Source organism: Cupressus sempervirens, chromosome 5, assembly GCF_028749045.1.
Source record: "Cupressus sempervirens isolate cs-2001-9-10 chromosome 5, ASM2874904v1, whole genome shotgun sequence".
Classification (NCBI taxonomy): Eukaryota; Viridiplantae; Streptophyta; class Pinopsida; order Cupressales; family Cupressaceae; genus Cupressus; species Cupressus sempervirens.
Window position 1 is genome coordinate 353,355,503 of NC_143122.1, and position 63,133 is coordinate 353,418,635.

The 63,133-nt window shown below is 32.8% G+C and overlaps 1 protein-coding gene and 2 pseudogenes across 2 annotated transcripts; 2 read left to right on the plus strand and 1 right to left on the minus strand.

Annotated features, from left to right (window-relative positions):
• Window positions 1–19,136: 19,136 nt before the first annotated feature.
• On the plus strand, window positions 19,137–20,906 carry LOC149556182 (uncharacterized). Its single transcript, XM_089830310.1, has 2 exons — window positions 19,137–19,526; window positions 20,541–20,906. Exons 1-2 carry the CDS (start codon window positions 19,240–19,242, stop codon window positions 20,632–20,634), a joined length of 381 nt encoding a protein of 126 aa, XP_089686436.1. The 5' UTR covers window positions 19,137–19,239; the 3' UTR covers window positions 20,635–20,906.
• Window positions 20,907–29,020: 8,114 nt separating this feature from the next.
• Window positions 29,021–30,671, plus strand: LOC149556183 (cytochrome P450 94A2 pseudogene; annotated as a pseudogene).
• Window positions 30,672–58,492: 27,821 nt separating this feature from the next.
• LOC149556184 (cytochrome P450 94A2 pseudogene) lies at window positions 58,493–60,306 on the minus strand (annotated as a pseudogene). The gene has a single exon (XR_016364643.1). The product of XR_016364643.1 is annotated as a cytochrome P450 94A2 pseudogene (transcript).
• Between the last annotated feature and the right edge of the window lie 2,827 nt (window positions 60,307–63,133).

Genomic DNA, 63,133 nt, shown 5'->3' on the forward strand with positions numbered 1-63,133 from the left:
TACACAATCAGAGCCCCAAATAAAGGGAGAATTCTTTATCAGAGATCTAGAGCTCATTTTGTAATTACATAGGTTTTGGAGGAGCAATTTCGAAGAAGTGAGTTTTTAGAGAAAGGGGATTGTTTTGCATACTTCGTGCGATTATCATTTTAGCATCAAACTCAGGTAGGATCTCGTGGTTTAATTGTACAATGGATTTCTATTCTTCGAATTATTGTCTTCTTCGTCTGGATAAATCTGTTTTCAGAACTTTAGATTTGGTTGAAACCCTTGTGTTAAAATTTACCGTTCTTTGTTCTTGATTTTCTCTGTAAATGAATTAATTAAATTGAAACCCTTGTTTGTTAAATTAAGATTGGAAACCCTCATTTTAAATTGGGTGATTCGTAATGGATTTGATTAAAATTGAGATAGGGGTTCTGAAAAGAAAACTAGTTTTAAATTACTAAGTTTAATTGTTTAAATTTTGTTGCTCTATCATATCTAGTTTGAAAAGTTTATGTTTTTAGTAAGTTTCCATTTTTGGAAAGTTTATATTTTTAGTAAGTTTTCATTTTTGAAAATTTTCTATTTTTAGTAAGTTTCTATTTTTGAAAAGTTTTCATTTTTAGCAAGTTTCTATTTTTCAAAAGTTTCTATTTTTGAAATTTTTCTATATTTAGCAAGTTTCTATTTCAAGAAAGTTTTCATTTTTAGCAGGTTTTTATTTTGGGAGAGTTTTTATTTTTAGCAGGTTTCTATTTCAAGAAAGTTTCTATTTTTAGCATGTTTCTATTTCGAAAAAGTTTCTATTTTTAGTAAGTTTCTATTTTTGGAAAGTTTATGTTTTTTGTAGGTTTACATTTCGGAAAAGTTTATATTTTTAGTAGGTTTCTATTTTGGGAAAGTTCTATTTTAGCATTTCCTTTTTGGGAAAGTTTTTCCAAAGTTTCATTAATTTAAAATTATTATGGTAATAATTGATAATTATTATTATTAATAATTTTAATAAGTATTGGTAAAATTTTAAATTTAATTATTTGAAAATTTGATTTATTACTTTATTATTTAAATATAATTCTAAAGTAAATTAAAAATCAAAGATATTAATTGGGAGAATTGATGGTTATCTTTAGTAAACATGGGTTGTGCTTGATGATTCGATTGTATATGAAAATGATTTATATTGCTAGGGAAATTTTCTTATTCAAAAACCTTAGTAATTAACATACTTTAAAAAAGATGAAAACTATGATGTGTATGTCCACTGAACTCTTATGTTTGATAACGAATTGAACTATGAAACAATGTTTAAATAACTTTTTCTTGAATCGTCTGGGATTCTAGTGAACTCAGAAACCATACTGAATCTGGCAACTAGAGAAATGGAAACTAAAACCCTGTTTGAGATCGCAAACTTTATGAACTGTAATATTTGAAAAAAAATTGAAAACTTGAAACCAATAAGTGAGAATCAAACTTGTGTTTTCAAAACCTAATGTATTGAGAAAATGACTTTTGTATGCTATTTTTATTACGTGTGTTTTTACTATTGGGTGTCAGGTTGACTTAGTACTTTGACCAAATTAGGATTTTTACCAAAGACTCAAGAGTTCTATTTTGTGATGTCATGATGATGTTTTGATTATGATCTTTTATACTCAACTATGGTAATGTGTCTTGTATGCTCTATGAGGTGTTTTCATCTATTGATTGTTATTCCTTTCCAGTGTTCTTGTGTGAAACTGAGGTGAATGGTGTGACCTATCTGATATAACCTTTGAGTCTTCAATCAGTTGTATTTGGATTGTTTTTTGGTTGCTTGTATAGGATTGAGGTGTTTGTATGATTTGATCTTGGTGATGTCATGTTATGACACAAATTTGTTTATGTCTACTTGATTTTGGGATCAATCTTGATAGGATGATTGTATTGGTAGAATCCATGATTTTCAATGCTTGCCAGTTGCTTGTTTAAGAACTGATGTATGGTATGTGGTCTTTTGAGATTTGTTTGATTTTACTAAGCTTAGGATAGGTTATTTGTGTGTCATGTTGGGAAGTGGCTTGCAATGGAGGCCGAGGCCCTAAAGAGGCTGACAGGTAACCCATTGTAGGTTATTTAATAAGTGATAACATTTCATTAAATGGGTTTTAAATGAATTAATAAGAGTCATTGTTTTTCATCTCCCATGCCTCGAGTGCTAGTACAAGCTAGGATGGGAGTAGAGAGGATGCTTGGTTGCAACCATGCTTCGTTAGTATGCCTTGTCAGTACGAAAGGATACTAATGTCGCATAGAGTCACTAGGGGTGCCTAAGGATTAAAAGACTAGTCGAGTAACCTTAGAGTTGGTTTGTGTGATGACACTTACCAACATGCATAATAGATTTCTTGTGTCTATGTTGCCTCTAGGATTAGTTGATACTTGTGTCTTGGTACCCTTTTGAGATAGTTTTCTTTCAGGTGATTCCTTGAACCTAGATGTTGGTTTTGACTTTCGAGTTTGTTGCACTATTTGAGACTTGAGACTACCTCATTAGTGTGGTGGGAGTGGACCTTTTTGGGTTCCATGAAGTTGAGTGGTAGTGCTTTTTCTTATACCATTGAGATTCGACCGTTGGATGTCGTTGTTGGATGTGTTTGTGTAGATGTTCCTTTTTATTTGATCTTGTATTTCTATTGTGGATAGTTATACTGTAAGTGTATAGTATTTGATTTCATAGGTCTTATGAGATGAAATAATCTATTTCATGATGTATATTATTTCAGCCCTTCATTCCCTGTGACCTGTACAGTGGATGATGGTGCATTATGATTATCGCCAAGTGGCATTCAAGATGATTATATATTATTTAAATAGATATGTACTTGTAGTTATTTTTAAATATGGATGTGTTATATTTTGGATTTAGTATTAAAACTTAAATGTGAGTCAACATCATGGGACCTTGAGAGATGTAATCTATTTTATGGTATGTGCTTATGTGTATGCTAATGCTTCCGCTATATTATATCTGTTGTTGCTAAGTTATTATCTTTATCTTTAAAAAATATGTTTGACAAACTTAGTCAAACTTTAGGTTAATTTATTTTGGGTCACATGGTGGGACGTTACAACTTGCGTACTCTTCAAATATATACCTTTAATACTTTTCATGCTATTTTAATTGAAAGGAATTTTGCTAATTCCATCATCAACCTGGTATGCAAACAAAAAGTGTCTATGTTTGAAAAATGAAATCCAAGACCTTATTGCTCTAATTATAACACTAGTTCTTGTCATTTTTCATTGGGTAGACCTTCGCAATATGATGTTGATGTTATTCCTAATTATTGAAGGATGAAGGAGTGAAAGATAAGAACCCAAGCATCATGAGAACTTACACCTTAGGAGACTAGATTGCTTCAAATCAAAAGGTGATGGCTTTGCAACAAGTAGCTGAAAAGGTTTTTGAGGTTGTACAGAGGTTGAAGAATTTGATGAATGAATATGAATTGGTAAACTTGAAGACTAGTAACACCTGAATAATGATGTCACAATAGGTTACTAATGAAATGGTAGCAAATGAGCAGCATAATCTTGTGGAAAATCCAAGAAACACTAACTTATAGAATGATGTTAGAGGTGGAGTCTAATGACAGAAGTTGAAATATTCATTAGTTAGTGATTGTAAATATGATAGTTAATGAAACACTTATTATGGTAAAGTTGATTAGAGTAGAGGTTATATAAGTAGTAGCATTAATATACATAACAATGGAGTGTATTATTTGGGATTTGTGGATTTATAGAGTCAACATGGTCATATGCTTCCTTATGGAGAGAATATATGGGTCGAGAATGAGCATGGGATTTATGTTCCAAATCCTACTAGATATCCATAATTTCCTCTTACAAAACATCTTCTATTTACCTGGGGTATCTAATTCAGGTGCATCCTTAGGTCATTGGAAAACTTACATAACCCAAAAATATTTCCTTTTAATTTATCTATTTATTGTTTATTTGGAATGTTTTCATGTTATTTTAGGTTGTAATCTACTAGTTGGCTTATTCTCTTATGTGATCCTTTTGGCATGGTCTAGGCATCACGAGATCCTATCTCTAGCTTTGCATCTTGTTCCAATGTCTCTAGATGAAGTTATATTATGATTGATCTAGTCTTATAGTGGATTTTTTGTTCTAAGGATCAAAATTGAGAGTTGCAGCTTGTGATGATGATTCATGACATGTGATACATAATGATATATTTATCAATGTCTTAGTAAATTTGGTTGATCCTATTGTATGTTCACACAACATAATGTATTCATTTGTGGTTTAACTTATGATGTTCCTAACCTATCAATTTGTAATACATTTAATTTATCTTTGAAATTAATGATTGGATAAGATAACTTATGGGTGACAATATTGTATATATATAAGAATCAACTCTTGTTTAGGTAGTTCTATATGGAAAGATGAATCTAGGAGAATAGAAGTTAGAAGAGATTTAGTAGAAGCAAATAGGATAACTAGTGTTTGTTTGCTCGGTTTTATAATTTTGTAGGATGATTAGTTGATCAAGGCTAGAATATCTTATTATAGTTGTATATTGACAATGGCTATGGAATATCTATATTTTTAGGATAACTTTATGATAATCTAGTAATTTTTTATCCTTTGGTATTCATTTCTTATGAGTTTGTTTCGACATTTCCACTATGGTTTAATTTAGCTGCAAGGTCAAACATTTTGTTTTGGGATTCTCTCTCCTTGACTATGTCACATATTTTACCATTCCTTCCATTTTTAACAATGGTCCAAATATTTTGCATATATCTAGATTACCAATTCATAATTATAATATTGGTATCTTGGCTCAAACTATGTCTTCCTTACAACAACAAATTTCTTCTATGATCAAATTCAAGCTCAACATTCCTACTTGTCACATTTTGAGTCCCTTGTCCTTAGATGTCATCTTTTTTATATTCCATAATACATGAAGATTCCTCACCTAGACACATTATGATAAAGGTGATTTGTTGACTCATATTAAAACCTTTCAAACACCGTATAATGATTTCTCTCATGATCATAGTTTAATGGATACATTATTTACTATAACCATTTGAGATAAATCCTTACAATGACATTTTTATTTTCATCCTTATTTATTGAATCCTTTCAAAACATTGTTAATAACTTCATCCAAAGATTTCGAAATAATATTGGTCCAAATATTTGTTTGAGTGAATTGAATGCTTTGTATAAAAGGCATTAAAGAGAAAGTGGTTGATGTAATTCATAGATTTAAACATTTGCATGCTTAGGTTTCTTATATTGTGTCTAATATTAATGTACAATTTGTTTTCATTTTAAATTTACATAAACACATTAGAGTTAGGATTTTGCTTTTCGAATTCTCTTCTTTTACTCAATCAGGTACAATGCTTCATAATGATCAACTTTAAGTGACTAATTTTGAGAGCACTACTCTAATGAATCTTATTGCTTCCCAATTGTATAAAAATTTCTTGAAACCAAAGAACTTCATTAAGATCAATATTTCATCCAAAAATATTGATCAATAAGAAGAAAAAAATCCAAATCTTTTGTCATATATTTTTAGACATTCTCATAAATTTACTCAAGTTTATAAATTTGTATTTATTGTGGCATTGAATTTGATTAATTCTAAAGTATAGACTCTTTTTCCTATTAAACTAGTTGACACATAAAACCTTTTCTTATGTCTTTTGATCACAGAGCCTTTTGTCAATACCATCGCCAACCTAGTCATGATAATGAAAGGTTTTTCCCTTTGAAATATGTTATTAAATACCTGATTGATTCTAATATTTTGTAAGTTTAAAGTGATAAATGTTAACAAAACAAATTTGTAGCACCTCCCAACAAAACTTACAAATTTATACCAATCCCTTTTCATCTCATTCAACCAATACCATCGATTATACCCAACATTATTTTCCTTATTCTTTCACCCATGTTGTTTACTATGACAATAATTGTATAGAGGAAACCAATATTGTCAATCTTACTGATCAATTTAAATCAACCCAAATCCAAACTAGAACACGAGTTTCACATCCTACTAAGACAATTAGAGCACATGGTGGTCTTCTTTATATTATTTACAAGTTTAATAATCTTTATTCTCATGGTGCACTTATTGACCATAAATGCATGGTGACTATGATAACTAAAGAACATATTTACAATAGATGATTGCAACATAATTTCTTTGAAAAATATGATGTTATGATCCAAACTTGGATTGATTTCACTTATTCTACCCATTGCTCTATTACATTTCTTGTAGAAGTTGGTGGTAAACTTTAGTTGTCACCATTTTTGTCATCCTAAATTATGATCAATTCCAAGTAAAACTTGGTCTTCCATGGCTATGTTCCATGAAAATTATAGTATTTCTTATCCATAAGTATTTGAATTTTCCCCACAAAGGAGAAATTATGATTTTTAATCATAGTCTCTATCATCCTTTAGTACCTCAAGAGTCTATTGACCTTGACTTATTTGGGACTTATGCCTCAACCAACTCGATCCCAAAATGATAATCTCTTTTGATCTTTCATATATACAAATTCAAAAAGATTTGAGAACTTAACAATCCTAAGAATGTTCAATCTCATTATTAAGGAAACATACTTCTCCCTACACCACTATACCTCTTATATATGCTTCTATTTTTTCTTGTATATCTTACATAGATTTAGTTGATGGCATTTGTTGGCATTTCCCAACCTAGTGAGATTCCTTCAGTTCTTCCTCATAAAGAAGAAAATGATCCGATCTTGATTGATCTTGAACAAAACCAAATTTATAGAAAAACTATGAGTAACCATTGTACTTAAATTATTGTTAACATAAATTTTATGTTATAGCCAATGAACATGCTTCTTAAAATGTCTCTTCTTCTAAAATGCTTATTGATACTTTGATAAAATTATACATATCCTAGAAAGGAGAGAGAGAAAATTTGAAAAATATGAAATTGAACAAACATCATAATTCTATTTGTATCCCATATTCTATTACAATTATTTTGGATGAAAAAATACTCTTGATGATGATACTTTTGATGTTCCTAGTGAAAACAATGATGATACTTGTGCTAGTGATTCTGATGATATGTTTTAGCTTATTAGCACTAATCATGATTCACCTATTATGTTTTCACAATAATTATCAATTAGTCCTAGTGATAAATAAAGTGAACCATTTTTACAACATGGTTTTTGTTTGGAACTGACTATTATTCTATTTATGGTACTTGATTTTTCTCCTCTTGCATGTTTCCACCTTCCCTAAACACTGCATAATGATATGGGAGGCACACAATATGCTTGACTAGATCCTCTTGTATGGTGGATTCTTTGTATTTTCCTATTATAATGTTCCTCCCTTGTGATGTTGTTCTTAGTACATTTTTTCTTTATATTTATTTAAAAGACTCTTGTTTCTCTATCAATGCAAGTTCATAAAGGGAAGGAATCGATCTATTGAGACATTGATCTATTTGTATCTCATTTCTTCTATATGGTTTTACATGTAACATTGTGTATGTGTCATTATTTGTAAACTTTCCTTAGTGTTGTATGATTGGAGATTATTGGTTTCCATGATTTTGACTCATAAAGGTTGTTTTCCATGACTTAAATGAAATTATTCCATATTGCTTGTATTTATGCTACCTTTGGAGAATTATGATATTTAGTTTTGATATAATAACTCGTGCATTACCATATGATCATACTACTCTAAGTTAGTAGATCATCTTGTTACTCTCGGATTGGTTTTGACATATGAGTGACAATATACTTAAGTCATTTTCTTAGTTCATGCCAAACAAGTAGTGTATGTCGAGCATAAGTTGTCAGATAGTATATGTCGAGCAAGTTATACAATATGTGTCGAGTAACTAGTAAGTGTCGAGTCACTCAAGTGTTGAGCAAACAATTGATCTTGAGTCATTCAGGTGCCAAGTGATCAATGGATGTCGATTCATTTAAAGACCGAGTTACAACATTGAAGATATAGTGGATGTTGAGCATCAAACACTTTAAGTGCCAAGTGAACGATTTTGGACATAGTTTTTTTTGTAATGGCAAAAACTTCTATGTAAACCATTTTTGAGCCAACTTAAGCATTGTTTTGTGATTTTGGATGATAAGGACGAATCTATATTGATGATCCCTATGTAGTACATGCAACCAACTAGTTGAAGGGATATTTTAAGTGAAAACTTGGGTGAATCACAATCGTTGATTCATACCTAACCCTAAGTTACCTAAGTCTTCATAAGGAGGATAAATCCTAAATGAAAGAGAGTGTGGAAGGAGCGAAGAGAGAAGTTTTCATGTGCAAATAGCACATTCATGGTGGCTAAGGAGTTGTGAATTGAGATACATTGCAAAATCAGTTAAAGCAGAACAAAGGAAAGGAGTTAGAGGATATAAGTGATACATATGATCAGAGAAGATCAAGTACACATTAGGAATGAGGTGATCTATTATCTAGCAGTAGAGTGGTAATCACAGGATAATTGTTGAGACATTCTAGCAAGTGAATCAGTTAAATCTCTTAATAGAGTGGTCTTAACAGGTTGTTGTAAATCCTTTAATAGGGTGCTTACTTCATTGTAAATTTTAAGTCCTTTAATTAGGCACACTTCTAACATGGTGTTGAAATCCTTTAATAGGGTAAGATGTAACAATCTTGTCAGCCTTTAACAAGGCAAACCTTTCATAGGGTATATCATAGTTTATGATCAAACATTGTAACCTTCATTGGATACACTTTATTACTGCAGTAGTGAAGATTTGTGGGTGTCATTCCCACCCCAGTTTTACCTTCTCATTGGAGGGTTTCTGGGTAACCAAATATCTTGTGTCATATATGTGTTGAATGTTATTTGTTTTCATGTTATGGATGAATATGTTTAGCTAACTATTTTAGTTTACATGCAAATTGTGAGATAGATATGTGGTGAATATTTTAAAGGTTAAAGTTTTGAAGGATTGATTCACCCCCCTCTCAGATTTTACTTGCCCAATTATATTTTCAACAATCTTTGTGCTATTTTTTCCATGTATTCATTTATATTGGTTTTCCCTTTCTTGGTGGCAACTCATAGTAAAATATTCTCTTGTGGGTACATGTATGCCTTGTAAAATTCATAAGACACTTGCTATTACTTTAACATGGGGCATAAATGATGTACCTTGTTTTACATTTTGCACACATACACACATTATTTAAATGCAATATCTTATGTGGACGACCAAGGAGGAAATCATTTCCGTATTTCATATTTTCGTTGGACTCCTTAATGGAAATAATGTTTTCCTTAAAGACTAATCCTCACGTTCTATATCCCTTTACATAGAAAAAATTTCCCTAAAGTATTGTTCTTTCTTTATTTGATCTCGTACTGGATAAACTTATCTCCTTAAGTATTGATCTTCCTTTCACTGACCCCTTTAGAGACAACACTTTACTTAGGAGTGATCAACCTTTCAAATCCATTAACAAAGATACCACTTTTATTTAGGATTGATCATCTTTGATGAGTTGATTAGAATAACATAACTTGATAAACTTTTAATGTCATATTTTGTAGTACTTTATCTTTTCATTATCCATAGTACGGAAATGCCTTATTAGTATAATGATCATTCCTTTCTCTCTTTCTTCTCTCTCTTTTGAATGATGCCTCTTTTATCTTAGTTTTGGAATTGATAAGGACTTAACTCACCTAGGTGCTTGATGTTTCTTTATCTCCTCAACCTAAATAAAATTGTTCTTGTTCCTTGATCTATTTTACTATGAGCATGAGTTCCTCTCATACTCCCACTAAAATGGGACTAAATGTACCATCTGAAAAAGTGAGCACCCATGATTAGATTCTTTGTTAGGACCTATTGGATACCCATTTTGGTGATTCAAAGATCTTATATCCATTATGATTGATCTTGACAACTTGATTCCTCTTTTCCCACATATTTTCACTCACCCCAACATCCCATTCAAGTTTTAACACATTCTTCATGGGACATGTCACCAATGACATCATGTCTCTGATGATTGGGGCTCAAATTTTGTGTAGAGCCTAATGTCGCGATATTAGTGAGAGATTTGATTTTGTGGTCAACTTGGATCATTTTTGAATATGACTAAAATGGAGGATTGAGTATTAAAAAATCCCCATCCCTCCTCATTTTTACAACTAGGAGATCAATTATCAAGTGCAAGCATCAAGTTATCAAGTATATAATACATCAAAAGTAATTAAACAATCAAATTCAAGATTTGAAGGCAAGAATCTAGATCAAGTTTATCTTAAGTCTCCAATTCTTTAAGATCATTGTAATGCTCACCCATAGTTTGCTTTTCTTTTTTGATTACCAAACTCCTTTATGCCTATTTCATGCATTGGTTGGTTTTAGAGATATTTGATTTACAGTTATATGATATTATTTCATGACTTGGATTATAGATATATTGGTAATAATTGCTTAGTTAATTATACTTTATGTGTTTTAATGATTATGGCTACTTATGTGTTAATGATACTTTGATGATTCCTAGTTAGTAAATGTGGTTGCTTTCATAACAATGTTACATGAGATGTCTTTAATGATGGCTATGTTTATATTCATAGAGATGAATTATTATATCTAAGCATTTGATAAGTTGACTCATGATTTACTAGGATACTCACCCCATACTTGCATGTGTATGGTGCGCGTGTTTGTTTTACCTTTCTATCTGATGTGTTTGATGTGGTTAAAGGAGGGATTCGTAGTCACCTGCTAGTCAAGATCTACAAAATGTATCACTTGCTACCAATGCCTAATATATATGCACATGTAGATGCTCGTCTCTTATGCAGGATGCAAGTACTGGGCATCAATTTCCTCGAATTGCCAAGATGAGTGTGACCTATCACAATAACTCAATGTTAAGAATGGGAAGGTAATGATCATGTTCAATCCTAGCTATAGCCTAAATACTTGTACTAGAAGGAAGACTCATAACTGACTATCTACCCTTTTTAAAACACATCAGTCTTTTGTGTGTATGTGGTTTGATTTTTGCTTTGGTTGATTTCTTTATGCAGTTCATGTGGTTTGACTTTGTGATTTGCCTGATAGAATACTTATTTATGATTCTTGGATCAATCATTGATATTGAATTAGTAAATTTTATTTAATATTAAAATGGAAAAATGTTAAAATAGGATGATTTTTTCATTATTGGAATTGTGGGAATTACATGGATATTCAGTTAAATTAAAAGATTTAATTTAAAATCCTAATTTAGAAAACTACATTAAAAGGATTTAAAATTAGATATTAAATATTAAACTTTAAATATTGTGTAGCATTATTATTTAATTAATAAATATTTAAAATTTAGTGGCATTTAAATAATGCACTTAAGTTATCTTTATTAATTAAATAATAAATAAATTGTCTTTTTATGAATTTTCTTTAAATAATAAAGTGGAAGCCTGACTAAGTGACCACGAGTTGGGAGGTAGTGTCTTCTTACCATTTGGGTCCTCCTCACCTTGCCAGATGTTGGATGCTCGATGATGTAGTTGTACCTTTATCATTCTTATTCCTATCTCAGAGACTTCTATTTAGTTGATGTATACATGTTATCATGTAACCTTATGTATTGTATCTATTCTCACATACCCTACAACATGTGTCTTGGATGTTATTTATTAGGACGCTACTTCATTGTATCAGTTGTATTTATGCAATTTCTTATGAGACGATGTGTATTCTATTTCTTTATGATCATGAGACATTGTATTTGAAACTCAACTAATCAATATAACTTCTCGTAAGACTATATTTTTAATTGCTTATGTGTACTTGGTGTGTATGTGTTTTTTGCTTCCGCATTGTTATCTTGTGTTGTTTAAACCTTTTTTTAAAAATTAGTTAAGTAAACATTGTAACATGATAGGTTTATTTCTCTTGGGTTCCCGAGTGGGGCATTACAATCATTCAAATCAAAAGTAATTTTCTCCAATTGAAGATAATTTCTCTCCCATGATGACCAAACAAAATAATTATCAATCAAGTTAGAAGATCCTTTCTTCCAATCATATTCTCTCTCCTTCATTGCAAGTGATTATTAAGCATATCTACATTCAATATTTAGGAGTGACAATCATAAATATATGTAATTATGAGAGAATCTTTGATTATACATCACATTACAAGGTAAACTCTTTGAATTTCAAGTACATTCAAGCATTTGCATGGGTATGAGTGGTTTATACATCCATTCATGAGGGTCTATGCAATGCGAATCAACCATTTACCTTTTTACATACTTTCTTTTACACAATTTCATTTCATTTTCAAGGTTGATTTGTAAACAAAGAATTGAACAAGGAAAAGTCCTTTACACAACCTTTTCCCTACTTTTTTTTGTGCAAGAACATGTTATGAAGCCACCAAAACTTTGTTGGAAAGATTAGGAATTTTCAAATGATCTCTTAGAAATTCAATTGAAAACCCTAGGGATAAATCACCATTGTCATCATGTCCCTTTGAGTCCAAACTTCAACCACATATCATATCTTCTTTCTAGTTTCCATTTTCATACATTTAGCTCTCTATTTGTTTTCATCATTATGTTATTTAAAGTTGTTTCACAACTTTCCCAATTGCTCATTTACTTAATTACATCATTTCCATTTTCATAATCACATATTTTAGTGAAGGATTGGTGTCCCACTTCATGTTTGAGACTGCTCTTGAACCTAGTAGGGAATCTTCTTTTTGAAATATGCAAATCATGAAAATGGGAAGCGATTTACCCATCTATACATTGCTTCCCTTTTCACTTTATACATCAATGTATTTGTATTGGTATACAATATTTTGGAGAATATAACCATGTTTACAAAATCAATATCAAGGGAACAAGACCCCATTAAATGCAATTCAATATATAGATGATTTATTAGATGAAGTATTTAATTTTTTCAAAGTTTAATTTTTTTTTAGGCCAAACTTTTCCTTGGTGGTGAGGCAACTAGATGAGCACCTTCAACTTTTATTTTGGTGCATGTGATAATTCAGTAACTCTTCCATTAGCACCTTAATCTCTATAGAATCATATGGTCTAGAGGCTGAGAAAATAAGTTTTAACATCTCATCCTATCTTTTAGTGGCTTGGTCTATGTTTAGAGCCTAAGGATATACTTTGCCACCTATGTTTGGTTAGGGAAAACAATGAGGCTTGAGTGCTTGATTTTGGTAGCTAATCAACTTAGATGATGTTTAGTGTTTGAATATTCATCTTGAGCTTCTTAGCTTTTTGGTTTCAAGTAAGTGTTGTGTGTAGAAACTCTTAGTATGTTTCTTCTTGGTTTGTAGAGCCACGAGACCCTTAGGCACTATAGATAGTATTTTTTAATCTAGTCATTTCTTTGTGTCCTTTTTATTGTAAAAAATAACGATTGATTTCATAATCACAATGTTAAGGTATGCACGTTTTAATGCAATGGCTTTCAAACACATGATTTGTCCTTAATAACTTTATTTTTTCCATCATTCCAAGGGTTCCTTGGCTAGGCATGTTACAAAACACACTTTCAAAGTAGATTATAAACAAACTACATTAGTATTACATTACCATCCTATAAAGATATTGTATTTTTTTCACTTAGATTTGTAAGGTTGGTCTACTAAGAGGCCTAACTTGGGAGAATATGAACCTTGATCTAGTAGATTCTAGCCCAAGGGTTCTATAACACATTGCAATTCTTAAGTGCACTTAAAATCATGGAATCAAGATGAGGGAAGCTCAACAATTTGTAAATTACAAGACCCTTGCTACAAGTTGCAAGACAACCACATGATGACCAAATAGTTGAACACCATAACTTAGTGATTCTCAAAATCCTATGTGGAAATTTGAAATCATTCCCATTTTTTTGCAACTTACTTGGCAAGTCCCTTGCTTATAACTAAGCTTTTACACTCACATCATCAAATAAAATTCCACATGTCAACATGCTTTTTGCCAAGCTATCCAACTTTGCCACCAAAAAGATGAGAGCAATGATTGTACAAAAGGAAGACCTAGATACTTGTGCAACTGATGCGATATCATATGATTGGTTGCATTTTAAAACAAAAAAATACACATTCAACTATGGGTAGTCATCATCAATGATAAAAACTTTTAAGTCACAACTATTGGTACAATATCGTTAAAAAAAGGACATTAAATCAATAAGTGTGGACACTAAATCAATAAATGGCATCACAGTCATGCACTCACACATACTAGATCCTTTCCCCTATTGTATGTATCACTATTGTATTTGTGAATTTAATTTTTGATAGTACATATCAAATTTTTCAAGACAATGATATCTTTGTCTTTATGTTGCGAAGAACAACAATTTGAGTAGCTATACACCTATATTGACCTAAATGCATCTCCAAGGATTTGAGACTTGGTGGATGGCTTTGGTATCACATACCATCATCCATGCAAATTGTACCCAACCAATTGAATTGCAACCCTTTGTCACAATTGTTTTTATTGCACATATCGTTGCTCGCCTTGATAGATTTCTTTTATCACTTGATTGGAAATTGAGTTGCTCAGATATTTCTTCAGATATTCTCTCATCACCAGGATCCGATCATTTCCCTATATCTTTAACTCTCAATTACAAAGACAAAAGAAGTGAAAGTCAATTCCATTCATCCTTCAAATTTGAAAGTATGTGCCTTTGTCATCCAAAATTTTTGAAGAATGTTCAGCATTGGTGGAATGAGGCTCCTAATGTGGATGGATTTAAAATGCATCAGTTTGCTATGAAGTTGAAATATGTCAAGTCTCAAATCAGAATTTGGAATCAGAATGTATTTAAAAATGTGTTTTCTCAAAAATCAGCAGTCAAACTACAACTAGAAGATGTATATAATCATATCATTCAAAATGGTATGAATGAAGATACATATGTTTCTCAAAAGAATCTTCAGCGAGATTGGGATGAGTTATGTGCTAGAGAGAAAACTTATTAGAGACAAAAGTCTAGAGAGCTATGGCTTCAAGATGGAGATAGAAATACAATTTTTTTTCATGTTTAAGGTAAACAAAAGAGAGTTAACAATTCAATATTTCATATCAAAGATGCTATTTCAGGTGATCTTATTACTAATGAAAATCTTATTCGAAATGAAGGGGTGAAGTTTTTTAAGAATCTCCTTGCACCTAATAGCATGTCTTCTCCTTCTAACTCACAAATGAATGAACTTCTTGATTCAATTCCAAATATGATTTCATCTCAAGATAATGACATGTTGATGGCACCTTTCACTATTCAAGAAATTTGCAAGGTCATTTTTTCTTTTCCTCCAGATAAAGCCCCAGGCCCAGATGGTTTCACTGCTATGTTTTATCAAAGTTGTTGGGATATTATTGGATGGGATTTATTGGCAGCTGTTGAAGAATCAAGAAGGTGCAAAACCATGATTAAATATTTTAATACCACAAATATCTCAATTATTCCAAAGATCAAGGATGCTCAAACATTTGCAGATTTTAGGCCAATTTCACTATGTAATATGTCATACAAGATTATAACTAAAGCCATATATCTTCGAATACAACATCTTATCCCTCGCATTATTTCTCCTGAACAAGGTGGATTTATTTCAAGAAGGGAAACTATGGAAGGGGCTATAGTGGCACATGAGGTTCTACATTCTATAAATTCAAATAATTCCTCAAATTTTGTAATAAAACTTGATATGATGAAAGCTTATGATAGGGTTTGTTGGAAATTTTTGTTGCAAGTGCTTTCCAAAATGGGTTTTTCAAAGAATTGGTGCAAACGGATTAAGGCATGTATTTCAGGTGCTTGGTTTTCAATATTAATAAATGGTAAACCGGTGGGCTTCTTCTCTTCTACTCAAGGGATTAGGCAAGGAGACCCCCTATCCCCAGTTCTTTTCATCATTATGGCTGAAGCCTTTAGCAGGACCATTTCACATCAACATAAGCTCAGTAATTGGCATGGCACGCTTATTTTGGGTACAAATATTGCTATGACACATTCTCTATTTACAGATGATACACTTTTATTTGGATTGTCAAATGTTCAGGAAGCTAGGCATATTCTTCATGTTCTTAGTCTATATTCAGCAGTGTCAGGTCAAGCCATTAATGCTCAAAAATCAAAAATCTATTTTTTTAACACAAACAAAGTGATTTCTGATAAAATTAAACAAATATGGGGTTTCTCAGAAGATTACTTACCTTTTATTTATTTGGGCATCCCTTTCTTTATGGGTTCAAATAAATCTTCGTACTGGGACTCTGTCATTCAACGTATTTAGAGTAGAATCACTGCTTGGAAAGTCATATGGTTATCCTTGGCTGGGAAAGTCTTGCTGATTAAATCAGTATTAGCTGCAATTCCAAATTACTTTTTTGCTGTTCTTAAAGCTCCCCCCAAAATTCTAGTTCAAATTCAGAAAATGAATAAGGGCTTCTTATGGACATGTAATATGGATGATTCTCGTAAGATCCCACTTATTTCATTATAGGATATGTCACAGATTCCAACAGTAGGAGGGGTAGGTGTGCATGACCTTACTAAAAGAAATGAAGCATTTGGTGGGAAATTGGTTTGGCAAATGTACACTAAACCTCAATCCACTTGGTGCAAAATTATGCAACAAAAGTATCTGGATAATAATGATCCTTCTAGAATTCTCTCTATTTTGGATCCTCCTAAAGGTTCAGTTATATGGGATTTCATGACAGCTTCTCGTAATATTGTGGTTAATTATATTTCTTGGGAAGTTAATGATGGTACTAAAGTTAACTTTTGGAGAGATTCTTGGAATGGTCAAATTCCACTTTCCAATAATTTGATTTCTCTAAATATTATTGAAGTGTCAGAATTACACTGGGCTACTCAACTTTATCAGTATGTGGCATATGTTTGTGAACTTTCAGGGAAAGTGTTTTGGAAGGATCCAATGGTTTTACCACTTTCATCTCAAGAAATTAGACAATTCAAAGATATTTTGTCTTCCAGGCAAGTCCTTCTTTTCTGGATCTCAAGATAGGATTTTATGGGCTCTAGCTAAGGATGACAATTATTCAATAAAAGAGGGTTATAAAATTTTGCAGCAAAATGTTTCTCATAAAGTTACTTGTAGGGCATTTTCATTTAGTTGGAATCATATTGTACTTCCAAAGGTAGGTTGTTTCACTTGGCTTGCACTAAAACATAGGATTTTGACTAGTGACAGATTGACTAGATTGCACATGGCCTCCTCTTTTAACTGTGTTTTTTGTGATAAGTGTGAAGAATCAGTGGATCATCTTTTTGTCTCATGCTCATATGCTTATCAATGCTGGATTTTTGTCTTGAATAAGTTGCACTATAGTACTCCTCTCCAAAATAATTTGTAGGATCTTTTTCAAGCTTGGCCAGTCCTTTATCCCAAATCATTATTTGCAAACCTTTGGAAATGTATTCCGGCATTGGTTGTTTGGGCTATTTGGTGGGAACGTAACAAACACATTTTTAGAAAAGATAGTCATACCTTAGAAATTGTTTTGGAGGGAATTGAAAGATCTATCTCAGAGGTGACAAATTCAAGTTTGAAAAAGAAAAAAATTAATCTTGTTGTTACTTCTTGGGACTCTCAAATTATTCAAAGATGGAAACATTTATTCATTCCAGATGGTTGGAAAATTGGTAATTATTCCACTTCTTCATTATCTAGTAAGACAACAGGATGGAGGCCACCAGATGAGGAATATTGGAAATTGAATTTTGATGGCGCATCAAGAGGTAATCCTGGCCCTTCTGGTTTTGGTGCATGTAACAGAAATTTAGATGGAGATGTTGTGGCAATTACAATATCCCCTTTGCCTATTAATACAAATAACATAACAGAGGCACAAGCTCTGTTAGTTGGTCTTATTTTAGCAAAACAAGGTAATTTTCGGTTGCTACATATTGAAGGGGACTCCTCTGTCATTATTAATGCCTGTATTCATAGGACTATCTTCTCTTAGAAGTTAAAATATATTCTTATTCAAATTTGGAGGCTCCTAGATGAGTGCATGGATGTTTGTATTTCACACACCTAGAGGAAAGGAAACCAAGTTGCGGATTTCCTTTTGAATTTGGGTTGTGATGGGTTGTTGGTTTCATCACTTCACCCTTTATCCATAATTGAGAAACATGTTGCCCTCAAAAAATTAATTCAGGAAGATGAGTTTGTTGGATCATGCTCACGTATACCAGTTTGAAGGAAGGTGATATTTAGTTCTAGATATACTGATGGGTGGTACTTGATACACCATTTGTAATTATTTGTTCAAAATATCTAAAACTATGTATATATTAAGGATGATGCTGAGTTTTCTTCACTAATTCTTTCCCAATTGACCTTGTCGAATCAGATTAATAAAATATTATAGTGACTTGCCACTTTTGCCTAAAAATAAAATAAAAATAAAAACAAGACAAGATTGAACAAAACTAAAACTTTGCAAGTACATAGAGCCCACTTTGCATCCAAAAAGGACAAATGAATATAAATTACAACAATCATTATATGCTTCGGTTGCAAGTGGATAATTTAAGTACTTTCTTTGCTATTGGAAAAAATTACAAACCACATTACCCACAATACAAAAAATCTGATTTTAGACTATTTTTTAATATTTTTTCGATTTCTAAAATACTGAGCATGATTCAAAATCTAATCTAAAAATTCATATAGAATTTATTATGGATATGAATTACAACTTTATCAAACTTCTCTATTGGACCATATGCCACTCTTGAATCCCGCATACCACAAAAGTCATTAAAATCTTTCATATTCATTCAGTTGAAGTCTCAACTGTTTTAAATGAATAATTTAAATGAATAAAATAATGGTTAGTCAGAGCTCAACACAAGAAAATTTAGTGTTAAGGCGGTGTCTACTCCCCTGTTTGACAAAACACAAGCAAGAATGGTAGCGAAGAATGTTAGCTGAGAAACTTACCTACGAAGAAAACCACGACGTTTCTCTACAAAACCTTCAAACAAATCTCACTTGTACAGCCCTCCTTTATCGAAGCACATTTCAAAACTTCTCTGAATAAAAGATTGGCCTTTGTGAGATTCGAACCCGCGCTGATTGAAACGAACAGGGTAGTTCAGTAATGGGGCCTGGAGGGCCGGGAGGAGGAGGAGGAGGACCTGGAGGTCCAGGGGGCGGTTTTGGGCCGGGCGGTTTCGGTCCTGGTGGTTTTGGCCCTGGACCAGGTGGTTTTGGTCCCGGCCCTGGTTTTGGCCCCGGTCCGGGTGGTTTTGGTCCCGGACCTGGTTTTGGCCCTGGCCCTGGCTTTGGGCCTGGTCCTTGGGGGATGGGAGCTCCACTCCTTGGCAACTACTGGGGAGGTGGTTTTGGGGGCTGGGGTGGCGGCTTTGGTGGTTGTATCGGTGAAATGTAAGTCGTTTTGGTTTAATCTTGTGTGCATTTTGTTTTTGGATATTTGGATTTGATTGTGTGATAGTTTTATAATTAATATTTTAGATCATATTTCGTGATTCATAAATACTAGATATGTTAAAGATAGTTACTATGCTTTTGGAATCAGATTGTGTAGGACTTTTTAACATCAACTTTTAGGATCGTATTCCATGAATCATTATCACGATGAGAAGAGAGACCAAGAAATAGAAAGATTCACCACATACACAATTTGATTCTAGATATCACATGTTTAAGCTCTCTCGAAAGTGATGTTAACGTCTCTTCAATGGGCCTAAGGGATCATCTTTTATGAACAATAGTGTTTGATGACAATACTTTCACAACTGTAGTAACATTTGATGACAATACTTTCACAACTGTAGGTTGTGATTTTATATGTTAAAAAAGAATTTGTGATTTGATTGTCAAATGGATTGATTTGTATTTTTTTTTTTTTTAATGCGCCGGGTAAACTTTTTAACGTGGATTGATTTGTATTTTATGAATAAAGGTTTAAAAGGATTTTGTCCACCTAGTATTGTATTTTGTTGAGCATTAGTAATCTCAATATTAGTTTGATTCAAGTCTACTCAGTCACGAAAATCTCTTCAACATAACAAGGTGAGTGAGCTTTGATCGTAGGAAAATTTTCACAATAAATTGAGCTGACTTGATCTTAGAAAACACGTTATAATCAATAATCAAGCACCACTTGAATTTGAATAACACTTGAATATGTCACCTTTCAAGAATCATTTTATTTAAACCACAAATAATTTTTTTGACTCAAATTTGTAAAACTGAATTTTAATGAAAATAACATAATTCAGAAAAATACCACCTCCTTTTAAATAAATGTCTATTCTTTCCTAACCTAAACTTTGATAAAAAAAAACCTCTGCGTTGTAGACTTTTGCCTATCATTACTTTTACATTCATTTTAATATACTTACTTTAATTGAATATGCATTATTTTTTTTAATGCAGCTTGCAGTGTTTGTGTTGTTGCTGGCTGGTAGAGATGTGCTGTGGAGGATGCTGCCCACCGTTTGGAGGAGGTCCACCACCTCCATATTACTAATTTGGTGTTTCTATTAAAATAGGAAAATTCATTTTCTTTTGCAAGGAACTTGCCATTTTGAACTGATTATACTTATTTATCTGTCATGTTTTAATCTCCAAAATTTTAAAATTTTTGAGACATTGTGAAATGATTCTCCTGAACTTTTTACTGCTTCAGGCATTTACATGCTATAGTTTTCTTTTCATCCCAATTGACTGATATTTTGAGTTGATTTTAATTAAAATTGTAAGAAAAAAATATCAAATAAAATTTTAAGATTTACACTTTAATATTTGCATTAGTGAATGTTCACAGTAAACTCTGAAATTTTTATTTCAACAATTAAAAAACATAAGTAGACTGTTTATAGAGACGTTATATTCAGTTGATCTATCGTACTCAAACTACCAAGCTTTTATTGCACTCTGCTTTCTAAAAGTACCTTTATAGAATATATGTAAAGAGACATATAAACAAATTTCTATTAATTATTTTAAGTGGCCAATTGATAATTCTAAAATATAAATGTATGGAATTGAATAAAAATGATAGAGCATTTAGTTTCAGAATTATGGTGAAGTTTAGATTGAATAGAGTTTACTTGTCAATGTAAAAAATTAGTTATTTTCAGTTTTAAAAATTTATGTGTACAAAATATGTTTTTTTTTTCTTTTTTGCCTTGTATGGAATTGATTCTCTTTAGATACAATATCAATTTGATATATAGAACTGAGTTGAGTCAATGAGATTGAATTAGTTCATTAAAGAGTATTGAAAATGATGTCACCTTGTCTTTAATAGTATGTGAGGAAAAATAGTACTTGTAGGTCAAACACTATTGTGGAAGAAATATGGAGACAACAATTAGACATGCATGTAATATGATGTGGATAGATTATTTTAGTACTTTAAAAATATATATTCTTAGAATAGTTATAGATAGTTTTTCTAAATGTACATTTTGGATGTCACTTAATACATATTGAATGTTGTTAAACAAAAAGTAATGGTGCAAACATGTGTCAAGTTGGTTGATAGATTTTCTAAATGTACATTTTAGATGTCACTTAATACATATTGAATGTCATTAAACAAAAAGTAACAGTGCAAACATGTGTCAAGTTGGCTTACAATTGATTAAATTTGTCGAAGTTCACATTTTTTGTTTTGAAAGTGTGAATTTTATGGTTGTGAATTCAACTTGCACATCATGGTATTTACCAATGACTATAGATAAAGTTGAGTCAACTAATAGGAATAAATACAAATAAGGATAAAAATGTGCAATGGATGAAGGTGTGTGTAAATGGAAACAATCTTAACTTTACACAAGAGTGTAGATATTTATTGATTTGTAACTCTAACAAAATATCCATCAAAATGAGTCATAAATTAAATGGGAATCAACATGGGCATATAGATGTCATTATTACATTTCCTTCCCACTTTGATGTGTATTGAATCCTAGATGAGCATATACTTTAGTATTATAAAAAAATCTCATCAATATTCATATAAAATAAAATTTTGACAGACAAAGCATGTTGGGCTCCATTTGAAGTAATGGAATCAAGTAGATATATTTATGCTCATCATCCTTGGTATTCGAACTCCATTGATTAAGTTATTTAAAATAGAGAAAATATGTGTCATGAGCAAGTTCTATCGTGTAACTAAAATTAAGTTGCACAAATACAAACTAAATTTACTATTAAATGCATGTTTGTATGTGCATAACAGAGAAACACATTATAAAACTCAACCTATTAAAAAGTGTCATGGCATACTAGACATGGCCATCTCATGTGTCAAAACCCATCTAGAAATGGTGATGAATCTAGGTGTATATCTACATATAACTATTTGCAACCTCAACATAAGAGAGCTAGAGATAGGATATGCCCCCTCTTTAATTGGTTGAACCATTAGATACAAGGAATCATAGGAGGTGGATAGTAATACAAAAAAATGGTACAAATATAATCTAACCATGCTAATACATGAACCATGTAAAGAATAAAAGCTATTAGTGCGTTGTGAAAAGCATATAGGAAACCTTGAAAGTTAACTATTCAATTTTAATCGACAAAGTTTAAAAATTTTCCCTTGGGTTAGGAAAATAAAAAGGATGATGTGACCCTAATGGTTAGATAAAAAATCATGTAAGCATATATCAAAAGGAAGACATGGTGCCTTAAATATAGCTCCAAGAAAAATGAACACAATGGAATTTGCAATATCAAATCCCCAGTGATAAGATACATTAAATATAGCAAGATTAGGAAACACTTACTCCAAGTGTTCTTCTCGTGAACTACTTAGGTAACATGTATTCACACACCCCACCCCCTCGAACTGAAACTTAGGGAGTCACAAATTATTATTTGAATGATGCAAATATGATATGATGATTATGGGTTCTTGCTTATAGGCCATGTCAAGTACTTATTTACAATGCAATCGAGCTCACAAATGAATAAAATGAGAAAATCTAATGGGGAAAAACTCCTCCCCAAAATGAAAAATGATGCTAAAAAGAAGAAATTATTAGGCATGAAAGAACGATAAATGGAGGATTTATTAATACCCATCTCAAAGTTATAGTGAATTGCTTCATAGGAAGGACATAAGGAAAATTCTAGAACTCCTATAGAATTTAAGATTTGATATGTTGCAAAGAAACATTGAGAGCGCAGTTGTAGTAAACTTTATAACCTTAATTATAACAAAAAAGACAAGATTTTGAAGCTAGGAAACATTGGAGTTTGATGAAGTGAAGCAACAAAAATGATTAACTATCCTTATGCTAAGGAATTTTTTTGAAGACCTTGCATGTACCAACACTATAATCTAGTTGAAGTAACATGAGATTTATAGATGGTCTACAAATAAAATAAAGTGTGTGGATCCAAACAACACCTTCATAAGTGAAAAGATGTCCAAGTAATCTTGTAGGATACCAATAAGGAAAGAATTGAAATATACTATATATGTTGAAACTAAAAAAGTGCATGGATGGCTTGAAAGATCTTATCTCTTTCCAACATCACAAGAATCATAAAAATAAAAATTATTGTGGAAAAAAATTATGAACTTGAAAGACAAAAAAAGTAATTTAAATTAAAACCATAAACACCATCACCAAACAACATAATCTAGAAACATAACTTGCTCCACTAGAAAGTATATAAACACAATTTTTAAGCCAATAGTGGCGTGTTGTGATGGTTAAGTTGTTGAGTTGTTATCCTTGCCATCAAGGTTTAAATATAATGGGGATGAGGTCCCCCATTTGTGGCATCACTGGTTCATAGCTCCAGGTCAAAGCATTTACCCCTCTTTAAAAAAAATAAACGCAATTTTTTAATACTTTAATCTCAAAAAATAAAAATCATCGCAAAAACCGTGAGTTTATCAAACCTAGTAAAAATGCCAAAAATAACAATTGAGAAGCACCCAAGGGGCTTGCACCTAGGTACCTATATATAACTAACAACAAGCAAAAACAAAATCAAATTTTTAGTATTTAAAAAATATTTTTGTACCAAAGGTATAAAGATGATGACACAAAAAGTATGACATATACAAAGACAAATAATAAGAGGGTACATATGATTTGCAAATAATGCCAACTAGAGAGAATATTCCATGTATAGAAAAAATATTCACTTGGGATAACTAAAAATTATGACAATGCAATCTTGCTAAGTAAAAATTGCTATAAGTTTGTATGACCATACAAGTGTATGAAAATGAAAAAACAAAACCTGAAGTCCCAAAATATAGTGTTTGAATTCAATGATTTGACATGTAATCTTTAGGATTTTAGGCCTTCAAGATGTGATGATAGGGTGTATTTGCTTGATCACTTGCTTGAATAAATGATAGGGGGCGAATTAGTTATTCCGACACACTTAATAAAAAAATTCTTCTATTAGTAAATACTTAACAATTAATAATAGAAACTTCTAATATATCTATAAATACAAAAAACATTCCTAGTAGATGTAAACATGAAAGTACAAAAACATCGACACAATAAACACCAAGATATATGTTGACACAAACAAGGATGGAGGGACCTCAATGAGATTATTCCAACCATACAAAAAGTGGAACACAAAAAAGAAACAATAGGGGAGATGAGAGAAATATGCAAGATCCACTTTATTGAACGAGATCAAATTGTTGGCAATATGTCTTCACACATGTCACGCTAATCAAGCATGCCTAGATGCAACCTTACAATCTTCAGCCCAATGCCTTCACAATATAACTCTATGTGTATTCTAATTCTCTCTCAAGAGAAACATCTTGTTACAATATATAGACATCATCACACATAGGTTGTTTCCAAGAAGGATTACATTCCCCAAGAACATGAACTGTACTATAACAGATACGATAGGTCTAAAATCATGAGGAGCTCAACCCAAGTCATGTAAGGTCTAACAATACGAGGTTTAGGCCCACACATGATCCAAGATACATCATGATGTTCCAAGACCATCACATACCATAGAATTTCCATTGCAATATCATAATTCACCAACCAATTGTAAATAAGCAAGAACACATTACCCGAGAGAAGATGAATCACAACATGAGCTCTATAACTATCCAAATGAGTTTTGATTCTAGGAACATGACATAAGATAGGTTTAGGATAAGACACAAACAACATGCAAGACAACAAAAATACGCAAAGAATCACCAACATGATCACTCAAACTAAGAATAAGAACAATACTAAATAGAGCTATTTTTTGTTGATGTAAGACTTCTCAGAACTCAAGATTCTTTGACATCAAACCCAGGGGGTTATTAAGAAAGCAATTCTCTCACTTTTCACTTGAGAAGAATAAAAAAGGATCCAACTAATCTTGAGAAATCATGGAAGAATCTTTGCATCACAATCAACTCATCAATCCTTTGGGTATCAAGTAATGTCTCCATTAACATAGCATCATTTAATTTCTCACTATAACGAGCAATAGCTCTACCTTCTTGACTCAATACGACCCCAAGTGCATTTCCACTTCCATCACAATCAACTTGAAATACCTTAATGAAATCTGGTAAGGCCAATACTAGTTGTTTACTTAAAAAAATTCAATAACTCAAAATGTATATATGCTCCATGTGTCCACTTGAAAGTCTTTTGATCTCCTCTCATAGTCTTTGTCATATGATTACAAACCAAACTAAAATTCCTAGTAAACTTCCAATAGAAACTTTCCAATCCATGAAAATATCATACCTCTACAACATTCTCTGGTGTAGACCATTCAAAATTGATTTAACTTGTTCAAGATCCATTTTCAAACCTTCAGCTAAAATAAAAAAAATACAAGATACACTCTCTTCCTTAATTGAAGTATATAATTTCTTAAGGTTAATCAACATTTTTCCTTCTTCAATCTTTGTAATACTTGTCTTAGATGCAACAAATGTTCACCCATATTCTTATTGAATATCATAATATCATCCATGCACATTTTGGACCATTTGTGAAGTGTCTTACAATTATGATTGATACAAACTTGAACTTGGACATGCATGAAGGACTATTGAGTGTAAAATAAATTATCAAGAGCATTAAACTTAACACAATGCAGCAAAAGAGAGTGAGTACATAGTCATTGGCTTAACACAATGCACATTCATTAAAGGGTGATGTGAATAAGCCTTCAAAGTGTTATTAGAGTATATGTTAATAGGATGTTACAAAGAATATGCTCCACATTCCTACGCAATGTGAGCCACATTAGTATTTCATGCTAAAGGGTATGGTCATAATGAATGTCTTATTTCATAGTTTTTGTCATATGATTACAAATCAAACTAAAATTCCTAAATAAACTTCCAATAGAAACTTTCCAATCCATGAAAATATCAGACCTCTACAACAATTTTTGGTGTAGGCCATTCCAAAATGATTTAACCTGTTCAAGATCCATTTTCAAACCTTCAGCTGAAATAAAAAAATCCAAGATACACTCTCTTCCTTAATGTAAGTATATAATTTCTTAAGGTTAATCAACATTTTTCCTTCTTCAATCTTTGTAATACTTGTCTTAGATGCAACAAATGTTCACCCATACTTGTATTAAATATCATAATATCATCCGTGCACATTTCGGACCATTTGTGAAGCACCTCACAATTATGATCGTTACAAACTTGAACCTTGGACATGCATGGACTATTGGGTGTAAAATAAATTATCAAGAGCATTAAACTTAACACAATGTAGCAAAAGAGAGTGAGTACATAGTCATTGGCTTAACACAATGCACACTCATTAAAGGGTGATGTGAGTAAGCCTTCAAAGTGTTATTAGAGTATATGTTAATAGGATGTTACGAAGACGATGCTCCACATTCCTACACAATGTGAGCCACATTATTATTTTGTGCTAAAGGGTATGGTCATAATGAATGCCTTATTAGAGGTGACCTTTGGTATTGATCCACATTCAATTTTAAATGAAGTATGAAAAATAACATGTTTACTAATTTTAGAATTAACTATATTGATCTACTATGAATGAGAATTAATTAAGAAAAATGTATTTTATTATGAAATTTAAGACTCATACATCGAAAGTAACTTTATCAAATCCATCTATTAGACTAACAAGTGTTTTAAGTATGCTTGTAATAAATAGTAATATATTATGTAATTTATTCAAGTCAGGGGATTAATTTTTATTTTTGATTAGTAAAACAAAAGTCATGTAACAATATTGCTCTTTAATAAGAATTTAATTTTTAATAAGTGGACGTTGACCCTTCCATAGCTAAATACATTGGTAATTGTAACCTTCTTATTTTCCTACTGTTAATAATCATGTTAATTGATATGTGTAATCTCCACAGATTATATAGTCTCTCCCATATTCCTATCAAATTCAAAAATGAAACTTTCAATTCAAACCTGTAATATATTTTCTTATAATAATAAAAGTCAATTAACTTTATACTTTTAAATTTGCAATTAATAAAATATAACTTGTCATGCTAGGTTTGATAAAAAAAAGACGTAATCAAGGCTTCTTCCCACCCATTTAAAAGTGTCAATTAATAAGATAAACCTTTCTACAATACTATTATCATAATTAAAAAAATATTTTTCATTTTTTCTATTGACAAATTTGTCTAGGGTACCATTTTGACCTCGTCGTTATTTGTGTGTTGAAACTTCACACTTAGCACGACTCCATCCCCTCTAAACTAGTATGGGCACGATCTCAACCTTATCCCTTATGGTGTCGGAGCCTTGCACTCAACAAGACTTATTCCTAGTGGACTCTTTGTGAACCATTAAACTTCACCAAAACCAAAGGCCCATTGACAAAGAACAAAACTCTCAATTTTCATTTTGCTCCCAAGTTTCCTTTAAAAAAAAGTAGTTTTTGTACCTTTTATCATTTGATGAATGTCTATGCCTATCTTAATGCTCCCATTTTCGCAGAGTAAGGGAGGATAGTGAGAAAGGTTTCGGGGTCTAGTTTTACATCTGCCAACTACATTTGTTCGAAATCTTCTAAAGCCTTTTAACAAATCCATTTGTAAATATTGTGCAAAAGAATGTTCCATGAGAAAACATTTCCTAGACGCATTATGTTAAACAGTTCATGTGCCTTACGTAGATGAAATCTTTGAGGCATTATGCCAAACAGTTACACCATGTCCCCATGCTATTGCTTAAATCAATTTCAAAATAAGAATTGTAGGAAAATGAAATTGTAGAATCTTTTCCTACTTTTTTGGAGCGGCTATTTTTTAGCAAATGAAAATACGCTGTGGGAAAAAGAGGGGGGTTGGAAATACACAATTATTGAAAAAATGACACGTCTTCACCACATTTTTTTCATCTCCTTTTTATTTGCCTATATTTTAGTTTTCAGAATTATTTATAATAGAAATGATTTAAAAATAATTTTTATAACACTGCTTAAAACTATGCAGCAAATATATTTTTTCATAAGACCAAAAGTTCCACAAAACAATGAACAATTGCTGTTGGCAAAAATAAGCTAAACAACATGGGAACATGCTCTTAGCTTTCCTCCTCTATTTTTCCTTCTATGTTTTGGTTCCATGTCTAGCAGGAAAATTATGACTGTAACGCCTGACGAAATTCATCTAAAATTCATCATTTGATGGATGTTCAGACCCTGTTACAAAGCTCCAATTTTCGCCCAGGGAAGGAAGTTGCCGGCAAAGTTTGCGGAGTTTGGTTTTAAACATGCCAATCGCTGTTGCTCTGAACTTTCTAAAACCTTTTCAACAAATCCATTTTGTGCATGTCCCTCAGTCATGGCATCCCATGAAACTAGATTTCTTTCAGGCATTCTGTCAAACAGTTGACGAGCAAACTAAATTTTATATCTATATCCATGAAAATGGCTGAGATCTCCCTTAATTTGCTCATTTCGTGTTAGCCTAGTAATCAGCGTCCTTTTCTTCTGGGAGCTTTTCTTTCATGCTGAAAAGAAGAGCAAATCTGAGATCCCCACTCTCCTTCCGATCTCTGACATACTATTCCCACAGAGGTTGCACGATTGGATCGCAGATCTACTCTTAGCTTCCATATACTACATTCAAATAACAGCGGCCAAGAGGAATAAGATCGTGTATCACAGCCAATCCTGCAAATGTTGAGCACATACTCAAAACCAATTTTGAAAATTACAGGAAAGGGGAGACTGCCTCAACTTCATTCTACACAACTTTTTGGGTACAACAATTTTCAATGCCAACGGCGAGCAGTGGACAGTGCAGAGGAAGGTTGCCAGTTGCGAATTTAACAGCAAATCATTCAGAAATTTCGTTGTCGAGACAGTGCAATCAGAATTTGTGGAGCGCCTAATACCTATTCTTCCGAAAACCTGCAAGGAAGGAGCCTCCATAGATTTGCAAGACGTTTTGCAGAGATTCACCTTCGATAATATTTGCAGAGTCGCCTTCGGAGCAAATCTGGCTTATCTGGATCCCTCTCTTCCACAATTACCCCTTGCTAGGGATTTTGGAGATGCAACAGAATTAAGCTTCGGGAAATTCCTGTACAGCGTGCCCTACCTCTGGAGAATCAAACGTGCTCTTAACCTAGGTTCGAAAAAACACGTCTGCGCAGGGCGATTCATACGGTGGATGATTTTGCTATGAAAATAATTCGCTCTAGAAGGAAAGAGATCACGAAAAGTCAATCGAAGGGAAGTGATTCCCTAAGAAATGACCTCCTTTCCAGATTAATGGCAGAAGCTAATGAGCTTGAAAGAGAGATGGCTGAAGATGAGGAGAAACGCAAATCCGATGCTTTTCTCAGAGGCATGATTGTAAATTTCATGCTGGCTGGTAGGGATACGCTGTCGACTTCACTGGCCTGGTTCTTCTGGGTGCTTTCATCGCATCCACGAGTGGAATCGGCCATCCGCCATGAAATTCTACCAATTTTATCAAATAGAAAAGGGGAAATAGAAACAGAATCAAAAGGGGCATTCAATAACTCGTTTACATACAAGGAATTGAGGGAAATGAAATATCGAATCTCTTCGATTGTACCCTCCAGTGCCTCTTGATTCCAGATTTGCAGTGGAAGATGACATTTTGCCCGACGGTAGTTTTGTGGGCAAAGGTTGGGATGTTGATTACAACATTTATGCTTTGGGCAGGATGGAAAGCATCAGGGGAACAGATTGCTTGGAACTTAAACCAGAGAGATGGATACTGGATGGAGAATTTGTAGGGGAAAATCCTTACAAGTTTTCTGCTTTCCATGCCGGACCTCGCATATGTCTGCGAAAAGAGATGGCATTCATTCAAATGAAATCGATTGTGGCTTCCATTGTTCATAGTTTTAGCTTGGGTATCGATAACAACTTTGTTACCAAATATATGCTTGACTTCCATATGCGTACGAAGGGAGGAATGCTGGTTACCATTAGAAAAAAGTGATTTTCACCATGAATGATCTGTAAGTAGTTCATGTTTCAGAAATCTGAACTCTGGTTTTTTATGGCTTTGTAATATGTAAGATGTTTTTTTTTTTATTGTTTCAAAGTAAAATTAGGAAAATAAATAGCTAAAAATGATAGAGGAAAACAATGGTTCTACATAAGAACATAGCATTACACAGTTCTAGTACAACATTCAACAAATAAGAAGGGGTGCAAGCACCAAAGTTTCTGTCTTTGATGTGTGAGGCTCAAATTTAATTACGAACTTGAAATAGAATGTTGAATGTCATGGAGGACTTCCAATTTATAAAGACCAACTAGATCAAATTTCATTTTATAAGTTGTAAGAATCTATAAATGTCCATATAGATTTGACAATGTATGATTTGACATTCAATGTTTTATACCTCTTCTTACAACATAAGCATGTTCCCTTAGCTTTGTTACAATAGTTGATAGTTTATTTAGGTTTGAAATCTGATTGTGACATTTATATGCATGGTTTACTTATTGCATATGTGCAAACGCATGACTAAGGAATCATGTCTAGGAGAAAATTTGATTTAAAATGAAAGAGAAATTTACTTTAAACTATATAACTCCTATCCCATTATTACTTTGTTGACCTAATGTTATGTACTTATATAATGTTTGTATGCATATAATATTTCCAAGCTGTGTGATTAAAACATGGTTTGTTCAATTAAATCAAATACAAAATACAAAGATGAAAGAGAAGAATCAAGTCAAAAATCAAATTATTAGTATAGAATAAATTCTCCTAATTATATTGATCATTGAAGTAGAATTTATTCTATAGTAATTTTTCAAACTTAAAGTATTTATATTAAAAAATATTATTTTAAAATCTTAACATTGGTAAATCTAGTTGTAAATCTAATATTAAATTATATATCTTATGTTTGCAATTTTAAATTGATTAGTATATATTAAATAAATATTAAAAACTTTATATTGTAAAAAAAAAATTATTTACTTATATAGATTTCAAATTAATTAATTAAAAATATGAATTCGATGCATGGAAAATTCTTTTCATATCTAATTGTTATTGTCACCATGTTCTTTGCCAGGCTTGAATTGAGTTTGTATGAAGGAATTTTGTTAGCACTTAAAAGATTTAGTAATGGGAGGAAGGGCAAGTGGAAGCATAAGTGAATCGTGGCATTTTGCCAAACAGTTGATGTGTCTTTCATGCATCAAACTTTTCCATGTTAAAAATAGAGACAGAAAGCCATCACTAAATTTGTCGCTCAACTCTGTTTGCTTGAAACATAAATTTATCCTCTACCTTCTCTCTTGGGAGCCCTGTTCTCTCACAAAACCTTCTACAGTCTATTCCCTGCAGGAATCCACAAACATGTTATATCAATGTAAATCGAACAAAATGAATTAGTTATGTTGATTACCTTCGAAACGATTTTAAAAATGGTTGATTGCATGAGTGGTGTTCAATTTGTGTCAATAATTTATCAAATGTGAGCTTTACAGATGCTTCTTTATATTTATTTGTCGAACTATTGTCTAGTCTAGTGTCAAATTTTGTTTGTCTAGCATATGCCAGCTCTGGATTCATTGTAGCAGATTAATGCCATTCCATTCTTCCACAGTATTGCATCAATGTGAGATCCTTTCTCTCTGATCTTTCATTGTACAGTTTTCACAATCTATTTAGATTTTATAAATACTAACGACTTTAAAGATGGGAGTGTTTGTTCACAGTTCTATTCTTAGGCAAGGGATTTTTGCAGTGACATCTAGAGCACAAGAGGGTTCAGAGCTTCAGCTCATTGAGGAAGGCTTTAAGTTGCAAAGAAAATAAATTGTTCAGTGCCTAGGGTGCTGATCATATTATGTGCTCATCAGAAAACTTGATGGAATTCTAAGGCACAATATTGAGGGATATAATGCAATTTTAACAATCGATTTTGGAATTTAGATTTATAACCTTGTATTCTTATGGAAGCAGTCAAAGTCCCCTCACATTTGGGCCACCATTTACATTTGGCTCTTTTATGCGATTGTATCGAGCTTAACAGCTTTCCCTTGAAGCCAGCAATTGATCTATTTAAGAACATGGAGGTTGGATTTTGGGCCGTCAGTGACAAATTCGTGGAGCTCTTGGGTGTGTGTCATGATTAGCTTAAAATTATTTTCAATTACATTTGTTTGTGGCTATTTTGACTAGCATTTCAGTTGTTAAAATCTCACAGTTGTTTTCCAGACCCAAATTAATATAGAAAATCTCGCCTTTGTTTTTGAAACGTAATTTCTTTGGTTCCCTTTTCCCTCCGTAGTTTAGTATTTTGCACTTCTTCCCTCTGGAGGTAAGAGTTTACAAAACTTCTGTGTGTAAAGTGGGCTATTGGAGAACCAATCAATGTTGGGTATCTTCATTAAATCCGTCCAAATAAATCCCTGAGTTGGTCTAGTGGTGGAGAACTTGTACTCTTGAAAGAGAGGTCACAAGTTCAAATCCCACTGGGGGGTAGGATATGTACGCCTCGTTTGTAGCACCAAGCGCCTCTCGAAAAAGAGTACGAGGTAGTCCCATATCACTATCACCATATGTAAACCCAAAAACTATGGCATAGTGTTGTGGACTATAAAACCACCTTTCCTTTTTTCCTTTCCTTTCCCTTTGAGGATTGCTTGAGGAATTATGTGATCAAATTAATTATATAAAAAAATTGGAATAAGTGGTAAAAGGTATGTCCATATGCCTAACAATTCAAGTTGGGCCTAGATCCAACTAAAATCGATTCTTGATATATTCTGTATTACATATACTTTGATAAGGTAGATGTTGTTTCCTACCTTCGGTGAGATTTTTGGGTTTCAGCTAACTACTGTAACTATGGATCCTAATCCTGGGAGGCCTATAGTGCCTGAATGGTAATGTACATTTAAACGATGCTGGAAAAATACAACTACTCTTGGTGATGGGTAGAAATTGATGAATAGAACACTGCTTAATTTCTGCCTACTTCCACATTATTGTGGTTTCATTTGGAATTGATAGAGTGGCTCTTACTAGTTAATACCATCTAGGACTTCTGGAAAAGATGGTTAAACTTGGTGGATGAGAATTTTTGAACCAAAAAAGCATGACCTGCTAGAATGAGACTGCTTGTGCTTATAAATGCTATGATTAGATAACCATAGAAGTCCCTTGACCTCAAGAAACCCTAATAATTGAATCTGGACTAGCAGTCAAAAGTTTCTACAAGGGCACTCCTTTTTTGCTTTAAATTAGGCAAACCCCCTAACTAGTAGTCACAATGTTGTGTTTGGCATTCGTGGCCGATTCCATTAAATCAACTTATTTCAAGTTGATTTTTTGACTTCTTGGTGATGAGAAGCGAATGAAGAGGATTGAGTAAAGATTTACAGGGGAGTGGACTGAGGTTTGTTTCCTAGAAATTTAAGACCACAAGTTAAAATACGCAAAATTGTGACAAACATAACATACATAAAAATATTCTCTTACGGTTTTGGGCCAGGAATTTTTTATAGAAATTCCTTATGATGTGCCATGTTAAATTCTAGAGAGGAGATAGAGCTTCAACAAAAATCCAAAATCATGATGTAATATAATAGTGGTCGTTGATGTGGTGACTGATCACCTTCGTAGGTCTTCGAGAGTTTTTTTTTGGACCATCCAAAATCTGCCATGAAGTCAAAGTGTCTTTCATTGAAACAGACAATTACTATGTAAAATGTGTAGAATTCATTCATCACTGTTAAAAGAGATTATTGCTCATCACTATTCTTTCAAGAGAAATTCAAATTGTAAAATGTCATCAACTCAACATGGGAGTTTTGTTTCATTGTGTTGAAAAATATGTTTCAAATTACTCAAGAATCCAATACTAACACCCACAACTCAAAGAAAAATTGAGTTTTTTTCTATATGAACCATAAAAATGAGAACCTAATTAAAGAAGATCAAGTTGTAGACGAAGATTAAGTATAATAAATCAAAAATCTATAATGAATCTTCTCCTCCTACTTCTTTGTATATCTATTTGTTGTCCATTGGGATGCAAAGGGGCTTGAATTAGCAAAGTACATGAGACAACTATGACACTAGCCATGGACACGCAATCTATATCTGGCTGACCATGGACCTGCAACATGTATCAGAATGTTCTTGAGGGAATTTGCTTGTGTTTCATTTAGAAGCTTCAAAATCTATTTGTAGAAGCTCCAGAAAGTTCTATGGTTATGTGGAAAGAGCTTTTTGGCAAATGTTCCAGAACGTTCTATGGAAAGAGGCTTCCCGAAGGAATCTCATTATAATTTTCAACTCTTTTTCTTCTGTAAATTAAAAAAAAATTCCTTGCCTTTTTTGGCAACTACCAATAAGAACATAGTAAACTAGTTTTCCTAAATTCATAAAATAGATTAAAAAAACTGTAAACTATAGAAAAGCATAAATTGATTAAAAAATTCTCAAAATTGATTGGCTGAAAGTAAATTGAACGATGATATAAGTATCCTGCCTACGGCATGAACTAATAAACACAAGAGCTAAGAAATTAACAATTCAATTTGATCACTCCACATAGATCAATCTTGTAGCTGTTCCAAATTTTGTCAACATGATCTTAGAACTTTCTAAAGTTGGTCGTTGTGCCATGGCCAAAAACATATGTAAGATGTTTTGGTGGTTAAGTCACTCGGAAATGGTTAAATAGAGGAAAATTAATGAAAGTAATGGTTAAATGTTTAATCGTACCATTATACATGTGGAAAGGAGATTTGAGGTAAATGACAATAGTACAAAGTGGAGATATTTTGTTATCAATGGTATAAAAAGAATATTTTGTGCTATAAAAGTTTACACTTTATTAGTTGGTGAAGATGGTATCCTTTCTCTCTTTTTTCAATTTTATTTCCATCCTTATTTTTGAAATCTTATCTTTATCCTTTTTTTTTTCTTAAAGCCCTCATCCATTTCATGTATTTTTGTGCCGAATAATGCATAGAAATATTTCTTAACTAACTTAGGGGAGCTTCCTACGCAGCTGCGAAGCTTAATTTGGCTAGCAGTCATTGTTCCACATTTGAGGGAACATTTTATGGAGCAGATGTCCCCATGGAATTACCAATTATGCCTTTTTTTTGCTTATAATTTTCAAAGTTGTTTTTGGAGGGAGAATATTGGAGGGGAATATAAAAATGGAGGGAAGAAAAATTGTGGAGACACTTCACCTTTTTTTTTCACTATGCAGTTGCTGCTTAACTCCAACCCCTCCTTTTTTCAACAACTTAGTTTTAATAGTTAAGCAACAACTACACCATGAAAATAGGTGGAGATTCTAATTTATTTATTTTTGTGCTAAATAAACAATTGCATGGGGACACTTTTAAGTAACTTTTATGCTTACTTTTTATGCACACAATATGATTAAGCAGTCACATGGGGACATGGGATTAGCTAGCCCAACTTGATTCAAAAAATAGAGATAAAGAGAATAAGAGAACAAAAATATTAGTTTGGAATTAAGACACACGTCTGAATAAATGGTGTCTATGTGAAATTGCTTTGCCTCCGCTTGGTAAATCATTCTGGCCCAAAGGTGCATATTTACATACCAAATGCCTAGCCCGTGTCATTCAATCTACACATTTTGAATGCAAATACATCAATAAGAATGTTTTTTCTTATTAATCAAAGCTCCTATTGCTAATATGTAAATGTGGGTAATTTTTTTTCCCTGTATAATGAAAACAATGGTGTTGGACATGTTGACATTTTTTGTACCTCAATTTAATACAATAAACTAGAAGTAATGACTATTCAAAACATTTAAACAACAAGGGCGCATCCCTTAATGTGTATGCAAAAAAGAGGGGTAAAAATTTATTAAGACAGAAAGGAATACAACAAGGAGAGCTCAACAAGGAGCTCGATCCTGAGCAACAAGATCATCAAATTCTTGCACCATCTCAAAGGACAGTTGCCTCCTATCCCTAATATTCCAACCCGGATCATGACTAGAAGCCCATTTGGCTAAACAATCAGCAGTTCTATTCCATTCATGAGGAATATACGTGAACCTAATGAACTGAAAAGAGGAAGAGAAGAAAAGAATCTGCTTAACAACAGTGGCCAGCTGCCAACTAACATCCTCAAGCTCTTGCGAAGAAAGCATGTTCACCACCACCTGGGAATCAGACTCACAAATAATCTTACTCCATCCCCGCAATCAACATTGTTCCACAGCATATAAAATAGCTTGAGCTTCCATGAGATTGTTAGTATAATCACCCTTATGAATTGAGAAATTTTTTTTAACATCCCCAAAACTACAACGAGCCACTCCGCCAATACCAGCCGGACCAGGATTCCCACGAGAAGAACCATCAGTGTTAATTTTTAGAACTCCACAGGGAGGAGGAGTCCAGTGCCCATCCCGATTAACCCGACCCTTCCTCTGATGGTGAAGCTGCCTGGACATAGAAGGAAACCTATGAGCTGCAGCCCCATCCTGCAGATGAAAATTGAGGTGATTACAGATAGCAAGATCAACCAGATCCATACCCCCATCAAGCTCACACTTCACAAGAATAGTTTCCTGAAGAGAATGTGATATTTTCCATCAAAGATGCAAAACACCAAGCTGAACATCTTGGAATATGCGACGATTCCTCTCCAACCAGATATGCCAAAGCATGAAAGATGGGCATGCAATCCAAGCAGCATGAAGAGAAGAAGACTTGGAGGGAGCACTACCCAAGCGGGCCCAGAACTCAGGCAAAGAGGAAGCATGCCGACAAGAGCAACCCCAAGCGCTCCACCAAAGGTGCCATATCTGAGTAGAATAGGAGCAATGGAAGAACAGATGGGAGACAGACTCCTCTCCATTACCACACAAAACACAATAAGAGGGGCCCTGAAATCCACGTTTACAAAGATTATCCCAGGTAAGACAACGGTTGTGAGCCACTAGCCACATCAAAAAATTGCACTTGGACCAAGAAACTTTATTCCAAACTTGCTTCCACCAAGGGACCTTAGCATCCCCAAATAATTGTCTAGTTATCTCCTGATACCCAGCAGAGACATGATATTTACCAGACAAGGTACCGCCCCAAGCCAAAACATTTGGACCAAGCAAAGAAGAACACTCTCTAGAGGCCAGAATTTGAGAAAGCTCCTGATGATCCATGTCTGTACCTCCAGGAGGCCAATCAGAAGAATGCTTCCATCTGTAACCAACAATAGGTCCCAATTGATAAGGAGTCTTGTAATGAGCCACTTTATCCCATCCAGCGGCAAGAAAAGAGTCACAAAGAGGCTGAAGATGAGGGTATATGGATAAAATGGAAGGGAATCCATCCCAAGCATCAGACCAAAACAAAGCCTGAGAACCTCCTTTACATATCCAGAACAAACCCCTCTTCACCAACATCGCACCTGTCTTCAAAGTATGCCAAACCATTGAGCCACGACCTTCAAGAGGGAGTACAGAAACAAAGCAATGATCAGCACCATGAAAATATTTATGAGTGATAATATGAGCCCAAAGTTGATGTTGTCCAGAGCACCATCGCCAATAAATTTTAGCAGCCAAAGCTTGACTACTCAATAGAGCAGATCGAAGACCAAGACCACCCTCCTTTTTAGGCCTACAAACAGTTGCCCAATTAACCAAGCTCCATTTAGTACTACGCAAATTACCACTCCAAAGGAATTGTCGAGAAAGAGCATCAAACTCCTTGAGAAAGTAAATAGGTGCAGCGTGAACCATGCTTCTATAAGTAGGAAGAGCTTGGATAACAGCTTGCAGAAGAGTAACCCAGGCAATAGTAGAAAGCCATCTATGAGTCCAATGATTTACCTTATCCTGAAGCTTGGTAATCAAATTTTGCTAGAAGAGACGTGGCTGCTTGGAAACAGCAATAGGAATGCCAAGATAAGTCAAAGGAAGTGATCCTATCTGAAACTGTAGGATACCAACAATCCTGTGCTGAATAGAATCAGGAGTGTTAAAAAAGTAAATGGAAGATTTGTGCTCATTAACTTTCTGGCTTGAAGCTGCCAAATAAATGTCCAAAGCATGTCGAAAGGCTTCAGCTTCCTTGATCCTAGCAAGACCGGCAAGAGCAGAATCATCAACAAATTGAAGATGGGAAAGAGAAGGTAAGCCATTACCCCACCGCCAGCCTTGAATAGAATTCTGGGACACCTGATGCTTAATGAATCTGCCCAAGCCTTCAGCCATTATGATGAATAGATATGGGGAGAGAGGGTCACCCTGGCGGAGGCCTCTAGAAGCACCAAATAGTTGAGAAGGTTGACCATTAATCAGAATAGAAAAAGAGGCAGAAGTAACACAACTCATAATCCAACTCACCCAGTCAGAGCTAAATCCAAAAGAAAGAATAATACTCCTTAGGAAGCTCCATTTAACTCTATCGTAGGCCTTCGCCATATCCATCTTAACAAACATGGCTCTCTCCCTTGAAGTAGCCATAGAGTGAATAACCTCAGTAGCAATAACCACCCCATCCAAAATTTGTCTGCCAGCAACAAAACCACCTTGTTCTTTTGAGATAATAATGGGAAGCCACCTTTTCAGTCTCTCAACAATCAACTTAGTAATAACTTTGTAAACCACATTACATAAGGCAATTGGTCTAAAAAACTCCAATTGATTAGCACCCTCTCTCTTAGGAATAAGAGTCAAGAATGTAGAGTTCAAAGCTTGAAACATCTGCTTGCTAGCATAGGATTCTTTAACCACCTCCAACAAATCATGATTAATGATGTCCCAAAATTCCTGAAAGAATTCAACTGGAAAGCCATCAGGACCAGGAGCCTTCCCCTTAGGCATGCCAAAGACCACCTCCTCTAGCTCTTCCAAAGAGATAGAACGCATGAGATAATCATTCATTTCCTGAGTGATAAGGGAAGGAATACAGGACAAAATAAAATATAAGAAAATCTTCAATATTTTTTTCAATCTTTTCCTACTAAATCCCCAAGATAGAAGAGTAGTTGGCCTTTATAAATAAGTGCAACATATATTTAAAGTAATAATTTTTTTAAGCTTTCAAAACTTTTTTCCTAAGAAGATTTGTTAAGTATTAGTTTGTTTAAATAGTGGTTTTTGTTAAGTATTTGATTATTAGTTTCTATCAAGGCAGAAAATTATTGTTTTACCAACCCAATCAAATTATTGGGATTGTTTTTTTTGTATTAAATGTCTTAAGCTTTCAATACTTTTTTTCTAAGAAGATTTGTTAAGTGTTAGTTTGTTTACATAGTGATTTTTTATAAGTATTTGATTATTAGTTCCTGTAAAGGCATACAATTATTGTTTTACCAACCCAATCAAACTATCATGATTTTTTGGGATTATTCTTATTTCTAAAATCTTTGATGTGCAACTTGCAATATTTGTATAAACTATTTTGGGGGTTGTGATTGGTGTTATAGAGGGCAAAACAAATTATTTGCAAACATCCATGTAAGAGAAGGCATGATAAACTATGTCTTCATCTCTATTGCATTCATCGCGACAGGTTGAACATAAACAACCAAAATACTTGTTTAATTTATCTTTTATTTTGACATGCATGTGAGACATGTGTGCTATTTATACAGTATCTAAATCTTCTCCTCAAAGAGCTCAAGCCTAAAAAAAATGAGACCTAAAAGACTTTTGGGATTATCGAAGGGCGTAGGTGCATAAATAGTTGCCCACTAGACACTCATTTGGTTTGCACACTACTAATACATGGATGAGCAAGGGATTTATTGGAAATGGTTTCTAGCAAAATCAAATTCAGAAATATGCAATCCAACTATGAGAGATTCATTAGATCAAAAATCAAAACACACATAATATATGCTCACTTGTGTATGTGTATGTGTGTGTATGTGTATCTATGTATAGAGTTTTGTGTCAGTTTCTCTACTAGCTATTTGTGGGAGGCAAAAACACTACTATGAATGTTAATTTTGTTTTTTTCACACCCACCCATCCCAATATTTTTAAAATAGATCTCTTTAGTGGGAAGGAAATATCTCTTGCTAACAAAACAACAAAAAGAAAATGAAATACTTCAAGTCCTAAATGGTTAAAGAAACTGCCCAAGCCATTTTAATTCATTGAAACAAAGAAATTAGTAGAAAATATGCAGATCATGCAAGATCCGTCAGCATGACTTTCAGAAAAAGGTAATCAAGATTAGAAAAACAAAGTAGTATTTAGGAGGCTAGATTGTTAAGGGAACTTATCGTGCAACAGAGCACACCTAAGAAGAACAACCTCATTTCATTTATGATTCATCATTTAGGAGAGGTCAATGTTCTTATTCAATTTGAAAAAAATTATATGTATGTGTGTGATCCTGATACTGAAAATGCTCTCCTCATCCTTTACTCTATAGGAATGTATTGATGCCACTATATTATAGCACAAAATTTGCCTATGCAATGGCTTTGTAATTTTTGTTGCTTTTGTGAGGCTTTCTATTTTTAAATGTAAATTTATTGTAATATTGGTCATTTTTATTATAAAACAATTGGGCATTGAAAATTCAATGGTTGTATTTTACAACCAAATGTAGGATATGTTGATTATTTGGTTCCGTGAATTAATTTCTAGGTAAAAGCAACTTGTCTTTAACTTTTGCTAGTTTCACTTTTGTTCTCACTAAACCTACAATAGCACAAACAAAAAAAATAAAAATATTTCATTAAAAAATAAAGTGTTACCAATTGAAGCTTCATTTTAGGGTATTTGAGACATGAATTATGAATACAATAGTTGAAGGGAATGCAAAAATTTCTATAAGATGATATCTTATCGTAAGAGAACTAATTAATCATAGTATAGCATAGAACAAGGAATGGAAGATGAAACTTGAAAATATAAGACAAATTGCATATTTTCATAAGCTAATAGAATTCAGTTTAGAATTTGTGCTTCAATTCGTGCTAACTCTATAAGATGGAAATTTTTGTAAAAGACTAATATTTTGTGCCACCATGATAGTTGTGGATAAATTTATGGGTCTTTGCACAAATGGTGCTTTAGATTACTTTGATGATAATATTGTTTTATTATAGAGGTTGTCAGGCCATGGACAATTCACTCATCATCACCTTGACACTCAAAGAAACATATTAGAAAATGATATAACATATTTATTGCACTCAATTAATAGATACTAATATTGTAGTTTGACTCGTGTCATCCCTTACAATCTCTCTTTTCTATGTTATTTGCCAATAACAAACATAAAAAATGATGATGTTGGTCTAGTGCAAGAACACAATAAAAAATGGTAAAACATATCTTCAATAGTAGATTAATGAAGATACCATATTGGATTGGATAGATGACTCAGGAAAATCCTAAAAATTCATCATTATCTAGAAATAGTGGCCCATTGCATAGCATCACTATTTTTTTGCATATGCTCCAACAATACTAAAATTCAGACACATCAAGCTACTTTTGGGCTAGAATAGATCAAAAAATGGTACACCAAAACTTATGTAGTTTGTAGATAATAGTTTATACATTTCTAAGATTCGGTCTATGACAAGAACTTAAACCATTTCCCTCTTATAATCACAAGGACACCATAATCACTATTCTAATTGTGAAGGTGTGTTGACAATGTTGAAAGCCAAATGCAACATGTTGCTTCTGCAAATGAACAAATAAAAAATAGGTACAACATTTTTCATGGAAACCTATACATTTTTAAGATGCATAATATGGCTAAGAATTGAAACATTTCTTTTTTACTAGTATCTCCCCTTAGTTATGTCTTTTTGTTTTGGTAGGTGAGGAAAGAGGATTTGGTTCTAGAACAACTAATTTCTCCCATTAAAAATGGTGATTTGTTCTTTAAACCTCTCCATAATTAAATCTTCAATTTTTTTTAAGAACCTTGAAAAATTGAAAACATATTGAGGTAGTCAGCTATCAACAAAAGAATCTTAATATCTATAGTATTTTATTTTATGAAACTATTACTGATTCATGTTCTAAAAGCTACAAATTTTTTAAATTTAGAATAAAGAAAAAATAAACTATCAATAGTACAGTCTTACGAATTTAAGAGGATAATGTGTCTTTAACAAATCTAGATTTACATGGATGTAATTATCAAATAATTTATACACATGTAGTTGGGTGCATCACAAATGATTTCTAGACCCTTATAGTCTGAATGTTGCACAGTGGTCCCTAACATTTGTGAGTTGGAGGTGGAAACAATACTTAGATCTAGTTTCATTTATGGTCTTAATGTTGTGCTTACAATAACTCACTTTTTTCAAAGATAGATCTACAACATTTTTACAATTAAGAGTAGGAGAACATGTGAAGTATAATTAATTTAGTTGCATGATATTAGACAGGAGAGAGTGCTAAAGAATGATTGCATATAGTTTTTATTTTCAAGTATTCAACCTGTGGCTAAGATATCTAATTTCGCTCTTACATTTTATTGGTCTTTCACAGACCATTGGTTTGAGAAAGGTGAATGTTTGTAAGTTACTTAATTTAGTTTCAATTTAACTAGTTTATTATTTATTTATTTATTGTCTTTATTAATTCTTTTTCAACTATTTTTTAATTAGTCATGTCTTACAACCATTTCTAGCTTCTCCTTCTCCCCTCATATCTTCAACAATTGCCTTGCCACTGCTAGACAGGAACTACGCTGCACTACAACTCTTGTTTATGTACGGGAGAGGACTCATTAGCTGAGCATCCTAATTTCATGTTACTAAAAATTCTTTTAGAAATTTGAGACCACTTCTATTATTTTACAACACTTACTTTGCAAGTCACCTTCTTATAATGAAATTTTTAGAGCCATGGCATTAAATATGATGTCACACTAGCATTCTTTTTGCTAATGTGTCTAAAAAAGCCTAAAAAAATTGAGATCCATACTTGTGTACTAAGTCATATTTTGTTGGTGTATCAATGTGGCATCACATGATTAACTACTTCTTAGATATAAATAATGGATTTCATTCAATCATCAGTAGCTATCATCAAGAATAACAATTTTAAAGCCATGACTATTAGTGTAATATTGTCAATAATATTGCAAATTAAACCAAAGTGTTGTAATGATTAAGTGTTCAACTATTAGGTCATTTGGACCTTAATCCAGAGAGAAAGGTGAATAATTTGTGCTTTTATGTTAGACATTAATTTATGTTTTTGTATTATTAAATCTTACAAATTTGAAGTAGTTTTCTTATTACTAGATTGGTTTGATATTTTTACTAAAGTTAAGAGTTTTTTTGTTTTGTTTGTGTGTGTGTGAAGTAGTTTTCTTGTTGCAAGATTGATTTGACATTTTTGTTGAAGTTAAGAGTTTGATATGTGTGTATGAACACACACGTGTGTACGTGTGTGTGGGCATGGACGTGTACATATTTACATGTGTGTATGTCTGTGCATGTGCATTTGTAATTGTAAGTCACACATTGTAGACTGTACTTGTTTGTTTGGGTCATGAAAGACCAACATCAAAGAAAAGTAATATAAAGATATCATTGCATTTGTTAGTGTGGGCTTCAATTGTAAGCCTCCATGTTTATGTGATTGGAGGATTTATTTTATTCTATGTAGCCTCATTGGAAACCTCTAATATTGTTGCTAATCTAAAATAAGATGGTTCTAATTATGAAAATTGACAATGTGGGATATAATTAGTTCCACAAATGAAAGTTGGCGAGAATTAGAAACATAACATAAATTGGAATGTGTAGGTAAGTGAAAAAGGGGATAAATGAACATGAATACATGAACAACTATTTTATGACAAGTTAGTCCTAGAATTGGACCACATCTTCAAGATCCTAAAACAATAGAGAAAATATTGAAATCTAACTAGAAAGTACAATTTATGGATACTAAACTTATATTGTCAAATTACAATGAGCTTGATGCATGTTGAAGATAATAAACTCATTGTTCACAATTCTTTTTGGAATGAATGAAGGAGAGAGAATGGATGATCATAATAAAGTTGCAAATAATGATAAATCATCGATGATAGTAGAATACACATCCTCGTGAACTCATTTTATGAGTGAAGCAAAGAGAACTTGTATCAATCACATTGTAAAGTCAAATATTAGAAACTAATATTTTAATATGATTGTACAACCTTAAAAAAGGAAACACCCATCATTTAAGAGCTTTTAGCTCTCTTCATTTAGTGACCTTAAGGGCCATAGATAAATTTATGCTCAATCAAATCTTTCTTCTATCCTGTCCTACATTTTCCATTTTCATCAATGCAATATTTGAGACCTTGAGGTAAGCTCCTTGTGGGCCAACCCTAGAGTAGGTTGACCTAGGTTGACCTAGGTTGACCTATTTTGGAATAGGCAAACCTAGCTAGACTTCTTCTAGACTAGTTCAACTCAAGTCAACTTATTTCGTAGGGATTTTGAATCTTGAGGTTAGTTTTGTCCCAAGGTTATAAATTCAGGAATTACGTAACTCAGTTGACTTTCTTTATTTTTTATCCCAAAAAATAGTACAAAAGGAAGCCTAGGAACCTCATTTTAGCATCCACTAGCAAGTCAAATATCATAAGGCATTCTCAGGGATTCAAGCAAGTAGAATTTCATCAAGCAGTTAAGGCATTCAAAGATTTAAGGATCCATTGTAAGTATTTCCTCTTCAAGATCTAACATTTTCTTAGTCATCAAGGGAGGAGGTCTACATTGGTACATTGATCATCTTCTTCATTGGTGGACATTTACATGCATGGCTCTAGGAGTATTGGTAGATCCATTGCATTTGTGGATATTTCCCACACCCTTGATTGCAAATTCAACATCTACAACACACAATCATTGCAAATTGTTATTAACAAGGGTTTCTTTAAGTAAGGTGAATAGGGTGGAAGCACAAACCTATGTCATCTTTGGTGATATCCGTAAGGGTTTCGACCGAAAAGGTTTGGATCGTAACCATTTTGGTCATAACGTTTTTGGCCATATAGATGTGGCGCTTTCCAGCGTCGATGTGGTAGTAGGGTTTCTGACCGGAAAGTTTTTGGCCTTAACCCCTTTGGTTTTATAAATAACCAAAAATTTCTCTCGATGGTCATTTTCACTATTCATTTCATTGTAGCGGCTACCAATTAGTTAGAGTGTTTTGGCCATAATAGGTAGGTAAATTTTTTTCTTTTTTAAAATGTTTTTTAGTTATTACATGATAATATTAATTAAATGAATTTTTTTAAAGTTTTTTATTAATTAAATTAATTTAATTTTAAGTATTTTTTTAGTAGTTGATAATAGGTTGATTACATTTTAGAAAACATTAACATAGTAAACATTAACAACAAACCTATTAGTTACATTTTACAAAATATTAACATAGTAAACATTAACAACAAACCTATTAGTTACATTTTAGAAAACATTAACATGGTAAAGATTAACAACAAACTATTGGTTACATTTTACAAAACATTAACATAGTAAACATTAACAACAAACCTATCAGTTACATTTTACAAAACATTAACATAGTAAACCTATATGTCCTAAATAACATTACATTTTACAAACCTATTAGTTACATTTTAGAAAACATTAACATAGTAAACCTAGATGTACTAAATAAAATACATGCATATATTTTATTCACATACATGAGCTAGATGTGCATATTTGAGCTAGATGTTCACATACATGAGCTAGATGTACTAAATAACATGTGCATATTTTTAGTTACATTCAAATTTGTACATATTTATATACATACATGTTTTAAATTAAATTTAACTTTTAGTTTTATATGTACTTATGTATGTATATTTTAACTTTGCATTTATAGATATCTAGATCTTTGCATATATCATTATGGCATCCGGTATTGGTGGAGCACCTACGTCCTTAGGGGAGGCTAGTGTTCATGGAGGGGGGGTCCTAGTGCTGAGTCAGACACAACATATAGACCGACATCATCTACTAAGGAGAGACAACGTTTATTTACGGATACTATTGCTAGATTATCTCGTGCTCTCGAGTATCTTGATTATACATTGTTAGCTTCTACCACTCTCCCTAATAGGGAGAAGGTTGTTTCTATTAGAGATGAGTTGTGCCAGATGATCAAGACGATCTCTGGGTACAACCCATTTGATGATATTAGTATTGAGACATTTTACTCTTCCCTTTCTCACAGTGTCACTGGCACTGTGAAGTATTCACAGATTGATGGTCAAGTCTCCATCGCTATGGTGAAGACCATGTTTCTCTTTTATAAAGATAGGGCTAGGGTTAGAGGTTATTTAGTGACAAAGTGTATAAATTAGCTTGTCGCTCCATTTATATATCCTCGGTGGTTAGCCGCGCATCACAAGTGGCGATAGAAGGATGAGTTTCCCCTTTATTTCTGCAAATAATTGTTTGCAGAATTTTATTTACATCATGATGTCGATTATACAGATTTTCCAAGTCATGTTGGATAGGTTGAGGCTGATTTTCAAAGAGATTTAGACCTGTAGACACCCCTGCACCTGTTAATAAACGGGCAATGGTGGGTCCAAACCTTTTGTCATGCTGAGAGGTCCACCGATGATTGCTACAGGTTTGAGTGTTCCTAATGATATAGTCAAGACTTGGATATATTCTAGCATTGCCATAGTTGTCACACAATTACAAGAGATATCTTTAGATAGATGTGCTAGATACATGTTACGATCTTGTGGTCCCATTTCAACAGGTGCATCCTCTAGCACAGGAGTTGATGATCTATATGAGATGGTAGATATACGATCGCGACTAGAGGTTTCATCCATATCAGATGTGGATGCATTGTTCCATATGGCATCTTATTTAGCATCTAATCTTCTTGGATCATATCAGGCATTGTCGACAGTCATCAAAATTCCTCTTCGTGACATTGGTGGACACATCAACCATATGTTGCCGCGCACAGTAGGACCACATCCCTCACAAAGACAAGAGGATATCCTTGCACATTCTATAGCACCTACTCCTACAGAGGGCCATACAACTCCTGTCCCCACACCTACCTGGAATCCTATAGCACCTACTCTTGCTCCTGCTCTTGTACAGTCTGGCCTTAGAGCACTTGCATTCTATGATTTAGAGATTACTCTATCACTACATGACTTAGATATCAGTTAGATTGGTAGAGCATTACATGATGCTATGGTAAATATTGTAAATTTATATATGTTTATATTTATTTGTTACTATAATTTACACATACATATTCTTGAGTAATTCAATTTAACTTGTGTACATGTACATGTGTGTTCTATAGAGTCTTAGTGATAGTCTGTTGCATTTTGGAGATCTTCAGACCCAGACAGATCCTCCATGACATGAGTTACAAGTATGTTATATATATATATATATATATATATATCCTCCACGACATGAGTCACAAGTATGTTATATATATATATATATAGTACACATATGATGTTTAATACATGCACGTATACACATGAATATGTATAATTTTATAATTTTACAAATTTATTTCATTTGGCACAAGGTGCAGATCTAGATCATAAAGCCTTTTGGGGTCAAGGATCAGGAGGAGGATGTGATTGATGTTAGTTTACACATGTGTCTATTTCATTGATGTTGCTAGGATATTTTATATATATAAATGTTATTCCAGATACTTTTATATCTAGAGATGTATGTTATCTCAAACACGTGTTATTTTACAGATACTTTATATGGATATGTATGTTATTTCAGATACATGTCTTATTTCAAATACTTTTATATGGATGTACATGTTATTTCAGATACATTTGATGCATGTGGTATTTTAGAGATATTTGATGTGGTATTTTGGAGACATTTTATATGGTATTTTAGATACATTTTACATGGGTATGTATACATTATTTCATAGATGTGTTATTTTACATAGATGTACATATTATGTTCGTGTCTTATGTTCATGTTGAATGTATGTATGTTTTCAATATTTAACCAATAAATTTAATACATATTTAAGAACATAACATGAGTAGTAGAACTTAATGTCTTATGTACATGTTAAATTGATCTTTTAATGTCTTAATCTTTTATGTTTATGTATGTGTTATTCATGTTTTTGTATATGTTATTCATCTTAATACCTTATTCATGTTTTCAATATTCATGTATATTTTATTTCATAGATGCATGTAACTATGTTCATGTGTTAAATGTAGACATGTATGTTTTCAATATTCATGTAAATATGTATATGTTATTGTTTTTAGTGCCTTAATCTAAATATAATTAACTATATTTAATGACATGTCTTAAGGGTAACATATACATGTAAGAACATAAAAAGAGTATGACCTAAAGAATGCATGTTACAACATTTAATTAATAAAATATAACATGTAACATAGAATATAACATATACATGTAAGAACATATAAAGAGTATGACCTAAAGAATGCATGTTACAACATTTAATTAATAAAAGTTAATACATATAAGAACATAAATATTATATGTACATAAATACATAACAACATTAACAATCATATGTAAGAAAACATAAACAATGTATATAAATAAATACAAATACTAAAGGGGTTGGTCCTAAAAGGTGGTACTAAGGGGATGTCCTAATAGGTGGTCTTAAGGGGAGGTCCTAAGAGATTGTCTTAAGGGGAGGTCCTAAGAGGTTGTCTTAAATAAGATATCCATGTCTAATTTCACATATCCAAGATAAATGATCCAATGTATACAAATTTATAAAACAAATATCTTGTCAACATTAAATGTGAAAGTATAAGAGCTATATAGACATAGCTAAACTAAAGCTCCACAATAAGTACATAGGTAAACTAGAGCTCCACAAACAATGTATTATTAGAATGCTCTCTGGTTTTTATTATCTCTAGAAGTTTTTCATGTTCTTCAATAGACAGTTTCCACTTTTGATTTCCACGACGTCCTCTTCTTCGTTTTGCTTCAAATTGTAACTTGGTTGTTATAACATGGTTACTATAATGTAAAACCTTTCCTCCAGGCTTGTATTCAATAAATTCAATACCACTACCAGTTACCCTTGTTTGTTGATAATATGTTCCTTCAATAACAACTGATCCAATTGGATATAACTGTTGATCAACATCTATAGTTCCTTCTAGCAACTTGTATTTTGCTTTTGTGCATCTTAGAAGATAATAGTCCACATTTTTTGAGAACTACAAAAATATCTCCTGCATGTATATAAAAATATAGATAAATATAAATTAATTTTAAAATGAATATACATGTATATTAATTTATATATATGTATATATGCACACAAACCTGCCATAACTAAATCAGAAATGCACTCATAATCAGTTGAATATACAGGATCATGAATGTCAATGTCGATGTCAGCATCTTCAAAAGGAGGCTTTCTAATTATCTCCTTCAAATCCCAATGTGAAACATATCCATTCACAATATTTTCACATGCACTCACTGGATTGTCCTTAATGTAGTCATCACAAAAACATGTTTTCTCTCTTACTTTAATTACTGGAGGTTTATGGTTTCCTCTAGTCATCACTTGATGTAAACTTCTAATACCAGGAATCTTTTGACAATTGTAAGGATTAGATCGATCTATATCTGTTACAAATACAAAAAATAATTGTCAAATTTTCAAAATATTTATATTTAATAAAAATCTCAACAATTTGAAAAATACATTAAAAATAAATATAACTTAGTTCACCTTTCACTTCTCAAAAGTAACGCTTATTGTATTCAGTATCTTGAGTAGCAAAATGAACTTTGCATCATTCAACAGTTTGATTTGTACTCTCTATCCTATTCACTCTATGTACATACAGTATATATATATATATAAAATTTAAAAGTATATATGCTACTAGTATAATTAAACATGCACATTAAATGCATATATTTACCTGCAAGTCCATGTTGTCAAAGTGCACACTTTATACATGCCCCTGCTCCATCATGCTCCCCTTTTCCGTGTCCACTTTCAAAGAAATTCCACAAAAACCTAACATTGGTTCTAGCATGTTGCATTGCTAACCAATTAGATGCTTTTGCAGATTTGAATTGTCCTGTGAACATGAAACATAATAAGTATCTACAATTATCTGTGTACATGTATCAAATCGAAATAGGCATGTACAAATAAATATAAGTTAAAATAAAGTTAAATAAATGTGTAAGTTCATGTATACTAACCTGCACATCCATCAGACCAAATCTAGTGCTCTGAAACATTTATTCCACGATTTTTGAGATCTTCAAAGAACATTGCAAAAAAATGAGCCACATAACTCCTATTATGAACTCTATCATCACTAATATAGAAATGAACCTCTTTGATGATGATGCGTTCATTTTCATCCAACCTTTCTATCTGATCTACCTCAAATTGTGCATGTCTATGGGTCACTTGCACAAATATTGCAACTTGTTCAGAATGATAATATTTCCCTTAAAGCTTTGTTTGAGGTGCAAATGTATAATTCTCTAAAATGTATACAACCAGGTGGAAAACAATTTTTGGAATCACGGAACTGTTTAGCTTGCCATCGTGCACCATGAAAATGTTGGATATGTGGATATATCAATGGATGGAACTTGGTCATAAACTCATCATAACACAATTCACTCTCCTTCAATACAATTTTTTTGGATTCATCTCCTGTCTTATTTTGGTATGTCTCATATTCATATCTCATCCATGAAACTGGGGTGGATTCATTAATATTCTCAATTTGCATTGCAAAAAATTTGCGTAAATCTCCATAATCTTCACACTGATTTTTGATGCATTGCACTTTGAACTCATCTGAATCTTCTAATTTATCACATAATATGGACTTCACAAATTGTGTTGTACTGCTAGGGATGACAAAATTAGGATCAAGTACAGCCATAACTTTTTTATATGATTGCAAGTGTAGACCAAATTCAATATGATTTCGACAACAACAAGTTTCACACATCTTATTTATGCGTACAAAGGAAGGACGTAAACTCTCAAACATTCTCTGACATATTTTGACATTTGAAAATTCTTGCTTGAATGTTTGAAATAATTCACTTTGAGTTATATCTGTGAAATGTTTTGGATGTTCAATTTTGGCCCCTATCTCTTGATCTTTAATTTGTATAGTATCACGCTTGTTGGAAGAAACACAAGAATGTATGGTCCAAAATTCAATAACTTGTCTTTTCACATCTTCAAAAATTCTGTCTTTTCGAGGAACTCTACAAATATTCACCCAATTATTCTCAATGTTATCATTAGCATATTTCTCCTCTTGATGCATCTCTAAACAATTCTTCTAGATATATGTAGTACATTAGAAATTGCACTTACTTGTTTTCTGTGTCTCAATTTTCTACTAAATATAGTAGTCATCAATGCTCTACATGCATTACTCAAATCACCTCCTCGAGTTGTGTTGTCAATTTTGTTATAAGCATTTTGCAAGTTTTTAACTATTGTTTTATTAATATTATGCACATAGTTTTTCCTATTATCAACACCCAACAACTCTAAAACAGGTCCCATATCTTTTCTCCTAAATAACTTGACAAATAATTGTGCTTGTCCAAATATACTTTTATCTTTGAAATATTCATCTCACATGTTCTGACAATGCTTTCTAATAGTGTTATCATTTATCATATCTTTAGATGGAATTTGGTTAAAAAGTAGTTCCTCATCCAAATCCATCAAATTTGTCATGCCTTCTAATTTGTTTCTATCAGTAGAACTGCCAATTTCTTCCTCTTCATTACTTTCATTCTCTTCATGAATCTCATCCTATTCAGGAATTTCAGTAGGTTGGTTTTGGTTATGTTTTGTATGACTTTTCATTTTGTCATCTCTTTTCCTATCATATTTCTTTGATCTTTTCCTTTAACTACCCATTGAATACTTTAATCTATAGAAATGAGAAAATAAATTTAGATTTTGAACACTAAATACTAGCTAATGCTTCAATTTAGAATACATAAAAATAAAAATAAGTAGATGAGAAAAAACACCTTAAAAATATTCAATCCTTTGCGATTTTGAGAATTTTCGCAAAATAGTTGCTGAAAATGGCTTCAAAAATCGTTGTCTTCTAAAAATTCTCTTCTACTTTTCATTGTTTTCTATATTTATTAAAATAAAGAAAACACTTGCTTATTTTTTACATGAAACAACTTGAAAATTAACTTATTTTATACATGAAACCACAAAACTAACTGCTAGCAGTTTGTTGGGCCGACAGGGGTTCCAACCGAAACCCTTTTGGCTGGAACTGTTACGGCCAAAACAATTTCGATCGTAACTACTTGTGTGGCATCCTAGGTGGTAACCACACAAGCAAAAATAAGAACTTCTGCAAACATCTTACTTTGAAGGCCAATTTGGCCCACTAAATTAAAGTTTTTTTTAAAACTAAAAATATACTTCTGTAGGTCTCAGAGTCAAGATTATGATCATATAATTTTATTATTATTTTTATTATGAATAATATGTTATAATTTGAAAATATTACAAGTAGGTATTTTAAGATTCAAGAAGATGTCTATTCAAAAATAGGAAAAAAATAGAAAATCATGTTCAAAAATTATTATTATTTAATGCTACACTAGAGGAGAGAGTCTTCTTCAAGAATATGTAATTTGTTTTAAAAAATATGTAGATTTGATAGAAAAAGTTTGACAGGAGAAAAAAAATGTCAAATTTTGATAACTTTGACTTTGACCAGTTATAACTTGAAAAATATTAGCCAAATTTCAATTTTTATTTTTTGGTGCACTAGGTATACAGGTCAACTCTAACATATTCCAAAATCAGACCAAAATATAAACATTTACACATATTTGTTTGACAGGAAAAAGCTCTATATTTTTAGCATTTAAAAAAAAAAAATAGACTTTAAAATTTTTTTTAAAAAGAAAATTTTTGACTCAATTTTAAAAAATAAAATTACAAACATAAACTTCATCTAATTTAACACATTTTATTAGTTTACATCATCTTCAAATTCTAAGCACAAATGCCACTTTTATGTCCTTAAAGTTGAAGACTTTAAATTCTGATATCACTTTTCCCTTATAATAGGCGACACAGGTTTGTGCTTTTACCCAATACTTACATTTGTCTTTCTTTCCTTACATGTTTTACATTTTAATTTCAAGGTTGATTCCTCAATCTAGAGTTTGACCAAGGAAAGCCCTCATCAAACAAAAATGTTAACCAAGTTTTGCATGCAAAAGCATGATATTCAAATTATGACCACAAATTTGGAAACTACTCAATGAAAAATTTATGAAGAAACCGGGTTGACTTTGTTATTATGTTTTGAGAACATGTCCATCTTTTGGTAAAATGTGCACACTTAATCATTAGGTCGGAACCTTCTGGGAGACTTGAGAAAAATAACATTTTTTCGGATTTCTCATTATCATCATAAATTTGATGTCAAAAGTTTTGTCATATTTTCAAATTTACGATTTTTGAAGCAAAAATGCATATTCCCTTGCACATTTCAATGTAAATATTTTATCATTCATTTCACTCTCTAGTTTAGACCTTCTTCCATATTTAATTGGGTTGATTACATATATTTAGTGCCTAGCTCTATCTTACACTTCTCATTTAATCAATTAACTCAATTTTACATTTACATTTACACATCCTTAATCAAACTCTTCATTGCATGTAAGTGGACTTGCTTGCGTACTTTCTTGATATATTTTGGGTTTAGCATTGGGATCCATTTATCTTTTGGTTTTGCTAATCTAACTTAAGTTATATTGCATGTAAGTGGACTCGCTTGCACACTTCCTTGATATATTTTGGGTTTAACATTGGCATCCGTTTATCTATTTGGGTTTTGCTAATCTAACTTGAGTTATATTGAGAGTTATGTTTGGAAGCCCCTCAATTTTATATTTTGAATATTAGTTTGGAAGTGACCCTAGTTAATGAATTCATCTCACATTGTTAATATTATTAAATTAGTTAGATTTTATTTCACCATTAAAATGATGAACATAGAATAGAAAGATTCATAAAATATATAATATCTCATTGAAAGTCTTCTAAATGAATCTATAATTTCACATGCACATCAAAGCTAATCGGAAAATATAACAACAAAAAACTAAAATAAGTATTTGGCGCTTTGTTGAATTCATAAGACTTGTTTAAGATGTTAAAGTGATTCCAATAAGAGTTTATAAGCATTTAAAGCTAGAGGAAGTATAAGAATCATGTTCAAGGGAAATCATACTATAATGAACAACAACAAAGTCAAGGGAATTTATAAAGAACATCAAAGTAAATAGAATAAAAATGATATTCTTGTAGAGAAGGTAAAATGGAGGGAGGAACAATAGATATGATTTAAAAAGGAAAGAAACATCACCTATAACATCTTTGAAGAACACGAGGCATAAGTGATCAATGAAATTTAAAGAAAGATCTATAAAAAAGACAATCAAATTTAATTCAAAAAGTATATCAAGTATTAAAAAAATATTGGTACCCTTCTACACTATTTAAGAACATTCAAATAGATAATAGTATAGTAGTTTGTTTTGATTAAGTAAAAACAGGTTTTAAAGGACCCGAAACCTTTTACAAAGTATCATACGTAAACAACTAAGAAAGCCCACAAGGAATTGTGCATCAATACTAAAGAAATAGAAAAAACTAAGACAAAAGCCTTAAAATAACAAACATGAAAAAATAGCAAAAAGACAACACCAAGACAACTATAGGGTCTTTAGTAAATCAACAGCTTGGTCTGCTAGGATATTCATGTTCACCGTAGAGGCCTTCAGGTCATCAATTTCTTTGTCTTCCACAACCTCTAATTTCTTTGAATTTACGCTTGTGCATTTACTGGGGCCATGATCCTCTGTCCTATCCTTAGACCCATGAATTCTCCCTTGATTGAGTTTGTCCAACATAGTTTTGATAGTATAGTGGTTTGTTTGCTTATATACAGATATAGACTTTAATAGAGGGAGCTTAGGGGTGATTCTACAATATGGGAAGCTTTTTGGCCAAACTTGACGTTGAAATGAAGATTTTGAACAAAATCCTTACTTTATAAAACTTATAAATTTGGACTATTAGGAATTCAGAGATGGCACAAGCTACTATTTTGTGAGATTTTGTCTACACATTTCAAATGTGTCTTATACAAAAATTTAAATCAAAGTGGATTTTTTTTGTGCAACTTTAATAATTGACTTTTTACAATAAACAACATTTTTAAAGTGACATTTATGATGTTGTGAATTTTCTTTTAAATCTACAAAGGATAATTTTTTAATATTTTAATTTAGATTTGTATCACAAATATCTAATGCTTTCATTTGGTTTCATAATGTTCTTTGAATATATCTAATCCTTCTCTTCTATTGTATGCATCCTGATGATGGATCATGGAGTGTGATCCGAAACATTGATGTAAAAAAAATTGGTCACACAATCAAATCCAGATAGCAAATCTCAGCATTGATGGATTGTGGAAATCTGATAGCTCTTATATATGTTTTGATTTAATATTTAAGTTAAACCAACTATAATTGACAAATATATTTATGATGTCACACCTAACTTGTTTTGTGTACATTGAATTACAATTTTTTTAGAATGAGGACATCAATCTAATAGTAGATATTTTTTAGAATCTTTTTTAATTTACTTGTTTTCTACACGTGTAGAACAATGAACTCAATGTTTAATGAAAAATCTATGTTTAGCAAAGTAGAAAAAAATTTAAAATTTCTTGATAAAACCAAAATATATTAAAGTTATACTTGTTGGAAAGCTCATTGGGTTGTGTTCTTGCAACCTGATTGTCAAGTTGATTCCATTTGAACATTCAATTCAATCCAAAGTCTATAAGCCAAAAAAATGAGGAAATGTGCAAGGGGAGGAACAATAGTGCTAGCTTAGAACCTTATTTGAAGTTACCTCTTGGCATTTTATGCCACTCAATCTATTTCATATATCCAATCCAAGATAACTTCAATAGGCTTAAAGCCCTTATCTTCCTTGTCTTTGTCATTTTTTCTACATAATAATTTTCTATTGATTAGTTGTGCCATCACTGTTTGTATGCATTTCTCATTGGAGAGACATCTTTGCTGTCTCTTTGATCTCTAATGAACAATTTTTATCATTATTAAGAAAGTCATTCCCTATCAAAGAGACAAAGCTTGTAAATGATTCCTCAATCTCTTCTATCTTCAATGTGATTTACAAGAAAATACGTATCAAAGACATATCGACTATTAAAAAGACATTCTAAAACATCCAACAAACACTTCATAAAATAGATTTTGAAAACTTAATTCAATTTTTGCATATCAAATTATTATGACAACACAAAATTTCCCTTCAACATTGAACACAAAAATAATAATAAAATTTAAATAAAAATTGGAAGAACACTATTATGGTAACTTTTAATAATGTGCACTAATACTTTCATTCATTTTCCCAACCATTAACCCAATATTATAATCACTAAAATGAAAGGTTTTTTAATGGCGCCCATGAGACCAACGGTCTAAGAGACCAAAAGATAATCCATTAATCAAACTATTGATATTTCTCCAGTTCATCCCTTCTGTTGTAGATCAACGTAAGTAAGATGGCCCCCTTGTGAAGTCTTGACCCTTCAAAAAATTCTTTTATGTTGTTCACCTATAAAGTGTCCTTGTATTGGTTGCATACATCCACATATGCGGTGCATTCTTTCACAAAATGCCATTCTGTTTCTACTGCCCCTCCACTCTAGAACCTACAAATTATGTCCTTCCACTCTTCTTTAGGGATCTTCCATTTGCCAGTTTCACTCCTCAAATGGTGTGATCTAGACCTCAATTGGGCGATTAGAATTTTTGCCTTTCCCTTGATCTCGACTCCTAGATACTCTTTGTCATGGTGTTCACATGAGGGGTTAAATTCTTTGACATAGTAGGCCTTTTTTCTACTTAACTGATTTGTCCACATGGCAGACTTGATTTTTTCTATCACCCATTTTTTAATTTCTAAGTTGGTTTTCGGGCAGTCTTGGTAGTCAATGTTCCATTTGTTGAGCCATTTGACATTTTGTTTCTTCCACGTCCTCTTTCGTCGGTCGAGCTCCTCTTCAACCATCGTCTTAGGCCAATGATGTGCATCCATTTTATCCACTTTTTTCAGGGAACTCAACAGTCGAATAATTGTTGAAACCTCCACCGGAAGCATGCCTGCCTTTGCAAGTAGAATTTCATAGGGGACCATTGACTTGACTTTGAGGTTAGTGGTAATGAAATGTTTTTGTATTCTTTCTATTTGACGCCATTTATGGTTGGATACGTTGCTCCCCCATACTTCGCTGCCGTAAAGGACAACTAGGATCACCAAGAATCCAAAGAGGATTCTTCTAGTCTTCCAATCCCATAGCTCTTCTTTCCTGCATCTGTTCTGAAGTAAGTACGAGGCCTTCCATCCCCCTTGTATTCTTTTTGATCTACATGTCTCCCACCTTAGCTGATAATGGAAATTGATCCCTAGGTACTTGTATTCTTTCACCATTTCTGCCCTTAAATATGAAAGTATAGTGTTATTTCTAAATTACACAAATGATCTCTAAGCCCTTGAACTGTTTTAGCGATGAGGATAAGGTCATCTGCATAAAGATGCAGCCTAATTATGTATTCAACTAGCTGAATTCCTTCTCTATTATCTTTATTTATAACCATTCCTCCAATAGGTAGGAGACATCGGACAACCTTGTTTCACCCCACGTTATTACCGAAGGATTCTCCACATGCCCTCTTTGGTTCTGATATTACCAATATACTCATTAAATCTACAACTGCGAGGAAAGAAATACATTATATCTATATTCATCAAAACACATTACAGAGCCAGAAAAATAAGACCGAGGAAAGTACATTATATCTATATCCATCAAAACACATTACAGAGCCAGAAAAAAAGACTGAGGAAACATGAAAACTACTCTGAGATCTCCATTCGTCGAGGAAATCCCACTTTTCTGACAGTAACCAGCATTCCTCCCTTCATACGCAAATTTAAGTCGAGCGTATAAGTGGGAACAAAGTTCTTATCGATCCCAAAGCTAAAAACATGGAGTATGGAAGCCACAATCGATTTCATTTGAATGAAGGCCATCTCCTTTCCCAGACATATGCGAGGTCCGGCATGGAAAGCAGTAAACTTGTAAGGATTTTCTCCTACAAATTCTCCATCCACTAACCATCTCTCTGGTTTAAATTCCAGGCAATCTGCTCCCCAGATGCTTTCCATCCTGCCCATGGCGTAAATGCTGTAATCAACAGCCCACCCTTTGCCCACAAAACTCCCGTCGGGGAAAGCATCATCTTCCACTGCACATTTGGAATCAAGAGGTACAGGAGGGTACAATCGCAGAGATTCACACACAGCAGCATGGAGGTATTTCATTTCCCTCAATTCGTCGTATGTGAACGCGGTATCGAAACCCCCTTTCGGTTCTCCTTCCATTTCCCCTTCTCTATTTGATAAAATCTGCAGAATTTCATGGCGGATGGCCGATTCCACTCGCGGATGCGATGAAAGCACCCAGAAAAACCAGGTCAGTGAGGTCGAAGTTGTATCTCTTCCGGCCAGCATAAAATTCACAATCATGTCTCTGAGGAAAACATCGGATTTGCTTTTCTCCTCTTCTTGACCCATCTCTGTTCCAAATTCGTTAGCTGCTGCCATTAATCTGGACAGGAGGTCATTTCTTGGGGAATCGCTTCCCTTCAATTGACTCTCGGCGATCTCTTTCCTTCTAGAGCGAATTATATTTATAGCAAAATCATCCACCGCACGAATCGCCCGGCGCAGTTGCCTTTCGGAACCTAGGTTAAGGGCACGTTTGATTCTCCAGAGAAAGGGCACGCCGTACAAGAATCTCCCGCAGCTTATTTCTGTTGCATCTCCAAAAACCCTAGCAAAGGGTAATTGGGGCAGAGAGGGATCCAGATAAGCAGGATCTGCTCCGAAGGCAACTCTGCAAATATTATCGAAGGTAAATCTCTGCAAAACATCTTGCAAATCTATGGAGGCTCCTTCATTGCAGGCTTTGGAAAGAACAGGTATGAGCCGCTCCAGAATTTCTGATTGCACTGTTTCTACCATGAAATTTCTGAGCGTTTTGGTGTTGAATTCGAAGCTGGCGACCTTCCTCTGCATCTTCCACAGCTCGCCGTCGGCATTGAAAATTCCTCTTCCCAAAAAGTCGTGAAGAATGTAATTGAAGCGCTCCCCTTTCCTGTAATTTTCAAATTTGGTTTTCAGCACATGCTCTATATTTGCAGGATTGGCTGTCCAATATCCTCTTATTCCACCTGGTCGATGGTATTTGAATGTATTGGAAGGAGATGCTGATTGTTAGGCAAACAAAGGGAAGGAGCAAATCAATGAAGAGCTCAGCCTTTTCCATTGCCACTGGTTAAATTTTTGTAATGGGTTAGTATCAGAAATTCTTCATAAATAAGAAAAAAAATGATTTTATCATATTCATGAGAATTGGAGGATGTCCGTTGATTGACTTCTTTGACTCTGTAGTTCAGGATTGCGGAATATCTGTTAATTAACCTCCTCCAATTCAACTCAGATATGCTCTTTTTAATCTACTTCTTTGAATTTTGCATCACGAATGTAAAATATCCATTGATTACTAATGCAACAGGAATGTAAAATATCCATTGATTCTTAATTTAACTGGTCAACTCAATAATAAATGTCAAGATTAAAGAGGAAAAGCGACATTTATTTGTTTGTATTTTATACATTTTCTACGCCGATTAAGATCAGGGACGTCACCCTGAAGCTGTTTCCATACTTGTCAAGCCCTAAAATAATAATTAAGGGAAGAAATTCCTGCAAATGAAAGAAATTAATTAATACACTCGCTGATCACCAGTTACGTTGGCAAGATATTGAGGGGAACCCTGTTACTGTCTTTGACCGACTGGATGTTAACGGTTACGAAACCCTAAAGTTATAAGCGATATTTTATTCAAGTAATAATAAAAATTAATGTATAAAATTCCTCTTAGTTTAAGAAATTGCTGTGCCACTTTTTTATTGGAAGAAGAAAATGTATGAAGAGTTGTATTAGGTTGATATTTCTAAATTAGTCTTATGAGTATTTTATTAGGCCTTATCTGTTATGCGAACAATAATACACTATTTTTGACAGTGATTTCTGCCCTAGAATTCGTAAGAGAGAAGATAGAATTTCCCAAGTTTCAATTTTCCCACCATTTTCAAATCTAATTTCCATTATTTTTTATACTGGTGGGTGGCATTTTGCTGAAGATTTATAATTTTGTATTTATAAATTTGAAACAAAAATGTTTGACGGATTTCAAAGGTGAGGAGATAAAATCTAATCTAAAGTTTTTACAGGCCCTCTAAAATTGGAGATGATGGCATTCCTACAATCCACCTACTACTTGGACTATATTTCTACATTTCACATACCCGTGGAGATGTGGCAAATTGGTTCAAAAGGCGGCTTTTTCAATTTGGTTTTAAAAATGGGGTTGCAAGTAGAGTAGGTTTAACTATAGAGGAAATGTTGCAATTAAGCACTCTAACAATATGTTTGTGGTAATCATTACTCATGAAATATGAATCAATGAATTTGACTCAAATACTGTACAATTGAATCCTGATAACATTATCACAATTTGACTTGGAGCAAAAAAAATCTCCTACCTATCAAATCTCAGAATGCTGTCTTACATAGATTATAAGTCACTAATAATTACGAGTCCTTGTAATTTGAAAGCTACATCGTTGTCCAAGCTACCAGAGTATTTGGTGTCCTTGCCGAGTGCACTTTTTTATATGTTATAATGTTTGCTTGGTCTGACTACTTCACTAGAAGTTGTACAGAAAATCTTTGTGTTTCCATGGATGAACCTGATTTTCCAGTTGGTTATATGGTTAATCAATCTAGATCCTTAAATTCAGTATTAATGTGGACTTCTCTAGGTGTCTTAATCAATCCCCTAGCACTAGTAAAAATGTCATGGATGATCTAACAGGCAAATGTTCCATGAAGAATATCTCAAATTTTGGATATCTTGTCATTAGCTCCTCTGGCCAAACGCATTCAACTTCTTTGAATTCAAGCTCCTTTTCTAATTATTGCATTCGACAAAAAGTATGATCAATTTGTTCTTATATCTTTTTCTTTTCTTTTTTTTCACTCAAAACATTTGGTTGTTAGACCATATTTCCATATGAATCCTTTGTGAAAACGTTTCGATTGGGCCAAGCTTGAATTGCCACCTTTTGGTCTTGTAATGCCCCACCAAGGGATCCAAAGAATTAACCTAAAATTTCACTAAGTTTGGTAGCATTTTTTTTTTTAAAGACATGAAAGCTAAAACCATTTACAACATAGTAGCGAAAGCAATAACAACAATACAAGTGAAAGTAAACATAGACATTCATACATAACAAGGTTTCATTCTTTATGGATCCTTTAATGTTGAATTACATCTAAATTAACTATTCATCTAACATCACATCCTCATGAAATAATAATGATACATCCAACGTACTTAAACAATATACAAGTGTCCTTTTAGAATTACATTTCAGATTGCTCAATCATCCGTTGTACATGCCACAGGGTATGAAAGGCATAAAAGAATATACATTCGTATAAATAAAGTACATCATCATCCTAATTCTAATCCATGATGCAATAACATAAATGAAATCATACATCATACATGATACATCCTCACAAGAGATAACAATAAATCATCAAACATAAATATCTAAGTGCACGGTTCCTCCCAACCGTAAATAGCATCATTAGACCATCGTGGGCCCTAGCCATCCCTCCGTGCGTAACATTCCAAATCACCAAAGAGATCATCAGAATTGACATAGTAGGAATGTCACTCCTAAATCATACTACATCATATGCAGAAAGTAATCTAACATGCAAAATAAAGCATAAGATAACATCATCTAACATATGCAAATCATCAATATAAGGATACATGTCCACCATCATAATCCATGAATGCAACAGTCACGATGTCTCAAACGGATCTCAATGGGTAAGAGTGAAATAGCACTACCACCCGACCGCATGGAACCTAGATGGTCCACTCCCACCGTGCTGAGGAGATAATCTCAAGTCCCAAACAGGTTATCAAATCACATAGCACAAATACTTTCTACGTCCAGGAATCTTAAAAGTATACTAACTCAAGGGTTCCAATCACAAAACGACATCTAACCCCAAAGGCACACAAAGACATGTAGGAAACCTACTATGCAAGCGAGAAAGTGTCATCGCATGAATCATGCTAGAGTTACCCTGGTAGTCTCCCAATAGACCCCGGCCCCCTAGTGATCCCTGTGCGGCCACTAATATCCTCTCATACTGACGAGGCATACTACGGAATGCAAGGTCGCAACCAAGTGTTCTCTCTACTCC

What these genes read in the sequence shown, in the direction of transcription:
- LOC149556182 (XM_089830310.1), top strand. Translation starts at nt 19,240, where the DNA reads ATGGGGCCTGGAGGGCCGGGAGGAGGAGGAGGAGGACCTGGAGGTCCA. An exon ending in GGTGGTTGTATCGGTGAAAT is followed by an intron (nt 19,527 to 20,540) that starts GTAAGTCGTTTT and finishes TTTTTAATGCAG; the next exon opens with CTTGCAGTGTTTGTGTTGTT.